This window comes from Erythranthe guttata, chromosome 12 (assembly GCF_056151865.1).
Source record: "Erythranthe guttata isolate IM_541 chromosome 12, IM_541, whole genome shotgun sequence".
Taxonomy (NCBI): domain Eukaryota; kingdom Viridiplantae; phylum Streptophyta; class Magnoliopsida; order Lamiales; family Phrymaceae; genus Erythranthe; species Erythranthe guttata.
Genome location: NC_142544.1, coordinates 12,756,646 through 12,819,533, shown reverse-complemented (window position 1 = coordinate 12,819,533; position 62,888 = coordinate 12,756,646). Strand labels below are relative to the sequence as shown.

Below are 62,888 nucleotides of genomic sequence, written 5' to 3'. Positions count from 1 at the left end.
AAGAAAACCAACCACAAGAGCACTCAAGAAAATGGGTTAGTGGGTTAGTTAAGAAGTTAGAATAATATCCATAATTAAACCCACTAAGCACTACTTAACCCACTAAGTCATAATACTTAGCCCACTAAGCACTATACTTAACCCACTAAGCACTACTTATTCCATAACTAAAATTTAGTTAGAAAATAAGAGAGTTAAAAATAAAACGTGGAAATAATCCACGTGTTTCAAAGCATAACAAAGATTCCTAATCAAAAAGATAGAAAAAACTCTATGGTTGAATTGTTGAAGCTGAATAATCTTGTCGGCGAATTGTTTGTCAATCCACTGGCGTCTCGATTCTCAGTTTGCTTGCTCTGAGTGATTTCTCTCATTATTAACATGAGACTTTTCTGACTCTTTTAGGTGTCTTTTAGTTGCATTCTCAACATTTTCGCATTTAGACTGTACAAATCCATAAAATTCGTACATCAAGCGGCTATGGTTCATTTTGGGAGAGAAAAGAGTCAAATTCCATACAATCCGTACATCAAGCGGCTGTGGTTCATTTTGGGAGAGAAAGAGTCAGAGAATTAAATATTGTTCAATTTCTTTTTAATGATACGTAGTATTATTAGAAAATTAATTACAAATAGTATTCCACATTTCTAATTATTTTCTAGGGGTTAAATACAGTTTACACCCCTAATATATACACTATGTACCACTTACCCCTAAATTATCATTTGTAACACTTAACCCCTCCAGCTCAATTTAATTTGTATTTTAAACAGTGTTCTAAAAATCGGCCGAGGCGGCCGATTAATCGGTCTCCGAGCGGAGGCGGTCCCAAACATTTACGATTTTAGTGTAAATGTTTGAAAAATCGGTTTTTTGCATGTGAGGCGGTTTAGGAGGTCTGAGGCGGTCAAGCCTTTAAGGCGGGTCAAACTCGGTGACAATCAAGCCTTTAAGGCGGGTCAAACTCGGTGACAAAAATCGGCAAAAAGTCGGTCAAAATCAGGGGTTTTTTTTTAAAAATTTTTTTTTTATTTTTTATAATTCAAAATAAAAGTTGGGATTTTAATAAAATAAAAATGAGTTTATGATTTATTTTGTTTATGTTAACTGTTATTGTTAAAGAACTAATGATGTATGCCAAAAATGTACAAGAATAAATGTAAATTAAAAAAAAATACTTTTTTATTTATATTTTATAAGGATATTTATGTATTATGGTCTTATTATTATTAAACTTGTATTATGTTATTAGGATATATACATGATGGAGATATAACTATGTTTAAATATCTTTTTATATATGTTTTGAGTATTTATAAATAATATCTAGAAATATATTATATTAAATTTGAAAAACCAATTTATTTCCGATTTATCACCGATTAATCATCGCCGCACCGATTAATCGTGAGTCGATGTATGACCGCCTCTGACCCGAGTACCACTTTTTACAACCTTGATTTTAAATCATAATACCTTAAAATTTTCTTTTTTTATTTAAATTAATAATTAAAAGAATAATTTAATTATACAACTAAAAATATATGTTGAAAAATGCAATATTTTAAAATTTAAAAATATTATCTTGTATTGTTGGGGACATATTTAATAAATAGTAGTAACATCTAATTGTTAGTGGACCAATTAATCGAATATATCCATATTGATAAATTTTAAGAAATCAATACATAAATAATAGTAATATTACGTATTTAAATTTATTTTAGTTCATTACTTTCTTAAAATATATTTTCATGCATTATTTTACAATATATATATATATATATATATATATATATATATATATATATATATATATATATATATATATATATATATATATATATATATATATATATATATATATATATATATACTATTATGAATTCTTGGAGGTTATGGATGACCACCATTACACTCTCCATTAAACCCACATTACCTCCACCATTATTCATCATTAAGGTCTTGTAACTCATGACCTCACTATCTTTTCTACACCTATAAATTAGGTGCAATGTATTGTATTTTGTACACTAGAAGCTATGGAATAATATATCACATATTCTCCCTACTTTGTTCTCTTGTTCTTGTATATCCTTTGTTAGTTTCTTAACACGTTATCAGCACGATTGTTCTACTTTAATTTTCGAGTAAAGATGGTCCAAGGAAGATGACTCCTTAGCCATAGAAGATGACAGGGAGTTGGTTTTAAATATTTTATTCTTGTTTTGAATTGATAAAATATTAACCCATCTTACTTTTGTTGTAGGTGAATTTTCGTGCAATTCACGAGTCTGTACTTCGACGTCTGTTTTGGGCCTGATACTGTCCGAATTTCAGAAAGTTCGAAATACGAAACTTGTAGAATTTTCTGTTGGCTGTTTGGAACATTTTGAATCATCAAAATCGGATCTCGATCAAGAAAGATATGCTTAAAATACTCAGCTATGCCAGAGTTATCCCTTGTGCGAATTTTTTTTAGATGAACATAATGTTCTAAAAACAAAAGGGACGATTATAGGCCTAGAGCTTAGATTACATACGAGATTAAAATCTCGATTGAGTATATTAGACTTTCAGTCTAAATAATAAGACTCTTGCACATTTTAGTTAGAGGGTATTCCCCATTTATAGTACTATTCGTTCATGATCAATGTACTATAACAATTTATTATATATTGAGGCCCAAATCGAGCACGTGCAATCAAGTGACTCGAATGTTTGAATGTTATATTATAACGATTTTTATTATATATTGATTCTTGAGGCCCAAATCGAGCACGTGCAATCAAGTGACTCGAAGATTTGAGTGATATATTAAAAAAAAAAAAAAAAAAAAAAAAAAAAAAAAAAAAAAAAAAAACTACATGCTCTCTAATTTATGCAACTTGAAAAGCTCCACCAATCGAAAAAGAACTCGAAGTTCATAAATTTTAGGCTCGAAGCCTAGTGTAAATATGAAGGCTTGAAAGTTTATTTGAAGACTAGAATTCTCAATTGAATACATTAGACTCAAGGTCTAAGTGATGATAATTAACATTGAATATTTGAGTTAAAGGATATTTCCCACTGAAGGTACTATTATTTTACGATTAAGTACCAATTATAAAGGATTGAGGCCTAAATCGAGTACATAAATTCAAGGTATAAAACTCAAACCTTGATATTTGAATAATATATTGTACTCGAAAGAACGATTCAGTTTGTGGCTCAATGATATATATGAATATTTGAGTTAATTATAGTACTATTATTTCATATCAAGTACTATAATGATTTATATGAAGCCTTCAGGCTCAAATCGAGTACATAATTTTAAGCAATAAAACTCAAATCTTGAGATTATATATACATGTACTCGAAAAGACTATTACTTTGTAAGTCAATGATATGAGACATATCACACAATTCAAAATTATCTTTGATAGTTCAAGAATGAACATAACTATAAATTTTGGATCATTGAAGTTAAAGATCCATTTATGTCTCATGATATCACAAAATATTTGTGTTATTGTTATGTGCCATGAGGACACAAGCCAAATATTTCATAATGAAAATGTGTCTAGAAGACATCGAGCAAAATATTATTGTTTCATTTTCAAGAAACGAGTACTTAATTGGGGATATGTGTCTTCAACACAAAAGTAAAAATAACATTACATCTAGTTACTTATGAAGAAGAAGAGAGATAGATATTTGATCCTCTCTATAATTTGCTCTTGACTTTGTTGTTTTGAAAACGACAAGTAAAGTATATTGATATATGTGTCTTGAAGATACATATAATGAAGAATTGTAAGAGAATATATTCTCTACTTTATGGATCTATATTATGATCATGAAGTGACAACATAAAAATTCAAGTTGCACTCGTTATAGCAAAATAAAGATTTTTAATAGCATATCGTACTATAATACGAGTTGTGAGCTAATACAAAACTCGTTTAATTGTTGTTATTCTTTGAAAGTGAAAACAACAATATTAAAAAATTCAAAGAGATATGTTGACATGAAAAACTATCATGGTGCTAAAGCTTATTTACTATAAATTTTATCTCATCATTACAAGTGGAAGAGAGATGAGAAATACGAAAAATGAATGGTCATATCCATTTTATGATAAAGCATGTTGATAAGCTTTATCAAGCACCAATAGAAGAGCAAAAGAAATTGCGTTGATTTCGATGTCACAGTATTGACCAATTCAATTAAAGATTTTGAATCACAAAAGTTTAGTGATGCAAATTTCATTCAAAATCCATATCTATGGATGTATGTGCATGATTTTTTATACGTGGTCTAGATGAGATAATATGAAATTTCAAACCAAACGATAAAAAATGGGATCTCATTTTCTTGTTAAAATTCGAAACCTCTGCACATTCGAATTTTAAAAATTTACATATTAGTCCTTCAAATTTTTCAAAATTTTCATTTTAGTCCCCTAGATTTAAAATTTTTACGATTCAGTCCAAATATTTTTTAGAATATGCAGTTCGTTCATTTCATCATTCGTAATTATGAATCTATTTCAACATTTTTAGTTTTCGCTGATTTTTTTTAAATTGCAGCCTTGTTCCTGAGGTTTTAAAAAAATTACAGTCCGGTCCCTAAATTTTCAAAATTTACAGTTTGGTCCCTGAATTTTCAAAGTTTTGAAATTTGACCATTTATGTTCAGAATCTGATAGATTCTCAAAAGAAGTTATATTCAGCCACATAACATGATATCACGTGGTTTGTTTATTATTTATGCTATGCACTATTTTGCACTCCTAATGGGAGATACTTCTATGGCATACATTATCAATTGCCATTTTAATGAGACAATATTCCCGCCGTTAAGGGGGAGATAAGAAGCCGGTTCTTGTATAACGGCGTGAATTATATGAAATGATCTTTGTCTCATCTAGATTTGTGCATGGAAATATTTAAGCACAAAAGAAAAAAGAATTCAATTGCAACAATTTTAATGTGTAAAATGCTAGATGCATTTATCAATAAATGGCAACTTGAAAGTATTACATATGTTGCAAGTGAGTGCAAGAGAAAATGTCCAAGAAGGACACATTGCACATTAGATTTTGCCATGAAAACGAATGTCCTTGAAGGACAAATTTGACATTATGATTGTATCGTGAATCCCTAATTGGGTGAAAAATAATTATGGTACACAGCTAACCCATTATACTTTATGCATATAAGAGGGGGAGATATATATGTTGGTTCGAATGATTAACACACTTATAAGTGGTGTAAATACCGTTCAATTAAAGTCTACTAGCGCTAGTAGCATCATAATCTCATCCTATTACCTATCTCATTCTATGACATGATTCGTCTTTTAGACGATGTTGGGGGACGCCTCAACACCAATATCCATTACTATGATATGAGAATACTTGTCAGTTATGGTGGCATAAATGAAATACATATTTGGATGAGATAATCATTGATGATTATATGGTAGCTACCAAGACCATTATAAATCGAACCATTATGTGCCAATAAAGAATTGATTGGAAAATAAATCATGGTTAGCTTGCTCTCTAAGTGAATAGAGAGGCATTTGAGACTATTAATTCTCAATTTTGTTGTTGTACCGATATAATATCTTAAAGAGTTGAAAATTCTTTTCGAACGAATATTCATGTACCAAATTGAATTTGTTTATATTGAGTTTGAAAATAAAGTGGACAAGTAGTCCTCAATACCCCCTCCACATTGTGAAACTCAAAAGCGCGCATTTTGTCCATGTAGGACATTTTTATTGAAATAAACAATGAGCTCACGCACATAAAGTATTATGAAAAACTTTGTTGATGCAATATAGAAAATTCTCTATAAGAGAAAAATACATGGTACATGAAAATATATGGATCTCTACTAGAGATCGTACCCACAAAGGCTACAATCCCCATTTATATGAATATAATTCTCTAAGGAGAATCCGGTACCGGAAAAGTGAAATAGTGAGCTATTGATTGATTATAAAGAAATATGGGGAGTACTAAAGATGTTATCGAATAACTACATGTACAATTATTTCTATAATGTGAAGAGCTTGAAGCTCATAAATCTTAATAGATGTCGACATCTAATTGGTCATTAGTATATGCATTCACAAATGCAATTGACCATGATTATTTGAAATTATTGATCAAATGAATTGTACATTGACTTGCGGTCATCACACATAAAGTTGTGAAAGCCTTTAGTACAAAAGTGGGTAAAATCATTGCGGTAATTTGAATGCCTTTGAAAATATATTTTTATGATGCAATCACTTTATGATGGTATTCAAAATACTTGACATGCATCATATGGATGCAATTACCGCATATATATATGGATCATAAAATTAATGAAGAATTGATAATGCGTTGTGCATATAATCAGAGGTCTCGTGAGTTAGACTCTAGAAATGATCCATTTACATATTATCTTCAAAATATGGTATATTCATCTCAGTGAATACCTTATTAGTGATCAAATAATTTGACTTACCATTATCATGGTAAAGATGTGAATGATCTAAATCTTGTAGAGACTCACAAAGAGCTCACAAAGACGGTCAATTATTTGGTGACATAATTTGAGATGAAAAATCTTGGAAGGGCAAAATTTATCTGGAAAAGAAAATCTATTAAATGGAATCTTTATCCATTAATACACATAAGAGATGGATTCTATTGAGTGGTATTATGTTTGTCCAATTATTGGATATAATTAAAGATCTTTTAAGCCCTCGAGAAGATAATGAAAGAATTACAAATTTGCAAAAAGTGTAAAATGTGTATTACACTATCTTTATGGAAAATTCTGTGGATCTTAAAGCGGATATAGTTGGCTATATCAAAGTCAAACAATAAATTACCATACTCATTTATCGGAGTATTGCCAACTACATCAGAAGATGATATAAGTCATATGTCGAAATCAGGGGGAGCGTGATCAGCAACGACAACACTGTACTCTTTTTCCTTCGTCCAAGTTTTTGTCCCATAGGGTTTTTCTTGGCAAGGTTTTAACGAGGCAGTGTCACGCTCACAAGCTTCAGATGGATATGTACTCTTTTTCCTTCGTTTAGGTTTTGTCCCATCGGGTTTTCCTAACAAGGTTTTAACGAGGCATATTCCATAAATGGTGGACATCCAAGGGGGAGTATTATGAATTCTTGGAGGTTATGGATGACCACCATTACACTCTCCATTAAACCCACATTACCTCCACCATTATTCATCATTAAGGTCTTGTAACTCATGACCTTTCACTATCTTTTCTACACCTATAAATTAGGTGCAATGTATTGTATTTTGTACACTAGAAGCTATGGAATAATATATCACATATTCTCCCTACTTTGTTCTCTTGTTCTTGTATATCCTTTGTTAGTTTCTTAACATATATATATATATATATATATATATATATATATATATATATATATATATATATATATATATATATATATATATATATATATATATATATATATATATATATATATATATATATATATATATATATTATCTTTTTTTTCAATAATTTAATTTTAGTTACTTTTCAATTTTTATGATCCAAAAATTATTAGATTGTTATATTTATTTTATTTTAATTTTTAAATATAAAATATTTGATGTTGATGGGGTAAATGTTACAGATGATACTTTAAGGGATAAGTGTTACACAGGCTATGCTTCAAGGGTGCAAAGTGTATTTAACCCATTTTCTAGACCCACAAAAATTTTAATTTTAATTTTGACTCCAAAATAGTGATTTCCGTTAGATGTTAACATGCAGGTAACAGGGGAGTAAATATGTTTAAAACTGTACTTTTAAGGTGTATTTTGTTCAATTTAGAACAACGAGGACCATAAGTGGAATCGGGCGAAACATATAGGGCAAAAAGTGTAATTCTTCCGCAAATATTACAAAAGTATATATACATACCATTACGCAAGAAGCCTTGTGAGAATTAAATTCAAAACAAAAAAAGAAAAAAAACAAGGCTTGTGAGAATTGAATTCTGGAATGGATACAATTTCCCTCAACCGCCACACGCCATTATATACCATCGCCAAACACTCCACTTTCCTTTCACTACCACCACCATCCCACCGTCGCTTATCCTCTCCAAACAACAACCACTTCCGAATCCAAATGTCCACCGCTGCTGACCCGACCCTCCAACCCGACCCGACCAATTACGACCGCCTGAAAGAGCTCAAACAATTCGACGACTCCAAAATCGGTGTCAAGGGTTTAGTTGACCGTGGCCTCCCCACCATCCCTCGATTCTTCGTCCACCCACCCGACCCGGATACCTCCACCAAACCGGGTTCAAGTACCCGTACCTCCATCCCGGTGATAGACTTCTCCGCTCCCAGGTCAACCCTAGTCAAACAAATCCGCGATTCCGCCTCCGCTCTAGGGTTCTTCCAAATCGTCAACCACGGAATCCCACCGGAAACCGTCAACCGTCTGCTGAGCTCCGCCCGCTCGTTCAACGAGCTGCCGGAGGAGGAGAAGGCGCGTTTCTACAGCCGCGACATGAGCCACGGCGCCGCGTTCTCGACCAATTTCGACCTCTACCAATCGAATGCCGCCAGCTGGCGCGACACCCTGCAGCTCCGCCTGGCGCCCACCCCGCCGGACTGGGACCACGTGCCGGAGAATTGCAAGGACCCGATTGTGGATTGGGATAGGGAAGTGGCGCGGTTCGGGGAGGAGCTGATGGGGTTGCTGTGCGAGGGATTATTGGGTTCGGAGAACGCGGGCCTGTTGAAGGAAATGTCGTGTTTGGATACGAGGATTATGGTGGCGCATTATTATCCGTATTGCCCTCAACCGGAGCTGACCAAGGGGCTGTCGTCGCACACGGATCCTGGTGTGCTGACTGTGCTGGTGCAGAACGAGGTACCCGGGTTGCAGGTGAAGGTTGGGGATGAATGGGTTGACGTGGAACCCGTCGAGGGCGCTATTGTCATCAACATTGGTGATATACTTCAGGTAATCGACACGATTTAATCCTCCAGTGAACTGTCTTTTGATTCGTACTCAGTAAAGCATTATTTAAGCATTATTTAAGCATTATTTCTGTTGTTTTAAAATTTAGTAAATTTACATAATACACCACTCAAAAGGAATTATCTTAGAATAGTTTGCTTCTTGAATTGTTTAGTCAACTTGAAGACTCGGATTATTTCTGGTTTGGGAAGTTATCCTGCATATCGTATATCCGGATGACAATCCTAAAACTATGGAGAATAACGTAGCGGTTTTCAAAAAAAATTGTTCAATGCTCGAATAATCCTTTTTTATAGGGGTTAACTTATCGTATTTAATTGGGGTTTTAACCTTATGTAATCTAACGTCATACCCGAAATCTAATTCAACCTTGAACTCTTCATTTCATTAGAAAAAAAAAAACAAGGGATTTTTTGAGTTATAAGTCTTAATTTTTTTTGCTTGTTTGTTTTTGGTTCCTTCTTCGTGTTTCATGAGTTAAAACATAAAACTCCCAACAATTTGTTTTATGTGTATTTGCATATTAGTTACGTTTAGCTGTCGGTTACAAATTTTTTCTTGTAGATACTGTCGAATGATGAGTACAAAAGCGTGGAGCATAAAGTGGTGGCCAACTCCTCAAAGGATCCGCGAGTATCTGTGGCCGTTTTCTTCAATCCGGGTCGTAGAGAAGACTTGTTTGGACCTCTACAAGGTCTAATTTCCCCCGACAAACCACCGCATTACCGCAAATTTACATTCAAAGACTACATGACTAGATTCTTCTCAAAGGCGTTGGATGGTAAAACCTTGACCAACTACTACAGAGTTTAGAATCATACCGCTATTCCCCCACCCCTCTATAAAATAAACAACGCATCGAAATACGATTTGTCAAAAAATGCATATATGATTAAAATTTGCCATTGTATCTTTATCATATCGATTCTTATTAATCTGCCGAAACATACTGCACAGCTTATTTTATAATGTATGTGATTACTTCTATTGTAATAGCTATGAAGAAATAAAATTGAGTTTATGGTACATTTATTTCTACATACATGGGTTTATATTATTATTCTTGCTTCTGGTGAAGAAGGCCTGATGATGTCACTCTATCCACTAATATGTCCAAGGCTTCTCTCATCCACCACTGCTGGCAATGCTCTCTTGCTTTAGCCACTGTCATCTGCACATTTATATTTGGGGAAAAAAAGGATGATTAATCACTAATAATTTTAATATAAATTAGCAATTAATTAAAGGGTAAACTACGATCACCCCTGATGTAAGGTTAAAGTACGGAAAAAAACTTCTTATGTTTGGGTAATTACAATCACACTTCAACTGTAAATCTTTCTACATGTCCACCCTTATGATGTCAAATCCAACATAATATTCTAGATTCCGTGGAATGTTCTCTAGTTTGTACTCGTTTTGTGTAAAAATGCAGTTTTTGATGCACTACAATCTGATATTTATAAGTCAAGAGACACATTTTATAATCATGATCTTGTTTCAAAATTTGGAGCTCGAATGGGGGGTAAAATGGGTATAAGATGGATAATATTCCATATAATCAGAAGATTCCACTAAATATTACACCGTAAAAGTGGACGTGTAAGAAGATTCGTAGTTGAGGGGTGATTGTAATTACCCAAAATTTAAACTTGGAAAATTTAACCTTATTCTCTGGGTTTGCCAAAATTTACCCTTAATTAAACTTAAAAAAGAAAATACTAATCAGCATCGTGCAGACGCGTACCCATTCTCTTGTACGTTGGGATTTTTCGGGCCAGAAGTCGAGTTGTTGTGCGACAAGCAAAGGGAACATGATGCCTTCATGGTATAGTTCTTGGCTCTTGCTCTTGAACACCCATCTTCCTAATTCACTCTGCACACCACATTATTAATTTCGTAATTGAATAAATTGTTTTTCTACTAATAACAATATTTTTCGTAATGAAATAAATTATTCTTCTAACAAATAACGAAGCAAGTTAATTACCTCGACATTGCCAACAACACCGGCTTCTTCGAGGGACTCTCGAGAAGCACCTCCTTCAGCTGTTTCGTCAAGCTCCCAACCTCCCTGTTTTTATCATTCGTAACTTGTTATATACGCTGAGGTCTTTGAAACTTTTTTATTTATTTTTCGTATTAATAATATAAGTATACAAAAGTTAAGTTACATTTAAGTCTTCCAATCCAACTGTAAAATCTTAGAGAAACCTTAAAGAAAAGGGTATACAAATCACCTTAGGAAACATCATTGCCCGACTATTTTTCGAACTTATCACAAGAACTTCGAACTCTTCATCTTTTGATCTGTTCTTTCCGTGATTCTTGTATCTATAAGGAATGCATCTGCACCAGTAATGGATAATTTCACTTGTAAATTTTGAAGAAGAAGCAAAGAACCCTATAGATAAATTGAACTACGAAGAAAACAATGCATGTGATCGCATAACAAAGATAAACACGGATTATTGTAGTTAGTACCAATCTCTTATATCGAATTGCTAAAAAACAATCCCATGTTATTTTACTGGCAAAAAACACCCCTAGGATTTAGCACACGCTCCCCTAAACCGGGATACTAATTACTACACGAAATTAAATCATAGGAGTTTTTCCAATAAAATTACATATATAGGGTAATTTTTTAATAGTTCAATATAACATATGAGTACCTATAGGCTATATATACTAAATAAATAGGGTAAAATACAAACACCCCCTGATGTATGGTCAATTTACAAAAAACCCCTCTTGTTTGGATAATTACATCTACCCCTCAACTATGAATTTTTCTTACGCCTCCACCCTTATGATGTCAAATTCAACATAATCATCTACATTTCATGGAATGTGCTCTAGTTTGTACTCGTTTTGTGTAAAAATAGAGTTTCTGATGCACCACAATCTGATATATACAAGCCAAAAAACACATATTATGATCATCTTGCTTCAAAATGTAGAGTTCGAATGGGATAAAACGGGTACAAAAGTGATAATATTCCATATAATCTCGAAGATTCCACTAAATTTGAGGAGTTGAGGGGGGCGGTTGTAATTATCCAAACAAGAGGGGGATTTTCGTAATTTGACCATACCTCAGGGGGTGGTTGTAATTTACCCAAATAAATATAATAGTGGGGGGTGTGTGTGTGTGAACTAACCCAACAACAAGTCGATGATGATCTTTGTTGTATCTCTGTAAATGCCTTCCTGTGCGAGAAATCAATAATACCATCTTTTGCAAGCTTTAAAAGATTAATTCAGGATAAATAATAGTAAGTTATTCGGGGAGCTATTGTATGTAATCTGTATATAGCAAATTAATGACACAAATAAATATAATGGGAAGGAGTGTAGCTAGGTTATATATACATTTTAATATAAAGTATAAAGTAAAGCGGCATATGAGGAAAATACCGATAAGAAAAAGCAGCTGCGGCGTTTACTGTGCGTGGAGCACAAAAAGGTGGGCGAATCATGCTGAATTATTTCAAGGGTTAATTGCGACGAATAATCAATTACCAGATATTTATAATATTTCAGAGTTTACCAAATGCATTATTATATTGTTTTCAGAGTTTACCAAATGCATTATTATATTGTTTGCTGTATCATGCATGCATGTTACAAGTATACTTTTATGGAAGAGAGGACAAATGTCAATTATGTACTACTCCCTCCCGCCCATATTATATGTCGTTTTGGATGATTGCATGTCGTTTTGGATGATTGCGTGTATATTTTTTTATTTTTTTTGGTGATGAAGGAACCCCTTTGAACCTGAGTCAATTGACACAAACTCACTTGCTCAAAGCGCTAAGTCATCCCTTGCGAGATGTTACGCGTATATTAAGATAGTCAATCAATATGCATAGATTATAACAAAAATAACATAGTAAATACTAAAATACCCTTGTCATTAATTATTTTTTAATTTACTAATTAAGAGTAATGAGGGGCAAAATAGAAAAAAAAAATTACGATTAGTACCTTATTGGAACTAAAATGACAAATAATTTGGCAAAAAAAACAAAAAGACACGAGACAGAGGAACTAATTTCTTTCTTTTCCGACTGTCACATTACTACACTACTCGAACAATAACAAATTTTTATATGCTTCCGTGGTGGTTTTACCAGTACTCCAAACATAAAATAGTCTCTTGAGTTAAAACACTTATTTTTACATAATTAGGCAAAAAATGTTACACATGTTGCGATTTATGAGATTAATATTTCAAAGTGTCGCAAGTGCATATTTGTGGTTTGTATCATGCCACAATATTGTCGTAGAAGAGAGTGATAATGTTGCACCGATATATATATATATTATTTTCTGATCTGAATGATGGTTTATTGATACAGAAAAATGATATTACTTCACTAATCCTGCCTCAAATTTGGAGGTTATGATATGGCCATTATCATCACAAAATTATATTTTTCTCTTTATCTTTTAAATTCTGAGGCATAATATACTATATATAGATATATAGCTATAGCCTATATACATGTGTGTGTATAATATAATATGAATATATAAAGAAGTAGGGATGCGGAATGACTCACGTCGCAGTCCAACAACGACCAATTGTAGTTCATCAACTGCTGTAACTTCTTTGATGTTTCTTTCACTTTAATAAATTTGATTAACTAATTCTACAATTTTTTTTACATTTTCAACTTAAAATTGTATATTTTCGATTATACAGCGTAGTACAGTCATATTTATTAAATTATATTAAAAACGATTATTATTTACGAAAAAAATTCAATCAACATTCATAAAAGAACATGCACAAATAATCATCATTATATTGTATATTAAAAAAAACCTACAGATCTTACATATGCCTATACATGCATGACGACATATGACAATATTTGACTATATATGACTACATATGATTACATAGATGAATCTCTTCAATTGTCATGTTGTTTGCTCATCTCCTTCAACATCATCGACTGGAGAGAGAAATAAACCGTCTGTCCTCACATCTGGAAAAAAAATTGAAAGAGAAATACAAAGATAACGAAAGAGAGAGGGGACAGAAGACGTGAACGAATGAGAAAAGTAGCTTGAGGTGGGAGCGGTTTTGAAGAATCTATTATTGGATTCTTCGATGACCTGGACATGTATAAAACCAAGGATTAATAGTTGACATCATCATTGAAAGCAAATCACGTGCAATTAAACAAGATAATTAAAAATTTGTAATTTTTAACGAGTTCACCTACACCATGTAAAACGCGTATTAGCTAGTGATACCCATGGTGACAATATTTTCTGCTTAATCATTTCAAAATTAATGTTATTACTCAAAAGATTATTTCTTGTAGTGTTATGAATCTATAGCAAGTATAGCCCAATAAATATTTCTTTTTCATTGAGAATCGAATTTTATGTTTATATTATGTAGTATAATAAATTAATAATATATAATACATGAATAAAATATGTCTTATATGTTAAAACTTATATCTATAACTCGTTTTGTCAATAGTTATCTATTTTATTTTAAATCTTGTCTTATAAAGCTTTGAATTTAGTTACTATGCTTACTGATTTTTAATTAGAACGTATTAACTCTAATTTACTCTTCACATTTATCATTGGTGTAATGCATGTTGGTTCCAATTTAAGATTTTATGATTGGTCACTCATTTTAATTTCTAAATAGTTTGCCGTAAAACTTATAAATTATTTAAAAAAAAAACATGTTTAAATTATAATGAGTTTCGACCCGTAAAGATTAGGTCCTACTATAAACCTTCAACCCACCTATCCTAAAACCGTTGAAAACCGATATAAGTAATTGGTTCTTTGAAATCAAGAACCGTTGTTTAAGGGGTCGAGGGTGAATTTTGCTAGAACTTGCCCCTAGTAGAAATTTTTCAAAATATTAGAAACTGAATATTATGAATAAAAGAATGAAGTTCTGAAATAATTTTGGATAAAAAAATAGAACTACTTGGTCCATAGTTTGATAATTAAAACACTTTTTAATCTTCTTGAGCTCATCCAGACTAATCATTTTTCCTGTGATCTTGGGCTACTATTGCTCAATGAACTTGAATCTGTAATATATTATATATGTGTCACTATTTTGATGAAGCAGACTTTCGAATAATTTAATTTGCCCAAATTATATATAGGGCTAATGATAAAATAATTAATCCAAATTAATTGTTTGTAAAATTCAAAGTAATCCACTCTTGTCGTCACACACAAAAAAACAATTAAAAAAAAGGTGTCGGTTGGAGTTAAAAATAAGTTTTGATTCCAGCAACTTTTGAAATTGAAGCGGTCAAATCACGTGCACCAGAACAGGACAATTAGCGCCCGCACCCTCAGAAATTTTCCGGTTGGCCGGTTTTCTCCGTTTTATTTTTTGGGTTTTCTTTTCCGCGGTTTTTATTGGATAAAATTAGGGGTGGCAATTTCTCAACTTGGACCGGATCCGATCCGGATTCATGTGGATCGGATGCAAAAGGAACCGGATCCAATATCAACCTACATGAATAGATTTAATGTGGATCGAGTTTAGACCGATCCGGATTAGATCCACATGGATTCATTGCATCTTTAATTCAACTTATGAGGTTGAATATCTCAACTTTTAGGGTTTAATATCTCAACTTATGTAGTTTAATATCTCAAGTTTCACAATTACACATATTCACACACACTCTTTTCACACACACATATACACATACACATACACACTTTTTACACACACACACACTTTTTTACACCACACGCACACACACTTACACATGTACATACACACTATTGTTTATATATATATATATATATATATATATATATATATATATATATATATATATATATATATATATATATATTTACATTTATATACATGTTTATATATACACACACATACACTCACATACACACACACACACACACTCTGTTTACACACACACACACTCACATACACAAACACACACACTCGTACACACACACTCGTACACACACACACACACACACTCTGTTTACACGTACACACACACACACACACACTGTTTACACACACACACACACACTCTGTTTACACACACAGATACATGTATATATATGTAAACACACACACACACACACATATATATATATATATATATATATACACACACATACACTCACACACACACACACACACACACACACACACACACACACTCTCTCTCGGTTTACACACACACACACACTCACATACACACACACACTCGTATAAACACACATACACACACACACTCGTATAAACACACACACACACACACTGTTTACACACACAAAGACATTAACATACACACACACACACACACCACTGTTTTACAATTAAATTTTTAATTAAAATAATATTTTGACTTTTTTTTTTGAGAAAATTGTGTTGGTATTTAATTGGGTTTTGATTGGATCCAATATGACCCACTTTATTTTGTAATTAAACTTTTAATGGAGTTAAAGTGGATCCACATGGATCCAGTTTTAAAAAAATATCAACTGGATCCGATCCGATTTGTTTCAACTAAACTTAATCTAAACCGGATCCTTATGAACCGAACCGGATCTAATCGGATCCATGGAACCGGATCCAAATTGCCACCCCTAGATAAAATAGATACATTGAATGTAATGTAAAATACTGGACACACTTTACGAATTACCCTACAAGTAGTAAAGTAGAGTATTGATTTCTCATTCTAAATATCTAATCACTTGCAATTTGATTGTATCCAAGTAATGCAATAATGGTTTGTTTGCTATCAACTAAAATTGTAAATTAAAATATTCAACAATTAAACAATTATAATAACATGATCTAAGATATTATCTTCATCCATCCTTACTCTATCACCTCTCTTTCCGGAAGACGGTTAGAGGTTAGAGTAGTGATCAAGAAGGTAACTTGGGGCTTTGGTCTTTCTATATTTACTTATAAACAATCTATTTCATGATTAATGAAATTCTATGTTTGGCAAACTATATCTACTGTCCCGTTTTATTATGCATAGATATTGACCTTATAGTTATTATCAAATTACTATGAATTGATCGAGGAAAATCATGAGATAATTCATTTAGTAAAATAACTATTACACAAGTTCTTAATCAATGGGTTACACCAATAATTTGGATAATGACATTTTTCCGTTATTTGAGACTAGCACTTTGTGAACGTGAGTTGAGTCTCATCAATTTCAATGTATAGACATTAGCATACTTGAGTGGGTGCTCATAGTCGTTGAGTTCACTGAACTCCCTCGTCCTATAATCTCTAAGTGGTTTCCATTAATCGAGTAGAGATTCTATGATTATAGTTATACACCATTAGTTCTTAGGACCTAATACATCACTGCGACTTTATAAGAGGAGGACCAACTGTGCTGTGACCTGCCCCTGAGTCTCCTCGAAGACCGCTCCAAGGGCCAACGTTCGCACAGTCTACGATCTAGTGAGAGTCTGTGCATTGTAGTTAGAGATTTGACCTTTTGCTTAATTGCATGGATGTCGTATATGTTCTTCTAGTATATCGTCCAAGGAATTTTCAGCCGAAGTGGAAAGTATAGTGATTAGAGAAAGGAGTTTCACTAAGTCAAACACGACTGAACTTTATAGCTTTAGAACGATCGGATGGTTATCGAATATTACTAGAGGTCTCGGTGAACCAATGCGATGTGATCCTAACTAGTTCCAACACGAAGAATTGGAAGAAGAGAAAGCGTGTGAGTATAATAAAGTTGGTCGTGTTCAGAATGATAAGAATCATCATAAGGGAGTTGATTGAAGAGCTCATGATTTGGAATTGTAAGAAAAGAAAGAGAATAATTCGTTGGACAAGTCGAATTCCATGCATCCACGATTCTCGCCTATCTGACAGTTTTACCGTTTGAGTTATAACTCTCTCACCCGAAGTCAATTTAGATTGATTCAAAATTATTCTAATAGCTAACGGAAAGATCTAAAACTTTCATGTTTTTACCAAAGAGAGATTCGAAGTAAAACAATGACGAAATCGAGCTTGAACTACTTGTACGTGCACAACCAAAAGTGTCTACGCGAGTTTAGAAGAGTGATTGAGAAGTCGACTTGATGTTCAAGTTATTGAATTTATGCACATTTTTATTTTAGGATTTATTATGTTTTTATTATTTTAGAGTTCTTTTATGGTTAGGATTTTCTTATTTATTTGTTTCCTTATTATATTTTAGGTAAGAGTCCTTTTCCTTGTGAAAAATGAGTCTTTTTAGATCTTATAAATAGGGTTGCCGATTTGGCTTATTTTAATGAACGGGTTTTTAATGAAATTTTGAGATTATTCTTGTTTGGTTCATCAAGAACTTTTCGAACATATCGGAGGATTCCGTTTCTCCACCCCAACTTATCAATCGATCTTTCACAATCGATTGTGGCGTCTTCACATACCAAGGTTATTGCCTCTTTATAGGCAACGTGTTGCGGTTCCACCCTTTGATTCCTTCTTTTGGACGGTCCAGGATTTGATATCTGAAGTATTGATATCAGGTCTCGTCACATGGTTGATGTGGTTCATATCATTCTCCACCTCTTCAAAAGGATTCGCCTTCGAATCCGAACCTTCTATTTCTTCCTCTTCGACCTCGACCTCAACATTCTCAGTTACCTCTACCTCAACTAGTACATCACACTTCCTAAATCTGCTACAATGTTCTCATTCTCAAATCCTTGACGAGTATCTTCCTTTTCAAGTGGCGATAAAGAATCACCTTTCTCTTCAATTCCTCGTAGTCCGACCACAAATTCATGAATGGCTTGTTCAAACAATCTGAAGCAGCATGCCCAAAATCCAAACACCAAAAGCATTTAGTATCATAAATTGAATGAGATTGAGAAGAATAATAACCTCTTTCTTTAGGCTCATATGGAGGATTGAACGTGCCTCTCTTGGTATTGATTCCTTATCCCGGTTTGATGAAAACCTCCACCGTAATTTTCGACTCGACGATCTTCTTTTTTCTAACTTATTGGCATGGGATTAATGAACTGCGGACTTAGATGATCTAGGATGATCAACCAACTCTCGCTCGTAATACTCATAATGACCTCGTCTGGTCGATCGAACTGAACCCCTCGCCGCATATTAACATCTCCTGGTGTTGCAGCTGTCACACCATATCTTCCATCACTATATACCTCCTTATCACGATGAGGTACAACAGGTTGGTGAACATCACGTCGTACGTATGGCCCTCGAACATGTTGATCTTTGCATAGTTCCTTTAGTTGGGTAACATTTCTTTCCATCCGATCTTGGAGTTCCTGGAAGCGTTTTTCTATTGACGACATCCTACGTTGTTCAATTCTTTCTCCTTTATTACCGACCTTCTCAGACATGATCAAAGTATTCTTTTATTTTTTATTTTTTATTTTTCGTTTTTTTTGTTTAATTGACTCAGAAGAACTAACTTAGACTCTAGGAAACTTCAAACAAAAAATAAATTTTGAATTTTTTTTTTTTGTTTACGAAGACTTTAGACAACAAAACTCAAGAAAAGATGAGATAGACTAGATGACACAACAATAAACTTAAAGATAGGCGAACATGTTTTGGATGTTGGCTCTGATACCAACTGATACGAACCCCGTAGAACTTGTTACGGGACCCAAATACCTTACGCGGAAGCAAAATCGAAACATCCAAAAATAAAGATTCAAAAGGGTTGACCCGAATATATGTTTTGTCAAAGGGACGGTACTGTACACAAACTATAATTTATGGTTCTTGCACGCGGCACTTCATTTATATATAAGGATCATGACACGTAGTTTCTAGCCATCAATCATGGTTCATTGGGCATTAACCGATATCATCGACGATGAAGATTAAAATATGTTTTAATCTTAATCGGGACAATTGGGACGAGTCCGTAATCGAATAAATGATTACTCTAATCACAAAGAGTTGTGGGCCCATGACTAGCTTATACTTGAACCATTGAGGGTTATACGAGATGATTTCTTAATATGGTGAACTAAGAGTAATTAGTTGATCTTAGCTAAATCGGAGTTCAATATGATTGAATCTAAATTTCGCAATAGTTGATTATGAATTAGAAGAATAAGAGGAAAGCATTTTAATAGATTTCAAGTGGACTTTCTAAATTGAGATTTTTTTCCAATTTGGATTTCTAATTTGATAAGTTTACAAAAGTGGAAATTTTAAAAATGCAGTATAGTACTCGAAATGACGAGTAGATTATATCCTCACGAATATATAATTGTTATATTTTTCCGAGTTGCCATATGAGAGTTATTAGGAACCTAAGTATTAGTTCTAGAAGATTCCTAATGTAGCTACTTGAATTTTAGGTCGAGTAGAAGACTTGACCTATAAGTCAAATAACTCTATAAATAAGAGGCTTAGGGTAGAGAGAAAAACATACACAAAAAACAACACAACAACAAGCTCTCTTCTTTCTCTCTTTTTCGGCCGCCCCCCTCTCACCCTTCCCGATGTTGTCGCAGTAGTGCCGCCACTGTGCGTCGTCATGGTTGTTGCTGGAAGTCCTTTTTCCTTAGTTTTCTTCTTCCATTTATTTCACCTATTTAATTTAACCAATGGTTTTCTAGTGCAAGCTATTGGTGGATTAATAGGTGAAATCCAACTCCGACGAAGAAGATTAGCGTGGAATATCTCAACTAAGGACTTCTGTGAAACCACTGAGACTATGTTCTAAGAAGCTTACATTCAACGAGTAAGTAATCCAATCTCGTTTTATTAAGTAGATTATTATGATTACTTGACTATATGATTTGCATGATTTTATTTGAGTTAAAATAAATACATAATTAAGCATGCTAGTAGAGAATGACTTGTTTGATGAATTTATGTTCATAAAATTCGCATGATAGAAAAAATTTAAACTTCCACTGTGTATGCATGCTAGATTCCCAACAATTATATCAGCTATGCATTTATTAATTCATGCTTACTAACCAGAACACAAAGTTATTGCACGCGACGTTCAACTGTTGTGCAACCTAATATGAAAATTCACTCCATATGTGTATTAAAGTAGATCAAACATATAATACTAATCGAGATAGTTATATTTTTTGTATCTATACTTCCAACCTAAAATTATTTTAGCGATCAATTTTTTTCCACAAATTTAGTCCTCAAACTTATAATTTTTTTACACTTTGGTTGGGCTCAAGTTTTTCATTTAACTTTGATGGAGTTGTCACTTGCACCGCACGAGTTGACACACTCTCTCAGTCCATTTGACAGTCTAGACATAAGATGGAGTGACACATTATCTCTCCCCTTATAAAAACCCTAATTTCCCATAATTTTGCAAGTGCTTACCATGTCTTCTGTTTCATGCTATAGTTATTTTTTGGTTTGATTCATTCGTGATTCTCGGAATGTTAATTTCAATTTAGTTCAATGGAAAAAAGAGGTGCCTGTCTTTAAGTGTTATCTGTTTTTCATAGAATTTTTATGTCTTTTCTGCAAATACAAGAGGAGGGTTCATCCTCTGTTACTTCATCTTCACTCCAAATGTTTAAACCTATGATGCCGTTTTCACCTAGTTAAATGATCTCTCCATATCCATGGCTCAAGGATCTAAAGCCTAAAGAGATGTATAATAATCAAATTTCACGAAAATAGGAGGAGGTTTATAGGGAATTATGGAGAATTAGGGATTTTGGAGATACAAATACTAGGAGAAAATGTTGTGCCACACCAGCTCATGTTTAGACTTTCAAATGGATTGGGTATGTGTTCCAGATCTATTTTGACTGTTAGAGGAACGTCACATGCGACGCACGTGACAATTTTGTCCAAGTTAATCGGGAAACTTGATGGCCGAACGAAGACTGTCAAAAAGTGGTAAGTTTGAGGACTAAATTCGTAAAGGCGAAGTTTGAGTACTAAAATCATTTTAGGGGGCAAGTATAGGGACTAAAAGTATAATTATTCCACATTAATCACTAGTTCCAATCATAACAATATGTATTCACGTTACCATGCACCCATGTAACAAGTGTTAGTCCTGTTATTTCCATTGCATAAAACGGGTAATGAATTTATCAAAATGGTCGGATAAATTAGTTGGTGAAAAATACGAAAATATTAGCCGAGGCGAGTAAGCTATTTCCTTAAGATGAAATTGCCCCACTACGGTTCTTACAGTTATTTGACAATCGTCTCCCAAGATACAGCGGCTAAAATCATAATATAAACACTCAAATTTTCGAGTACAACAAACATTACTTTGTGTCTCAAACTTTCAGATCTAATACGGAAGAAACTATTCTACGAAGAATATTCCTGGGCAATAAAGAAAGAAGAGTTCCATAAAAAAAATTATGGAATTTATTTTATATATATTGTTAGGTTGATTCATGAGGGTTTAATTTATACATGTTCTAATGTTGTGACCAAAAAACACAACCTTTAGGAAAATGAACTATTGAAAAGGCACTACACCTTTTCATAAATGTCAAATACCTACTCACCCGAATAGTTGTTTAAACATCTTTCCAAAATTTGTTTTTCATTCATATTAAAATAACTTTATGGGTAAATTACACCCACACCCCTGAGGTATGCTTAAATAACTTTAAGGTCCCTGTGGTATCGATAATTACACTCATCCCCTTGAAACGTAGTTATAAACTCTAATGGGATAATGCATTGGATACGCTATTACAATAGAGTTCTAATGGACTATTGGTTTCAGGAAGTGGTGGAGACAACAAAGAGTTATGGTTAATTTAAGAAATATTGGGGGGAGTCATGTCACCCTATAACTCCCCATAACTCTATGTTATCTCCACCACTAGCTAAAAGTAATAGTCCATTGGAATCCTATCGGAATAATGTATCCAATGCATTATCCCGTTAGAGTTTCTAACTACGTTTCAGGGGGTGAGTGTAATTATCGATACCATAAGGACCTTAAAATTATTTAAGCATACCACAAGGGTGTGGGTGTAATTTACCTTAATTTTATTTCAATAAAATTTTCCACAACCCCTCACATGAATGAAATTAACGAAAAATGATAGATTGTATCGAGAGTTCAATTGGAACTATTGCACTGGGATAGGTAGAGGAAAATTACACTTTATGTCCCTAAACTTTACCACTAAAACGATTTATGTCCTCAAATATTTTAATCCACGAAACATGTCCTAAAACTTGCCACTTTTGATCAATTTACGTTAGGCCGTTAACGTCGTCAGCCAACTTCGACGAAAATAACACGTGTGGCTCTCGTGACGTCTATATGGCCGTTAAATATGACGTGGAATAACTACCTACATCGATCTGGCGAAATAAAAAGACGTGGAGAGTGACACGTAACTCTCTTCCTTTATTTCAATCTCACCAACACTCACGTTTCATTACAACAAAATTTATTGAAACATAAAGCAAAAACCCTACCCCCAAATTACCTATAGGAAGCTTAAGACTGAGGTGAAATTCCGCAACAAAATTGCCCAACCCTAATTTCGCAGAGTTTCGAACATTTGTGGAGCTGGGACATCAGAATCGAGCAACAATTTTTTATTTTGAGTAAGTTTCTTCAAAGTTAATATCTTTCAACTTTGATTTTGGGATTTTGGGAGGTGTGTGGTATTTTTGACTTCACCCAAAGCAGCGCGGCGTCTTGAAGGGAAGAACTCTTGGAATGTAAGAAAGTCTGGATTTTTTATGGGTTTATGACTTCGAGTTTGGCATGGATTTGACCAAGAATGTAGATCGGAATGAAAATTTGAGAGTGTGTTGAGGAGATTGAAAGAGATTTTGGAATTGGATGGCTAGGGTTTATGAGATGAACCGTGAAGTGTGATTTGGGAGAGTGGGGTAGAAATGTGAGGGAAAATTAGTACATTTGTTTGCCAGGTCAACATTTCAATGCCATATGTTATTCCACGCCACATTTAACGGCCAGATAGACGTCACGTAAGCCACACGTGCTATTTCCGTCCAAGTTTGTTGATGATGTAACGGCATAACATAAATTGATCAAAAGTGGCAAGTTCGAGGACTTATTTCGTGGATTAAAATATTTCAGGACATAAATCATTTTAGTGGTAAAGTTTAGGGACATACAACTGTAATTTTTCCGGATAGGTAGCTTATAGCTTTGAACCTTCCTTAATGATATACCATCAGATTTACTTGGCTAATTAGTGAACGTGATGCGATGTTTTGAACTATCCGTCTTTTGTGTAAACAAAGACAATGATATCCACACAATAGTTTTCCCACATTTCATCAGTTCTCATGGTTGTGTCCATTTTGGTCCTGGAGCACATCTTGGATTCATAAGTGTTTGTCATTTTGAAGAGGCTCACACTTCTGCATTTAGATTGGTGATGTCCTATTAAAGGTATCGTGCCAATACTTCATCATTTTTTTCAAGGTTTTGGAATTATTAAAAGCTTTCGCTAAATGTTTACCACTGAAATGAGTTGGAAATATATAATTCCATAGAATATATACTCCTTAGTGCATCACTGAATTTCCATAGCTTAGTTGTCCTTTTTGAACCAGTTCTTGGGATCCAGTCATCATGGTTGGGTTACCAGTTATATATAATTACCACTTTAAAAATTCTTAATTTGTGGGTTTAATCTCACTCTCCTATACATGCAAGGTGTTTGATATGTTTGACTTTTCGTAGCGGATCCGCTATTAACCATTGATTTTCATAATCTATGTTAATTATTTATGTTGAGATGAATTGCCAAACATGGTCTTATGTGTATGACAAATGTGTCGATATTTGTATTATACATGTCGTTTGTGTCTTTCTCATAATCGATTCTCTATTGAAACTTATTATAATTGCAGGCATTGACTCAGTCCGACAAGAACATCCTCCAACAATTTTATCACTGATTCGGTCCAACAAGAACATCCTCTAACAATTTTATAAAGTTTATTCAACTTCTTTTCTAACTTTATCTAAAACTATATATTCAAATTTCACCATGAATCGAGCTATTAATTTTTCTTTGAGGATTTCCAAGTTACATAATCTTAGTGGACTCATATGTCCAATATACTTTTCTAATACAATTGAGATTTCTTTAATGGAATCCATTTGTAGGCAATACTTAGATTACCTAAGAACCCTTATAATATCATTGAATGATTATGTTTTATCAGATTACATATCTACTAGTTTGCAGTTCATTATACTGTCAAACTATGCAAACAAATTTGTAATTAAACCATTATTCATCATTATTTTTGGCAAAGTAAATACTTGGTATTTAAACAACTTGATCAATTATCTAGTATTATCTCAACATGAGACTTTCAATAAGACTATATTTGTCTTGGTGAATTTAATCTATGACATTACATCGTCTAGACCCATATCTTTCATATCAAACCATTTTATCGATATTTTCTCAATGTTCAAGATACTATCATGACAATGATCTCATGATTATAAACATCATCTTCTAATTTAAACACACTTGTCATACTCGTTAATACAATGATTATTTGATAACACAATTTTATCAAATATTACTTTACAATGACATAACGAGTTTCAATATCGTGTTATAAATCATCAATATTTTCTATAGCTGCTAACGTAGCTTTATAGGATCACACTTTTAATCCTTCTTTTCAAAAAACCATCTAAACCTTAATGGTTTACTACTTGGAAAAAGACAAACTAACTTCCAAGTACATTCATCCAATGTCGACAATGTTTCATTAATTGTCATTATTCCATTTATAACTCATAAGTTATAAAATCAAATCAAAGTCAAAAGAATTGATTTTTTTATTGGTCATCTTGGTTGTTCATCACATTAATAGAACAACTTGCACATATCTTAGCTTTATTGTTCATCACTTTAATGTCTTACCTCTTGCCCATATTTATAATTTCTTTTATTTAGAAGTTATTTATTTTCTTTCTTTACAAGAAAATACAATATAATTTTGAATAAAGAGTGTCTATATTGTGCACAATTACTATTTGCATATTCAATAATTACGCACTTATGTATTTTAAGCCTTTAAACTTAGGTTCTTATTTCTTGGCCTAAAACACCCCCATATGTCTTAAAATTCAATAATTTAGTTAACTCGAGATATCTAATTTCCCCCGCAAACTTTAGAGTGTGTATTCTAGAACTTATCAATATGATATCCATAAAATTTTTCCAAGAGTTTGAGTACCCATTTTTAATTCATTTGTCAAAGTTGGTTTTTTATTCACATAGCATTTAAATGTTTTGAAATCTTTATTTTTATTTCATTAATCGGGATACACAATGCAACAAAATACGTTTCTCCTTTAATTTAAATCACCATTATGATTTAATTGCAGAAGCATTGTATTTCTTTATCTCAAGAAAACCCAAAAGATAATTCTTTTTAGATACATAAATCTTGTCAATAAACAAGAGAATATAATATCTCCAAATCGTGGTTGATATCCACTAATCAAAATTACAATTAGAATGTTCAAATTGTAATCTTAACCGCTCATAACGTAGGACTGTATGTCCTCAATATGCTGTTCAAAATTCAGCACTATCCAACAATTGAATTCTTTGAAACAAGCTGTCGAGTAGGTTGCTGAAGGTTTTCCGTTCAAAAGCAGCACTTGCTGTTTAATCACATATTAGATATTTAGGTTTTCAAAACCCGATCTCCATTGTTCACAATTTATATCAATGTTTTATTAACATGATATCCAAAAATAATATTGATCCAATGGTTCGATGTTCTTTAACATTCTTTTGGCATACACTGCTCATGCGCTCTTTCAAAATTGAGCTTCTCTTTCTTTCCATTTCATTTCAATCATGCTTTTAATTTCACAATAGCATGAATTTAACATGCATAAACATAAGGTTTGAGCCGTGAACATGACTTTTATACTATTTAACCGTAGAAAGAAGTAATAGGTCAAACATACCTCATCATTACAATATAACATATACATGAGCATAATAATAAAAATGAAGTTTGAACTTACTATATCATAGCATAAATTATTTCATTATCCAAAATAATGAATTAATATCACATAAACCATGAAAGAATAGACGAGCTATTTCATGTAATTAACATAATATACATACCACGAGATTTTAAGGAATGAAAGTTAAATTTGTCCTTATACATTAATAAGATAATCCAATCCTTCCATAGATTCAAAATTATGTTTTATCCGTATAGACTGAAATTAGTCCATATTCTATAGATAAAATCATACAATGATATAACATGATCGCATAGATACTAAAAAGTAAGTAACATACATTATCATTTATTAACTTATTATGTTTTATGTTTTTTTATATAATTGACTATGATTTCATTTTATCACTACTCACTTATGTAATCAGTCAATATTTATTTTTATTTTTATTTTTATTTTTATTTTGGTATTTCTAAATAATCATATTAACATGATAACGTTCACTTACTATTCATGGTATGTCACTAAAAAACTTTATTATGAGTTTTGTATGAAATACGTTTTATTTAAGAATTTAAGAAAATAAACTTCGACTTTCGAAATAAATTATAATATATGAAATTATTATCATACTTTTAATATAGCATAATATTAATAATAATTAGTTTGAGTTTACATTATTTTATTTTCATATTTGTGCAATTTACGTGATAAAAATTATATGAGAACTAATTTAAAGTTTGGAACTGCTTTAGGTATCTAATGTTTAACTTAAAATAAAATGATTTATTTTAAAATAAACTAGTATTCACCCGTGCGATGCACGGGGCGACATATTTTTGACTGAAAATACATGTCTCAAAAATAAATTTAAGCAGATAACAATTATTACGGTCACTGAATCTAAGTACATAACGTAATCGACCAACGATAATAAAAATATGTTATAAGTGTCATGTTCTTCATAGTTATAATATAAGAATACTATTAAAATATCAGTATATCGTCAAAAATAAATCTTAAAGATAATAAGAACTGCACCGAGCACCATAGGGAAATGACTGAAAATAACATCGCACCGGGGAAAATATATAGTTAAGAAACACCTGCAAAAGAATAAGTTCTTTAAAAATAAAATAAAAAGCATGTTACATGAATAAATGATAAATATGAATATATTTTCTACCTTCAAATTCGATGAAATACTTTCTTGTACACGACATTTCTAATAACATTGGTGAGTTCACCCGAATCCGACTTGATGAATATCTTAATGCCACCTCTGCTCTTAACTCTGGACACTGCAACATATAGTTGACCATGGCTGAAGACAGGCCTAGAAAGATACAAACCAACATGCGAAAGAGTTTGGCCTTGGCTTTTATTTATCGTCATTGCAAAAGAAACAATCAACGGAAATTGTCTTCTCTGAAATTTAATTGGCAGTCCGGAGTTAGATGGTATTAAAGTCATCCGAGGAATGAACACCATGTCACCGATATTTTTTCCGGAAAGAATTTTGCAACTCAGAACGTGAATGCCAGTTCTAATAATTTGAAGTCTGGTACCGTTGCACAATCCTCTAGCTTGATCGATGTTTCTTATTAGCATAACGGGTGCACCAACCTTGATCCTCAACGCATGAGAAGGAACTCCGGAGCATCTTATTGTGTTGAGGAATTCAGTCGAATAAATTTCTGCATTATCCTCCGTTGTGTGCTCGTCCCTACACATACTATCTGAGCTCAGGTACACCTTCTCCTCTCCTGGAAGGAGAGACATTAAGTGATCGTTCACAGACTCGACGCATTCATTAGTTGATGCAAAAATTGCCCTCCCTTGAAAATAATCTCGATCGTACATGTTACTCAACAAATCCGGGTAAACGAATTCGAGTAGGTCTCTGAATGGATCTTCTGAATCACCAATCAACATGTCATCTGGAATCTCTATCGAAGCTTCACTATCAGTGTCTTCCCCATTACCAACATTCAGTATCCAGTCTCCAAATTCTTTTATCTCATCCACATTAGATGGAGAAGAACATGACTGCAATCTCATGTTCTTAGTCAACTTCATGACACGACAGAAATTCCACAGCGGAGAGGAGTTTATCGTAGCATGTACTATGTCCTGCCTTGATGCTTTGAGTACAACTGGTAAAATCTGCCTAAAATCACCTCCAAGAACAACCACCTTACCACCAAAGGGTTTGTCAGCCTGTAATATTGACTTCATTGTCTTGTCAAGGGCTTCAAAACAGTATCTATGCATCATAGGAGCCTCGTCCCATATAATAAGCTTTGCCCTTATGAGCAACTCTGCCTGTGGACTTTGTTGCGATATGCTGCAGGTGGAACTCTCATGTACATTTATGGGTAGTCCGAATCGAGAATGAGCTGTTCTTCCACCGGGGAGCAATAACGATGCTATACCACTCGATGCAACGTTAATTACAATCTCTCCCTTCGAACGAACTGCAGTCGAAAGAGTTTTCCATAGAAACGTCTTTCCTGTTCCACCATGGCCATATAGAAAGAACATTCCACCACTGTCATTGGTTACTGCATCCATGACTACATCATAAACCTTTCTTTGCTCATCTGTAATGGAAGCAAGACACTGTTGAAGTTCTCTACCCATTTCAAACCGGTCGTAATCCAGTTCATCTAACACCAATATGTTTTCTGTGTCCTCATATGAGTATTCGATTGGAACTGGCATAGGCGCGTAATTTTGCAGGCTTTTACCATTGCTTTGCAATATTTTTTCCTATTTCGGCGAGAGTATAGTTCTTCAAGCTTTCATCCGATATATGTAAATCTTCAACAATAAAAAAATGGATAAATTATGTGCATCTAGTTGAAATCGTACAGAGACAATATTAAAAGAATGATTAATACGTAAAATCTAATTGAATACAATGCCATACAAATTGCCATACCTGGATTTTTATGAAGACGCTGTTGTTTGTAAGCAATACCATCAGCCAAATCCAACCAACTACTTTGCCAAACATGTTCGAGCCGACTTAAGCTATTGGAAAGCAGCATAACGGCAAATAACCTCCTTATTAATCCCCCGATGCCCAAGTATTCACTTCTTTTATTGCATCTATGTATTCTTTGTCGTCATCTAGCAAACCCAACACATAAAATGCATCTCTGAACGTAGGGTAGACGATGTCAAAAACTTTTCTGATGTCCTCGTCCCCTTTGAATGTTAAGTAGCAACCTAAGGTAATAGTCTTCCCCCTTTCCAGGGGGAACATTCGCAATCCTACTGATAGAAAATCATTTTTTCCTTGGCACCCAAGTTCGAGAATCCTCTTTATACACAAATTGTTGTGGAAAATCTCCATACCTCAAGTCCCTTGCATGTGAATAGTTCTTGTTGGCCTCAAACCACGCCAGGAACATAGTTTGCTTGGCAGATGGCCTATCCAACACACTTTGTAACAACTGGTTTTCATTGAAGACAATTGGCTGATGATCGGGGAGATGAAAGCTTAGCCTAATTACGGACGGGTCTCTGTAATGAATATCAATGTTAAACAACCTCCACATTGCCTCACACGCCGAAAGATATCTGCAGTCGTAGTACATCTTTATCTCATCACGAATCTCAGCACCGCCATCTGTATTGCGTGTCTCATAAAATGCCGCTGTGACTCGGTCATGCCCCTTGTTTACGTATTTGAACAGGTATTTAATTGACTTGTTTTGGTTGCATAGCTCGATATTAATGTGAGCTCGGTATTTACTCAACAATATACGATTGTACGGGACCACAAACCCATTATCAAGAGTAGTCTTCTTCTTCGTAACTGTTCTGCCACTTCCCTTCTTCTATACGCTGTAAACCCATCTGCATCTGATTCAGTGCGCTGCACAAACGGCTTTGGAAATCGCTTCATGCAAACTCTATCTTTCATACATGGAGATTTCAAATTCGCCTGACCGCACGGTCCATGTATCATATACTTCTCCACCAACTGGTACATCTTTCTGTCGTTTTCTTCGTCAGGAATTTCAGCACATATGATCCTGTCAATTTCTTTTGGATTCTTGGGCTTGTCGTCATTATGCAACCACAATAAAATATGTTCATGCGGTAGACCTTGTTTCTGAAATTCTATTGTGCATACATCTGCATAAAAAATGTAAACATACGATATTAAAAAATATGAATTAATTTAGTTAATGAAGCAAAAAGTAGTTAAACTCGCACATGACTAAATTATCTAATTTATATAAACGTATTAATGTTTAATTATAAATGGATATCTAATTAAATACTCACATGCTCTAATACGTCCGAATATACGGCCCTTCTTGATTTCCGTCATCATACTATCGAGCTTCATTTTGAACACACGACACAGAATGTCTGGCCGATTCTCCGGCCTGAGATTTGTATCTTTTAACACCATTTGTATTTCTGGCCATTGGGGATTGCATGTGATGGTGATGAAGAGGGTTGGAAATCCAATCCAGTTACATATTTGAAGATCATCAACGAAGTTGTTAAACATATACCTTGGACCTGCGGTGAACGACCCTGGAATTATAATGCGTTGTCCAACCGATTTACCCTCAGTGTCTCCTTTAAAAATCTTTTCTTTGATACCCTTGTACATGTCAACCCTAAGTTGATCCTGATTGAACCTTATGAAATTCAACCTCTGTGACTCAACCATAGAAAATCCATCAACACAGAACTGCTGAAATAACTTCTTGGAATGCAAAAGTAACGAATGTTCTCCATGCCGTTTCTGAATTAGGTATGCAAAGAATTCTCGCATGCTTACCTTCCTTCGTTTTCTATTATCAGCAAATGAAGATTCTCTCAAACTGATATCGTCTCGATAACCATCTTCACCGTAAGGAAATAAAAGAGGATACTGTAGAGGCAAGTAAAGAGGATGGAGCTCACTGATTCGTTGAAGCTTATTTGAACGCGTCTCAACTACAATATCCCTAACACCCTCTTGTGTGTCAAAGTCACCAACGATCAAGCCTGCTATTTCACTTGCGTTACGAAGATTGTACGTCCTGCCATCAGTACTGCGACTCTTTACCAATCTGAGTTTTACTCCTTGATGGCCATCATTGGAAAAACGATCTCGAACAGCACGGTAATGCTGTGCAAGTACATTGTTACCGTCAATCATATCTTTCAACGATGCAACGATGGCTGGGTCAAGATTGTTAGATTGATTTCCGGACATGTCAAATAAAAAATAATGTAATTATAATTTGTAAGCTCTATATTCCTTAGAACAGGAATATAATTCAGAAAAATTTACCTGACGGCATCAATTCGATTCTGAATCTCATTTTCTGTGTCGAAAATGTAAAGTTGGGCAAACTTAGGCCTAGTTCCTTCTTCCGGCAATAAACTGCCCAGTAGATGGTAATTCTGTCCGTGTAACAGAAATGTGTATAGACCAGATCCGTTATTAATAGATGTCTGCACTTTTCCACCAAGCGACGTGAAAGAAAACATCATATTATACGATCGTACGTTCTCTTGGAAATGTTTGCTCCTCCGATCAGTGCCAAACACTAAATTGTTAAGTGTAGGAGGTGCATCTCTTATTTTTGGGAGCTGGACATTCCCGGACATACAACATAAGCCAAATTTGGACCTGGATGTTTGTCTATGCTTGTCAATTCTTTCACCGTACCACATCATTGAACCACAAAAAAGAACATTCATACGTCTGGTCTCCAAGATCTTCATAATCTATCCAAAATTAATTAAATAATATTATTCATTTAAAATAATGTAATGAATTTATATAATTAGTAATGTTAAGATTAAAAGTTGTTAGATTAAAATGATATTTACCAGTATCGGCAACTGCATCGTCACTATTCTCATCGTTGAAAACATATTCAGAATCTACATTTATGAACAAAAAATTATCATTACAATAGAAAAATATACTGACAAATAACGCATAGCAATGAGATACGATATGAGATGATGACAAAGATAATTACCTCCGCTGTCGGAAGAATTGTCGCTTAACGTCTGTAAATCCTCATCTACCAACATAGCGGGTACTGATGTCATATCCAACATACGTGTTAGAGAGTCAATTGTTTTATGACTCCTAGTCATCTTCTTTCCATTCCGCACGGTACAACTAACATAATAGGAAACATTCAGCTTCTATAGAAATGAAAGAAAAAACTGGATTATTGTCTACATGTATTGCACACGTAATCGTTTAATAAGACATAAAATTAGTCCTAGAAAATAAGATCGCACCTTTTATTTGATTCATAATAAGATTTTGTAACTTGTAAATGATCTTCACACGATGTAGATACACCATTGCGACAGTACTCAACGTCATCTGTTGTAATAACAACATAACTTCTTTATTATAAAATTCATTTATTTATAATTATTTAGCAATAATTGTACAAAGATAACAGTATTAACGTCTAACATAGCATCGACACCACAATTACTCCCCATTTAATTAATGCCACTTGTTTTTTATTGCTAAAAAAAATACTTGATATAATACCTTTCTTTTTCTTAGTCAATTTTTCTGTATATGTCGGAAATGATTTTTTTTCGTACACTATTGACAGCATCTGTGGAAGGATATTGGGAGAGAAAAAATTTAGTTAGTTATGACCTATACGAAATAATGACGGTAAAAAAATACTATAAGATCGAGCAGTTTGTGATATTCGTATTTAAAGTTAAATTAAATACTAACCAATTGAACGATTAGTTGTAGTATAACTCGATTGGGTTTGATCCATGTTCACTCGATTTGAAGGATCATCTACCAATTTTGTTTGTTTAGGAATAATACCTTTATCCTTTTCTTTTGCAACATGTTCCAAAGATGAGTGCGGACCTCCATATACTGTGGTATACACATTAAAACCGTAGATATTAATTATATGTGGAAATATATATATATATATATATATATATATATATATATATATATATATATATATATATATATATATATATATATATATATATATACACATATATGAATATATGTATTAAATGCATTATATAAACTTAAGTATAATTAGATATTTATACTTGTAGTTCAAAAATATTTTACTTCTTATAATATGAAGAAGATGTAAATATTCATTAAGACCATTCAATAAAATTTCATACATGCGTACCATATAATATATATTAATAAAGACGCAATTAACCCTTATATAGTTGAATAGCTAACCATTGGATATGTCGGTTAGAACGCCGTTATCACGCATTCGATCAAGATTAATTCCCTTGAAGGCGTCACCAAGCAATTTCTTTTGTCCAGTAATGCTTCCTTTACCTCGTTTGCTTCCAACTTGTTAAATCATTATTTCTTTGCATTTTCCTTTATCAATATAACCTACACGTTTATATTGATGAATAGTAAAGGATAACGTATTTAATAATAAATATTAACCATATACCCAATCAATAACTACAAAAATAGGTATGTATATATGACGTACTAATGTCAGACATGTTTCTGGCGAATTGGTTCTCTCTTTCATCTGAGATCCGTCGACAGTCAATTGACAGGACTTTGGAAAACCTGCGATTTTTTTATTGTTGTAATGTTTTCATATTAATTTGTTGTACTTTAATATATATATACACATATATATATATATATATATATATATATATATATATATATATATATATATATATATATATATATATATATATATATATGGTATGACAAAATGATATACTTACTTCCAACAAATTTTGGAGACAAAATATTATTGTCCATGATGACTTCTTTAGTTGAAAATACTGACTGAATTTGAGTTTGTTTATCTGAGTCCAATGAATTTGAACAAATAAAAGTTAATTTAAAGAAAATATATGACCATGTAATAAAAACACATACAGTTTGTTATGATCTATATATCCATAATTTTAAAAAAATATTTCATTTATGGAATTATGAAGTAAATAACGATTATTGATAACTTACGTTGGTAAGTATTTGCAGGAGACCTAGCGTTGTGAAGGTAATCCTGTGGCCATGGCCTTGCATCCCTTTTACTAATTGTTTCTATTGATATTTACATTTACAACACGAATATGTAGCTTACCAATAGGTACATCGTATAATATAGATTTTTCAGGTGAAGAAGGCGTCTTTCGTTTATTATCCATATGTAAATACTATGCACATAAACCTGCAAAACTTAAGCTGCACAGTTAGATGTGTGTATGCATGTTTCTATTAAATATAATTAAAAATAATCAATATTTGTAGCATTCAAAAAAATGTATATTGTGTCTTAGAATGGGAAAAAAGAAGAATATATTGTAATCATATACATAGAAAATTGACTGACTTTCATATAAAAAAAATGTTCATATAAATTGTTAAATCATTTATAAGATGTATGTATATAAATACATAGATCTTATATGAATAAGATCTACTCAACTCGAAAATTTTTATATGTAAATAAATATAATAAAATTGTATACGTAACATAAAACATACATTGAAACAAATACGAATAAAAATTATATAAATGTTCCACAATATACATAAATTGGACTACAGTGTAAAGGCATGAATATATGCAGAAAATAAAAAGTAGATATATGATTTAGAGAGCCTAAGGAAAGATGAAGAGATGATTACACAACGTGAACTATATGTGATTTAATAGCAATACATGGTAAATAACTAATAACTACATGTACTCGTTCGGTAAAACTATACTCGAACACTATAAAATAAATGAAAAAAAAAGTTAACTACAAAATATCGATCTTATATGCCACGTACCGTATTGCGTGGATCGGATTGTAAGAATACTATTATACTCAATATTCATAAAAAGAGAACGATATCTAAATGATGATTAGTTGGGATAATATAATTTTTTTGCACTTTATACAACCAATGAAATGAAATAAACGGTGTATATATATAAGATGGTAAGAAGTAATTATTCAAAAATTATAGTAATTAGTTCCTAATTTAATGGTTGATTTGGATATTTTGTAAGCATGTTACAAAACTATTTAATGTACAAAATTTTTCTTGCAATAAATAGTCAGATTCCAGTTAATGAAACATAATTACCTAACTTTCATTAATTAATAGCAATTTTATATTAAAATAGATTTATTATCCGTTTTAAAAGTCTCCATATATTGATCATAATACTTAATGGTTACTAAATTATAGTAATAATCCCTGAATTATAGTAAATGTGAATAATATAAAAAAACAATCACAATCCTACATTAATGCCTAAGGTGGTGTTTGCAAATGCTTTTTAAAAGTGATTATGCGTTTTTTTTCTCTCATAATCTGTTTTTAGATGTTTTACTTTTGCTTCTCTTAAAATAATCTGTTTTGAGCTATTTTTTTAAAAGCACCCATAACCCTGCTTTTTCAATTTTAGTTCATTTTCTAAAATATTTGCAAACACCCCCAACTTTTAGAAATAAGCAGTTAAAACTAACTTAAATCACAATCACTAACTTCTGCTTTTAAATAATCATTTGCAAACACCACCTAAGTTAGAGTAAATGTGAATAATGTGCTTTTTAAATATTCCATTTGTTTTCCAACTAATCCCTAAATTATAGTACATGTGGATATTATATTAAGGAAAAAATATACTCTCGGTTATATATATATATATATATATATATATATATATATATATATATATATATATATATATATATATATATATATATATATATATATATATATATATATATATATATATATATATATATATGCAGTATAGCCATGTCATTAAATGTGTTCATAATTTTATGTAAATATGTGAGAATATTGGGAATATTGGAAAGAAAATATTCTGTGATCTTTACATATTTGTTATATAACTATAACTATACACACGTGTATTATTAAATAAATAACGAATATTTCTATGTGCAAGTATATAAATATTGTTGTTTCTGATATAACATACACAAAAAATTAAGAGCTTCGAAGAATGGAGAACACGTTCTGTGTACCGTCGTTTTTTATTTTTATCCTTATGCGAGATTACCGCGAAAGAATCGTAAGTAGTATTAATTGAAAATAATGATTAATTTGACCACGTGTTATGTAATTCGCGAAAGAATCGTAAGTAGTATTAATTGAAACTGATGAATAATTTGATCACGTGTTATGTTTTTCCGTTCATTGACATTGCATACTATACGTTCTAGAATCGTCAATGTGTTAATAGTAAAAACAATAGATATAATAATGTTGTTATATTTACATATATGTCGTTGCAGATCGTACCGGAAAATTTTAAAATCTTCAAAATAATATATTTTAGTGATTTTTGAAAATACTCAATATCTTCAAGTTCAAATGGAATGTTTTGTTTTGTTCCACCCGATAGGTGATTCAATGAACCTATCGACAAAAGCGAACCAATAACATCTGCAATTAATATTAAACAATTGTAAGAATACATCCAGTAAATAAATGCTAAATATTAAGAAAAACATCAATGGAAAAATTTAATACCTATCGTATACTCATTGTTGTTTGACGCTTGTTGTATGTCTGCGTAAGGTGTGAACTTAAATGAATACATTGGAATGGACGGAACGTCAACTTCTCTCACAGTAGATGTATATTCAAAAGTGACTCTATAGTCATTCAAGTCATGCTTGTAGGTCTTGACACTAAAAAAAGCAGATAGGTTTGACATTACATAACATCTGTTCACTTTGATTTTAGACTCAAATCTGTATAACAGTGTATACTTAATGGAAGCTTGCACCGTATCACCCTGCGTAATTAAAAAACAAATGTGAAAAATATATTTTCCTAACAATCATATTTGACGTATTAAAATAAAATAATCACCTGTTCATCAATGAATATCATCTCCATGTCTTGAAGATCTTTCTTAAAATAATTTGGCTGTTTCCAAATGTGCAAAACACGGATTTTGAGATTGCATGACTTTTTTTCACCTCCCAAGTTTCTAATGAGATCTACTTGCCTTGACATCTATATGTGTTTAATACGCGTAATCAAAAATTTGTTAGTGAATTAAATCAAACAATAAAAGATGAATATACGATAACAACTCTTGAATTATATATATTCCAAAATATGCATAAAGTATAATATATAATCTATATGATAAAGTTACATTAATTCATATGCTCGGGTATCGTGAAAGAAAAAAATTAAAAAAAAAAGGTAAAAGATTATTCTAAAATAATATTATACTCACGATTCACAAAAAGAGAATGATAGTCGGCTGATGAAGTATCGAGAGAACAATATTATCCTGCAATTTAGAATAACAATGAAATGAACCGTGTATATATAATATGATGATATTTAATAATTCCTAAATCATAGTAAATGAAATACAATCATGGAAGTAAAATTATAATTCCTAAATTTTAGTTCCGTAATTATAGTAAATAAAATACAATTATATTTAATAGTACCGAAATTAGAGTAAATTATAGTTAATAAATATTCATATTCCATGTAATTAACTAAAATTAAGCAATTTCCTATAAATAAAATGCATAAATTACGATTAGGCATATATTTATATGCCTAATCTATATTAAATTTAGATCACCTACATAAATATAAAAGATTACATCTTCATAAAAAAAGCATGTTTCTATTGTTACGGATATATATATATATATATATATATATATATATATATATATATATATATATATATATATATATATATATATATATATATATATATATATATATATATATATATATATATATATATATATATATATATATATATATATATATATATATATATATATATATATATATATATATATATATATATATAAATTATGGAAAAGTATCTACATCAATATATCCACCAATTCCGTATGCACAATATATTCGTAAATCATAATAGTAAATGGAATATAATTAATTAATAGTTCTATAATTAGATACTATCCATAAGCAATTTCCTATAAATAAGCTGCATAATTTTCGATTAGGAACATATTCATATGCGTAATTTATATTAATTATAGATAACCTACATAAATATGAAAGATTAAATCGATATTAATTATTATAAAGGAAATAAAATCTATATTGTTTGAATATATCCATAAAAATTAAATATATTATACACGGATTCTATTGTTAAAATAAGTATACATATTTTATTGATTTTATATATCTATATCTATATCTATATCTATATAGGAGAGTGTATATATATATATATATATATATATATATATATATATATATATATATATATATATATATATATATATATATATATATATTACAAAAATATATATGTATATATTTTTATACGCAATTTTAAATGTTCAAAAACCATAACCATTATATATATATATATATATATATATATATATATATATATATATATATATATATATATATATATATATATAACGGATTAGGGAAAAAACAATATAAATTTCAAACATGTTAATTACACACTATTATATATAATGGTTATGCTTTTTGAACATTTAAAATTGCTTATAAAAATAACGGAATCTGTTGTTTAAATATGTATATTGATTCTATTGATTTAACGGATTCTTTTATTTAAAAATACGTGATACATATTGTGACTATTTTTGTAATATATTATAATTGTTTTATCGTTTCTACATATTTATTTAATTATCTTATGGGTATTCGTTTTCGTGTGGATGCGCACAATTATGTTAATGGTATACAATGCTCTTTCAACATGATAAATAAAACACTAAAAAAAATGGAAATTATTTATAAATCGATGCAACTCATATTATTAATAATAAAACTTTAAGGGGGGCGAAGACATACCATATCGTTGGAAAGGCTGGGCCGTGCCACACCTCAAGTACATCATCCCATTGGTTAAAAAAAAAAAAGAATACGTGTTGCCGCAAACCATGCTATGTGCGTAACAAAACTATGTCCAACCCTTAGTCAACAACATATAAATTTTTCCATGTTTTTGGCGCGAAGATACCGCAACTTGAAAATGATTTCCCTCCTCGTATCGAATATTGATAGTAGACAATCCGGTCAACCGAGAAGCCTCAACAAAAGCATTCTTTAAAGGCTACATATAAAATTGAATGAAGAAATCAGATACAAAATAAAGCAATAATTCATTGTTACACTAAAAAAGAGAGTATGATGAATATACCATTGCATGTAGGTGATACCAATGCAATTCTTTTTCAAGAATTCTCTCCATATCTCCGAAACAGAAAAAAAAAAGTATGTGGAAAAGTTGAAGAATGTACATCATGTTGAATGTTAATTTATAGTAGAGTTAGGGAATATAAAAAAGGTAACAAAAAAAGTAATTAATATAAATTGATGTAATTACCTATTTTATCTATACTACTTTAAAAATAAACATGTAGGAGAAATAAAATTTAAAAATCATTATTGTGAAATTAATTCATTAATACTATGGGTGACTATGGTAAGTTGGGTTATTTTGAAATTTGTAATAATATATGATATATGTGGTGGAACATAATTGCATTTCAGACCCACGATTTTTTTAATGAAAATATTATAATAAAAAAAAAAAAAACTCATTAACCAATAAAAAGACACTATTTTGCCACGTAGGATAGATGAAATTTGAAAATTGGGTTTTTTGGCAATTTATATAATATTGTGCATAAATTTAATTAACCCAAATTAAGTGGAAAGTCCATTTATATATTTACGTTTTTTAATATGAAGCAATGGATTAAAAAGGAAAATCAATAACCAATAAAAAGACACCATTTTGACATGTAGGAGAGATAAAATTTAAAAATCATTATTGTGAAATTAATTCATTAATACTATGGGTGACTATGGTAAGTTGGGTTATTTTGAAATTTATAATAATATGTGATATATGTGGTGGAACATAATTGCATTTCACTCCCACGATTTTTTTAATGAAAATATTATAATAAAAAAAAACTCATTAACCAATAAAAAGACACTATTTTGCCATGTAGGATAGATGAAATTTGAAAATTGGGTTTTTTTGGCAATTAATATAATATTGTGCATAAAATTTAATTAACCCAAATTAAGTGGAATGTCCATTTATATATTTACGTTTTTTAATATGAAGCAATGGATTAAAAAGGAAAATCAATAACCAATAAAAAGACATCATTTTGACATGTAGGAGAGATAAAAAATTAAAAACCAATAATGTGAAATAAATTCATTAGTAATATGGGTGAATATGGTAAGTGGGGTTATTTTGAAATTTATAAAATATTATGGACTCAATCTCCTCAATTAGAAAACTTTGATTGTGTATCTTAGTTTTATATATAATATAGATTGTTACATATATATGCTCATAACAAATCATTAAAAAGCTCTTCAAATGCAGTTTTATACAAATTAAATTACATCGAAAATTTCAATATGTAGAAAAAATATAAGAAGAAAATAAACACTCACCTTAGTATAAATATAGCACATGAAAAGATATTTGATATTTAAACTATATTATTAAGCTATTTTAATTTCTTATTTTCATTTTTGTTATTACAAAATTGACCCTAACTAATTATGGTATAAGTATAACTTTGTTATAAGTGGCATAATAGGAAGCACAAAAATGTTAAGAAACCAAAATCATTCATACTTTTAAAGTTGGTGGAGATAGAGAATAGTAATTATGTTTTTGAATTGCATCTGGGTATGAAAATAAAATGTATTGTTTTGGAAAATTTGTAGATCAAATTCAAAAAAGAAAATATTATAATACACATTCGAATCTTCAAGAAAATAAATGGCATATGATTTGACTTCTAATCCTAAATCAAATCAATTATATTTTATGCCCTTATCAATGAAAAATTTAATAAAATATATTTATTTTTCATGAAATAGTGTGACAGTAAAATATCTAAATGCATAAACATGTTTGTGAAGAACATAATTCGGTAAAAAAACATATTTTTATTTTAAATTTTAGTTATAAATAAATATTTTTTAATTTAAAAAATATATCTAGAGTAAATTAATAATTCTATTTTTTCGAATTAAAATTAGCATTATAATTATGATTAGATTCAAAATAAGGATTATGATAACATAATGATTAGAATTAGGATTATGATTAGAATTAGCATTATAATTGGTATTATAATTAAATAATCATATAAGGGTTAACATTAGCATTAATATTAGTATTAGTATTAGTAGCATTAGCATATCAAAATATTAGTATTAGTAATAACATTAATATTAGTATTAGTATTAGTATTAGTATTAGTATTAGTATTAGTATTAGTATTAGTATTAGTATTAGTATTAGTATTAGTATTAGTATTAATATTAGTATTAGGATTAGCATTAGCATTAGTATTAGTATTAGTATTAGTATTAGTATTAGTATTAGTATTAGTATTAGTATTAGTATTAGTATTAATAATACTATTATCATATAAATATTAGTATTAGTATTTGTATTAGCATTAGTATTAGTATAAGTATTAGTATTAGTATTAGTATTAATATCAATATTAGTATTAGTATTAGTATTTATAGTAGTATTAGTAATATTATTGGTATAAGTGCATGTATCAGTATCAGTACCAGTACCAGTTTCAATATCAGTATTAGTATTAGTATTAGTAAGTATTAGTATTAGTAAGTATTAGTATTAGTATTAGTATTAGTATTAGTATTTGTATTACTATTAGTATTTGTATTAGTATTAATATTAGTTTAGTGATATATGGTGTTCTTCTTTTCTTGTTCAACACATCGTTCAGTCATGGTAGTGGTGTATAAGTCTTATCAATTTAGATTTTTTTAGAAGTAGTATTGTTGTTTCGGTATTGTACATGACTGATTGGACGTCGTTAATGACAAACTTGCAGGTTATTTGAATAGCAATTGCGCGACTTCTCTGCTGCCGCGTTTGTTGTTACGTCAGTAATTTTGCATAATATTCGTATGGTGTGGTACATTGTATTCCATGGAATAGTTGTACCATATGTTTTAAATGATTTCATTAATTTTCATATCGAGTTTTGCTCTTCGTGTTTCTTCTTTTTAATATTTAATTGTATTCTATATGTTACAACTTGGGATTATTTGATAAAGGTTACCTTTCTTTGATTTCCTTTCATTTTGTTTTACTTAAATTAGATTTGTTACAAAAAGATAGTCACTTACATAGTATTGTTTTTCTCATCTTGAAACTGTCCTCCGTGCAACGTGTGGGTGAAGTACTAGTCATAGTTTAATTCATTACCCACCTGAGCCGAGTTTCAAACAATTTTTAATGCGAAAATGACAAATAGGCCCATAATAAAGGCAGTTAATTGAAAAAGAGACATCCTATTTTTTTGTCTTTCAAATATATCCACATTTATTTAAATTTATTTGCTAATAAGGAAAACTCTTTCATATATACCAAAATTACTCCCATCTTCTTGAAACTCTAATTCAACTCCAATTTCATAATTTTACATCCCAATTTAGGCCAATATCACCAATTAACCAATTTTGGCGCTTATTCCAATTTTCACCCCAATTTTGACCGCCACCGCCAGTCTCTAGCGTCGACTTTTTTTTTTTTTGTAATTTTGTTTTCTTCCTAAATTAATGTGTTAACAACAATATTAATGTTTGAGTAAATATAAGATTTCTTCTTAGTTCAAGAACAAACCTTACTTCTATCATACATCTAAAATCTCTATACTCCATTAAACATTCTCAACCTTACAGTTCTCAATCCTTGCACTCTACAAGCTTGATTGTTTCCAAGGAATACATTACCATGCAATACTCAATCGTTTCAAACCAATCCTTACAATCAGTCATCTGGAATGAACATCCTGAGTCAAGAACCCAATCTTTCCTTGTGCATGTGTATTTATGTGATTGTTGAAGCTTCCGAGTAGTCAAATTCTCTAGTGGCATAGTGTGCGTCTCCTAGATCCCTGAACTTTTCTTTGTCCCTTCATTTCTTATCAGGACAATATTTTATGTAGTGTCCTTCTTTTTGGCAGTGGAAACACTTAAATGGACCCTTGCTTTGTTGTGGTTTCTTGTCTTTCTTGAATTTGTTGCTGAAGTCATTCTTCTTCCCTTGAACACATTCATATCAACTCTTCATTTGACAAACAGCCCTTCTCCATTTACTGGTACTTGTCCATCTATGTTCTTTTGTAGTTCTTTAGCTTTACCTGTAGAAAGAAGCTTCTCCAAGGTGATGATTGGTCTATATGGCATCCTTGAAGTTTTAATAACTTTAAGGAATTGATCTCTATATTCTCAAGATCATCAATTATCTTGTTGAACTCATCCAATTGCTTTGTGATAGACTTGTCTTCTGTCATCCTGAATGAATACAACCTTTGCTTTAAATATACTCTATTTGCCACAGACTTTGTCATGTAAAATTGCTCAAGCTTCAACCATACTTCATGTGCAGTGCCTTCTCTTGCAACTCTCTCAAAGCCTTATCTCCAAGGCTTAAGATTACGGAACAGTGTGTTTTATTCATGATGTCACTCTTCTCCTTTTTGCTCAGAGAATCTGGCAAGCCCTTCATTCCATCTAAAGCATCAATCGGGCATTGTTGAACAAGAATAGCACACATCTTCAACCTCCATAACCCAAAGTCATTGTTTCCAGAAAAAATTTCTATATAGAATTTGGCTGACCCCATTGATTCTCAGTTCCTTCCCACAAACGGCGCCAATTGTTGTGAACAATCTCAAATCAGCAGACAAATTCCCCTTTTAGATCACACACACAGATCATACACAAAGAATACAAGTAATAAGAGAACCGTAATTATGCCCTAATTCTACATGAATTTATTGCATGAGAATAAATCTGGAAATTAAAAGAAGCTTAAGGATTTGATGAACAAGATCTTTATTCACTTTGTAAAAACAAGGGTTTACAAAACCATTGAATGAATCGAACAACTGAGATTTCCTTAGAACAAATATGTACAGAACCCCTCTCTCTCTCTCACTCTTAGTTGTTTTCCTCTCCTCTATCTTACACGCGCTCTCTCTCTCTCTCTCTCTCTCTCTCTCTCTCTCTCTCTCTCTCTCTCTCTCTCTCTCTCTCTCTCATCTACCCTAATTACAACCAACAACTCCTCATTTTATATTCTCCAAAGTTTCTTCCTCCCCAAGTCTTCAGCTCGTGCAACTGATAAGTGTTCGTTTTGCACGATTTTTACTTATCGAATCTTCAAGTTTTGGTCTTCGTTCGTCCAAGTTTTCGGCTTTATTTGTACATATTATGTTTTTCTTTTTGTATTTCTATTTTAGGTAAAGATAAGCTATTTCTGCCGATTCGAAACGATTTTGGAAGTGAAGTCGAGAACCAAACCAAACACGTACAAAAGTGCACGCTAGGGAACTATGGCAGTGTTCGGTAATTGACGCATAACTCTCTCACATGACCTCCAATTGAGTTCTTCATTTTGATGCTATATTTGTAATGAACTGAGCATTTTCTTTTAGGGAAATGAAACCTTGTATATATTTATTTTGATTTCCAAATCCGTGATTTATTTGTCGTTCTTTGATTCTGTTTATGTTTTCCCGTATTAAATGCTTTTGATTGTTTGGCCAACAGTTGAATTGATTGTAAATGGGAATGAACTCGAGAGAGGATTTCTCGTTTGATTTTAGGAAAACATAGCTCGGGTTGTGGAAACGGAAATGTGATGCACCTCGGGTAGCCCTTAAGGACTTGACCTAAATGCTATCTTAATATCAGGTTCTAAACGGAGACGTCAGACCTGTGGGTAGACTCTAACTACACTGGAGACGGGGGTTAGAGCATTTAGTATCTGGGTTACCGAATATATAATTGACATTAGATTCGGATTTGTAGATCTTTATCGATAGTACACTGGTGAATTTTACACTAGAAGCCATCACACATGGGAATTCCTCGCTTGTCCTGGCGGACCGTTGTTTTTATTTATTGTTTCTTTTTAATTTCATTTCTCCCATCCATTCTTGATCGTCTAGATAAAGTTTAGGATAGTATAATTATGGTACTTGGTAAATTTAGGAACTTAATTCCCTGTGGATCGATATCTGGAATTCATTATTCTACAAAACACGATTCTGTACACTTGCGGTTTTTCATACGTAGGTTTTACACTTATCAATTTTTTGGCGTCGTTGCCAGTGAGTTAGTTAATCTTGAATTTACTAATATCGTTACCAACTATCCTTGCTTTACTTTAGACATATTTTTCTTTTTCTTTTTTTTTTGTTTTTGTTTTTTTGTTTTGATTTACTTTCGCAGATTTGTATACATTGATGGCATCGTTTTATGATCTCTCTCTTTACGAGCTTCAGTCCAAAGCTTTCGACAAGAGTTGGAGGATATTTAAAGACATCGAAGGTTTAACCCAGAAAATGGAATTGGACGGACAAATGAGCATTTGTGCTATTTACAAGACGAACTCCACTTTCTGGCAAATATTTTTGAAAATTTTCAGAGATGTCACAGTCCCGAACCATATCCAACCATCCAATATGAACACAACGAGGTATTTACAAATTTTCGTACGAACAATGAGGCTGAGACCTTGAGGGAATTATTCATCCCGGTTCTGTAGATACTGTTGCGTGTGCTGAGAGTGGGATGAAAATGATGGTAGAGGAACTTGACGAAGAAAATCCTATCCACATTGTAACTCCATTTTTGAGTGTGAGCGAGGAGATGAGTATCAAATTCGAGGTAGAGCTTACTCCAAAGCTTGAATATCTTGTATACGAGTTTGAGAGATCGGTAGGCAAGCAACCCATCCTAGTCTCCAATTGACTGATTTCCAAAGCAAACGAGAAGTTCCATGGGATGGGCACTATGTGATTGCAATCTAGTCATTGATATGATTGCAAAGTATGTATCAAGATTGATGGATGGATGTGCAATCTACAAGGCTTTGGATTGGACATAATCCGTCCAAATTGTGTCGAGCCGTCGATAGTAAAACATGCGCTGAATGGGAGGCAATCCATTATTTATTTCTCGTCATTTATTTTCTTTGTTTTTGTCATTTTTTTTGGTTTAAAGCTAAATTTCATCCGTTTTTCTTGATTTTTGCCGGTATCTCGTCTCCAAGGAAAGAAGAGTAAAAATTTGGAAAGTCTAGACAACTCCGGCAAGTCGCCCTCGGTAATAATCCACGGCACCCCGTGCAACCAAAGAACACACTTGCAACCATAGAACACTGATCAATATGCGGCACGACTGTTCAGGGCGTATTTCTTTCTCATATCTTTTATTTTTCGCATTGAGGGCAATGCATGATTTAAGTTTGGGGGTGAGTTTAGCTTATTTTGTTTTTGGTCTTTGCATGCATATCATATAATTTAGTTTCATTTGTGTATTTCAATTTTCGTATTGGTGTTATGTTTGTCACATGCATTTCATATAGGATCGAATGTAAGTTGCATTTCCGGATTCTATTGAAGCAGAGCAGTTAATGAATTAGTAGACTTGCTAGTTGATTATAAAATTAAAGTGGCGGATAACCGGCAATTAATAGATGAACCTTCCAACTGCATTTCTGCAACTTGTTTTAAGAGCCTTTCGAATCTTTTCCCCGACTACGCATGAGCACACTATTCTGAGGGGTATAATAGTCAGAGGTTTGGGTGGTAAGTTAGAAATGAACTATGTTTTTCACGATTCGAGTTGTTGGCTAAAAAAATCAATAATAGTCTTTACATTTTTATTTTCTGTTATTGTGTCGTAAAAAAAATGGTTTTTGAAGAACCGACGACACATACTCTTATTCAAAATTATTTCAATACAGTGTTGTGTGTTTATTTATATAAGTTGATCCCTTTATATAGGAGTCAATGCTCTCTAATATATGGAAATAAACTAAGATCATGAAATCATTATTCAACTAATCTAATCAGCCACAATCAACCAATGTAATTAACATTTATTGAATCTAAAATAGGAAAGCTTTTAAATCATTGTCTTGTTCTTCCAAGGCCGAAATGCATTAATAAAGAGCCCTCCAAACTCCTAAAAACGTGTGCATGTTTTATTGTGCAAATGTTGGACCTTCCAAAGTCTTAAAATATGTGATTGCATCAATTAGAACATTCCAAGATTGATATCTTTGTGGCTAAAGCCTCTCAAATCTAATCTGGACCACTTTAAAATTTGAATCGAAAACCTTTGAAATTGTTGATTGCCAATCACATCACATAAAGTGTCAGTTTCATGCACTTAATAAAACAAGTAGAAGAAGAAATTCGAAATTACAATTCGCATAAAATCATAGAATTGGGTTCACATATCCCACGTAGGGTTCGAATAAAATCCCAGAAACTAAAATCTTTGCATCTCGTAATTCTTATGATAAACAAAATAGAATTCATTAAAAAAAAAAGAAAAACTATGCTTGAGTCTTCATCTTCGTTCTTCGCGTTTTATGGTGTAAATTTTCGTGCTTGGATCCCATTGAATTGTGTTTATATAGTGGTTAAGACTTGATCAAAAGGAAAGAGTTTCCTTGTGCAATTAAAATTTCTAAATTGTGCATAATCGGGGTCTCGGACGATCATTGATATTTCAGGTCATTTTGGGACGGTTGTCTCAATTTTTGTAGTTTACTGTCCACTTTTGCATCACATAATGATCGTCCCAGATTTTAGTAAAAAAATAGGACGCCCGTCCGAACTTCGTTCAGTTTTGAATCCGATTTAGACCATGTTGGAGTCCGAATTTTGGAATATTGCATGAGAAACAAATTGTAGCCCTTTAAGTTAGCTTTCCAATGCCGGTAGAATCAAGTGATTTGGAGTTCGGTGAGGAAGATATGGTCGAAATTGTGGACACTGCCAAAGTTGATGCGTGATTCCTTCTTCCAATTCAATTTTATTTCTTTTAATGCAATTTTTTTCCTTTCTTTTTGCTCATTTTTCTTTCAGGGTCACCCAATTCTCGTATTTGACCTATAAAACACAAAACCTATCAATTAAAGCACAAATAAAATTAAATGTAAATAAAAGATCCACGTAAAGTAAACGTATTGAGTTTAAAATCTACACTCAACACACCCCCAAACTTGAACTTTTGTTGTTCCTCAAGCAATATCTAGCAACTTGCAAAGCAACAAATCAATAAATGCATCCCATCACATAGATTAATATGATCAACTTCACGTTTTCAGAACTTGCAATTGTCATGACACTTCTAGAAAATTCACAAGGTTAAAATCATAAACACTTAATTGCTTACCACTGCCAAAATTTTAGACAATTGCCAGAAAGAGTTTTACAAACCTCAGTAAAATCACCATAATTATCCTCATCAATCACAATAGGAGTTTGTAAATAAGAGTTGATAATTTTGGGAGAAAAGAAGAAAATGGAATTTCGCACAAAAACTTTGCCAAAGTTTGGAGAATTTTTCTTTAAAAAAAAGAGGTTTGTAAATTGGCATAAAATTCCTTCACAACAGAGGGATCATAAGGACAGGCAACATCAACTAGACTAAGGATTTTTCGTTGATCAAGAAAAGCAGTGATCCTATGTCTATCAAACTCATCCTTGGAAATTTTCTTTTCCTCAATGAATTGGCAATTCATGATTTGATGACTCAAAATTGAATCAGATTCAAAATAAAAATTAGGACTGAAAGCATTGTTTACCTCAAAGGGAGTTGACAAATCCTTCCCATCCAAGTCTAGCTCTTCATCCTCTGAGGGTTCCTCTTCTTCTGAGTCTTCAAGTTCATCTGGGATGTATGCTGGCTCAGGTGATGCAACATGTGGAGCAGCATCTTCTTCCATCTGAGATGAGTCCTCAGAAGAGTCACTGTCTGACTCTAAGGATGGCAAATTCTTGCGAAAAGAGGCAAGAGGAACCTCCCAGCTGTCATCACTTTTCTCTGGTTCTTCAGCCTGAGGAGGAGATGCATCCGCTTGAACTGCTGCTTCTGCCAGAGTTTCCAGAGGGTCTGCATGAGGTGATGATGGTGTTTCTTCAGTAGTGGTGAAATCCTGAGCATCAACAGTGGGAATGTCAACATGCTCAGCAGAAGACATCCCAAAAAAAATCAGGCATTTCCTCATCTTGGTAGGGAGCAGCATCCTCAGCAACATTCTGAAGGGCATTGTCTGAGACAGTAGGTGCGGCAGCATTTTCAGGAACATGTGCAGCAACATCTTCGGAAACAGGATGTTGAGAAGAGGCTGCTGCCATGTTAGGCTGAAGTGTCTCCCCCTGAGTTGATGCTGGTGGAGTTGAGTCGTTGGAGGATGACTCAGTAAAGCTTGAGGAGAGAGCTTGGGCTTCTGGTTCTGCAAAGGTTGGATCTCCTTCTTCATCATCGGTTTCTTCATCAACCAAATGAAGTTGGGGGATTTGGTCTCTGCTGTGCCGAATTTCCTCATGTCTCTGCCGCATCTTCTTCCACCTTTGTCGCCTCTGCTGTGAGAATTTTCTCCCCTTCGGCGTTGTGACCCAGTAGCATTCAGATCTGGGAAGGAATTCATGCGCTTAGACCGGCGAGTAGGAAACCTTCCTGGGGTGGAAGAGGGACCCGGGTTCTGAAAAACGTCTAGGTCAATCGGATTCAGCTTGTCGCCGGGCCCAATGAAGCTGATCGGCATGGCTTCAAGGTTGACAGGATGAACGATGATGGCTAGATTAGGGTCTGCTGGTTCAAGTGTTGCAGCATCGTTGTGCACATCATCAACGGCCGGAAGAGGATTTCTAGGAGGAGATGCCATGATACAGTAGAAAAAAAATTGCTTCTTGTGCTTTTGATTTTTGAGTGTGAATTTTCGAAAAAGAAGCAAGAAATTTATAAGCCCTAATTTTTGCTGGAAAAAAAAATTGAAGTGGAGAAGATGAAGAAGTGGTGTGCGCTTTTCTTGGAGAAAGTGTGATTAAGGAGAATAAAAGTTTATTTGGCAGTTTAAAGCAAAACGTGACACATGGCACAATAAGGAGTGGACTTAGTGGATGATAAAAGACTAACCCATGAACCCCATGACCCATATAAATAGTGATAATTCAATAATAAATAATAATATAAATAGTAGCAGTAACACTAACGAAATTTTCACAAAAATAAAAACACATTTATTAATGATTAATAGTGTGAGAAAAAATTGGCTAACAGGCATAGATTTTATTATATATATATAATAATAATAAACTATTATTATTATTATTATTATTATTTTTTTTTTTATTTTTTATTTTTTTTAAACTCTTATTTTCAAGTCAAACAATTCACATGGAACATGATCAAGTGTTCAGTTTGAAGGTTCCTCAGTTACTAAGATATGACTATCAAAATAGAGGAGTTTGACTTATGTGATTATAATTGTTCTCTGAATGTTTACATGAAGCATGATCACGTTTCAAGGTGAAAGACTTCCAGTTACTTATTTAGAGAATAATCTATCACAGTGAAGTCATTATTTAAAGAAGCTAAGCTTCAATAAATTATGTTGCAGCTTAAGATATCGGATGAGGTGCTGCAACATATTTCAGGACATGTTTATTGAGTACACATGTCGAGAGATTTCCTAAGTTGAGAAAACCTCTCATAATCTAATGCCTTTGTAAAGATGTCAGCCATCTGATCTTCAATAGGAATGTACTTTAAGCACACTATATTTTTCTCAACTATATCACGAATAAAATGATGTTTAATATCTATGTGTTTAGTTCGTGAGTGTTGAACAGGATTTTTTGAAATATGAATAGCACTTGAATTATCACAATATATGGTCAGGGTGTCACTGGTTAACCCATAATCCCCCAACATTTGTTTCATCCAAATTAGTTGACCACAACATCCTCCAGCAGCTACATATTCTGATTCAGCTGTTGAAAGAGATACACAATTTTGCTTTCTACTAAACCATGAAACCAGATTATTCCCCAAAAAGAAACATGCACCTGAGGTGCTTTTTCTGTCACTAATATCCCCAGCCCAATCATAATCACTAAAACCTATCAAATTTGTATTAGTGTCTTTGAAAAACTGAATCCCTAAGTCTACTGTACCTACAACATACCTAATAATCCTCTTCACAGCTTTAAGATGAGTGACTTTGGGATTAGCTTGATACCTGGCACACACACAAACACTAAACATAATGTCAGGCCTGCTTGTTGTTAGATACAGAAGGCTTCCAATCATGCTTCTGTATAGGGTGCTGTCAACATCTTCAGCAACATCATCCTTGGACAGTTTTTGACTTGAACCCATTGGAGTTTTCATGTGCTTGGCTGACTCCAACTCAAACCTTTTGACCAGATTGAGAGCATACTTCTTTTGATTTACAAAAATTCCTTCACCTGTCTGTTTGATTTGGAGTCCTATGAAGTAATTCAACTCTCCTACCATGCTCATTTCAAAAGTGTGAGACATATAATCTACAAAAGACTGTAAAAGGTTAGCACAGGTAGAACCAAAAACAATATCATCAACATATATCTGTACAATAATGATATGGTTATTTGTTCTTCTAACAAATAGAGTTCTGTCTGCCTCTCCTCTGTTGAACTGTATTTCAAGTAAGAAGTCAGTGAGTCTTTGATACCAAGCTCTAGGAGCTTGTTTAAGACCATACAGAGCCTTCTTAAGCTTGAAAACATGATTAGGCTTGGCAGAATCTTCAAAGCCCTTGGGCTGCTCCACATATGCTTCTTCATTTAGAACACCATTCAGAAATGCACTTTTGATGTCCATCTGATACAATTTGATTAAAAGAAAACAGGCCATAGCAAGAAGTAACCTAATAGATTCAATTCTAGCTACTGGAGCAAAGGTTTCATCAAAGTCTATACCCTCAATTTGGGTATAACCTTGTGCTACTAACCTAGCCTTATTTCTAACCACTGTACCTTTTTCATCAGTTTTGTTTTTGAAAATCCACTTAGTTCCTATCACATTTACATGGCTTGGTCTGGGAACTAAGTACCAAACATCATTTCTGATGAACTGATTCAGTTCTTCATGCATTGCATTGATCCAGAATTCATCCTTCAGAGCTTCTGCTATATTCCTTGGTTCAACTGAAGACACAAAACAAGTAGTTCCAGTTATTGCACATTCAGAAGATAAATTTGCAAATTTTACCATATCTCTGTAATTCACTCTCTCTTTTCTTCTGGTTCTTATCACATCAAAGATATTTCCCACCACTTGAGTAGAGGGGTGATTTTTCTGGATTCTACTTGATGGTTCCTTTCTGCAGACATCATAGGTTGGCTGCAATTCAGCTTCTGTGTTCTCTGTAGGATGTATTGAGTCAGATGTGGTAACACTTGGCTCAACACCTTCTTCTCTTGAAACTGGACTGTTTATATCTGGGCCATCTGTGGCAGTAGTGTCTTCTCTGGTTGTTTCTCTTTCAGCAATCAGGTCATCAACTTCATCTTCAGCTGTTTTACTGCGGAGATCAGCAAAGTCATCAAATACCACATTTACAGATTCAATAATGGTTCGACTTCTTAAGTTATATACTCTATAAGCATGACTGTTATTAGAGTATCCCATAAACAAACTCAAATCACTTTTTGAATCAAATTTAGCTAGATGATCTCTATCATTTAGGACATAGTAAACACATCCAAACTCATGCATGTATTCTAGATTAGGTTTCTTACCATAAAGAATTTTAACACACACAAATACATATTTTTTACCACCTAGACTTTCTACCTCTATAGGACCCATAAGGTCCATATGTACAAGTTCAAAACAAATGGTGGTACCAACGTGTTGTAACACTTTGTGTGGCACTCTAGTTTGCTTTCCCTTCTGGCACATTCCGCATATAGGAATATCCTTGATCTTGAGATCTAGAACTCCTCTTATGGCATTGTACTTGTTGAGCAGCTTCAGATTTTTGAAGTTTGTGTGCCCTAGTTTCTGGTGCCACAGCTCTACTTCACTTACTCTTGAACTCTTGCATGAGATGGTGTAACCTGTTTGATAACAATTACCCATTGATCTGGAACCTGTCAGTACACAATGATTTTGGTTATCAAACACCGAACAACAGTATTTATCAAATTGAACACGTAGATAATCATCACATAATTGACTAATACTGATGAGATTTGACCCCAATCCTTCAACATGTAAGACATTTGAAAGTTTTGGAAGTCCATCAATACTGAGTCTTCCACGTCCAACCACTTTGCCTTTAGCTCCTCCTCCATAGGTTACACGTCCTCCATTAAGTGTATGGTAGTTTGATAGAAATTCTTTTGTTCCAGTCATGTGCCTAGAGCATCCACTATCAAAGTACCATGAACATGAAATGTTAGCATTTAAAGAGGTGTATACTGCCTTGCACAAAAGTTTACCTTTGGGAGTCCATATTCTACACTCATTTTTGGTAAATTCTACCTTTTTCTTTGAGGTGTTCCCTGGAGTGATGTGACTCATTCTGTACAGCATTTTGTCACTACTGAGTTTTTCACAAAATCGACGAATATGTCCTGGTGAGAAGCAGTAATGACAAATGTATCCCCTTATTCTGGACTCTGGAGTGGTGACTGTGGAATTCCTGGATTCTTTTCCATTTGAACCCTTCTCTTTGACAAAAACAATTTCTTTCTTCTTTACTGGCTTGTGTTTCTTCACTTGTTTCTTGAACCCTAGACCTTCATTTTTGTTGTACTTTTCCAGTGACACAATCTCTTCGAGTTTAGTTGTGCCAGTATTCATCCTCTTGATTGCTAGAGTTGCTTCTTTGAGTTCATCTTTCACCTTCGCCAGTTCAAGATCCTTCTTGGTGATACCAACCTCCAAATGTGTGATTGTTTCTTTAAGAGAAGAATTTTCCTTGTTGGCTGCATCTAGAGCATGAGTCTTCTTCTCCAAGTCGCTGAGCAATTTCTTATGCATTTCTTCTTCATCTCCCACTGCTTCTTTACTGTATTCTGCAGCATTCAAAGAAATAGAGTTTAAACATGTATAATGACGATTATCTAACTCAGAAATTTCAGTTACTGAAAGTGTTTCAGAAAGTGTTGCAGCATCTAGAGGAACTCATTGTGATTCTGTTTCAGAAGCACTTCCAGTGAGATATCTGACAGAAAGAGCTTGTTTAGTGGATTGTTGTTCCTCTGTCTGTTCAGGTTGCTCTTCCTCCTCATCACTGACAGCACAAATCAAACTCATTCCTCTTCTTCTCAAGGTATTTGCACATTCATTAGCATAATGTCCAAATCCTGAACAGGCCCTGCATTTAATATGATCTAAGTTAGGTGGTTCAGAATTTGAACGAATAAATGAAGAATTTTTTAAAGTGTTTTGAGAAGATGTTTGAGGAAATGTTCTCTGTTGAATAGATCTGTTCCGGGGCTGAGTTTGTCGATTTTGTGGAGTGCCATCTGGAAATAACTGTCTGGGCTTGATTCCACTTCGTCTGTATGCCCTATTGAATTTCTGAATCTGAAATGCCACATTGTCGAGACATTCCTCTGCATCATCATCGTATTCCGTAGCAACTTCTTCCTTTTCTAGTTCTGCCTAGAGTGCATTTGATAGATCGTCTGCTGTCCACCGTAATTCTGGTGTTGGAAATTTATCCCCATCCGCATCTGTTAAAGTTGGTGGCTTCCATCCAGTAAGAATAGATCTCCAGGCTCTGTCATCAATGGCTTTGATGTACGCCCTCATCTGGACTTTCCAGTAGGTGTAGTTTGTGCCATCAAGTACAGGAGGTCACATAGAAGCAGTCATCTGAGTATCCATCACGAATTCGTTTCTCAAAAAGAAATAGGAACAAACAATTAGTATACGTCAAGTGTTGGCTCTTGATGCCAATTGAAAGAATTTATGGTCCCGAATTCGTTTAAAACAGAGATGTTATCTGAAGTGTTATGACACTTGATAAAACATGCAGCGGAAATATAGAGATAAATAGGCAATACTCAGATTTAAAAATGTTCACAAGTAAAGACTTGTGAACTTGCCCTTTACAGGACGGAAAAATATATATTAAAAACAGTATTCCAAGAATACAAACAGAAGAGGTGCGTAAACTTCTTTCTTATGAATGAATCATTCTCATGATCATTCTTACAATCAAATCTAGATGCAAAAAGAGAAATATTAAAAATTCTAGATTTCAAAGAATGTACTCTTAAGGAGTACGTACAGAACTTATGAATAAATCACTATCTTGATCATTCTTACAATCAAGTCTAGAAACCAAAACATATACTAAACAATCTAGACTACAAATAATGTACTTATGAGAAGTACGTAAAGAATGTACTCATGAGGAGTACGTAAAGAATGTACTCATGAAGAGTACGTAAAGATTGTACTCATGAGGAGTACAACCAACCGATTCTAAAAACACACTAAAACACTCATGTATTCTTTTCAGCTCTTGGTGTTTTTTTTCGGAATCGATCAATTTCATTGAGTATTGAAATCGGTATTTATAGACATTTCAAGCTTCCACTCCTCAGCCCATTATCTGCAAGAAAACCAACCACAAGAGCACTCAAGAAAATGGGTTAGTGGGTTAGTTAAGAAGTTAGAATAATATCCATAATTAAACCCACTAAGCACTACTTAACCCACTAAGTCATAATACTTAGCCCACTAAGCACTATACTTAACCCACTAAGCACTACTTATTCCATAACTAAAATTTAGTTAGAAAATAAGAGAGTTAAAAATAAAACGTGGAAATAATCCACGTGTTTCAAAGCATAACAAAGATTCCTAATCAAAAAGATAGAAAAAACTCTATGGTTGAATTGTTGAAGCTGAATAATCTTGTCGGCGAATTGTTTGTCAATCCACTGGCGTCTCGATTCTCAGTTTGCTTGCTCTGAGTGATTTCTCTCATTATTAACATGAGACTTTTCTGACTCTTTTAGGTGTCTTTTAGTTGCATTCTCAACATTTTCGCATTTAGACTGTACAAATCCATAAAATTCGTACATCAAGCGGCTATGGTTCATTTTGGGAGAGAAAAGAGTCAAATTCCATACAATCCGTACATCAAGCGGCTGTGGTTCATTTTGGGAGAGAAAGAGTCAGAGAATTAAATATTGTTCAATTTCTTTTTAATGATACGTAGTATTATTAGAAAATTAATTACAAATAGTATTCCACATTTCTAATTATTTTCTAGGGGTTAAATACAGTTTACACCCCTAATATATACACTATGTACCACTTACCCCTAAATTATCATTTGTAACACTTAACCCCTCCAGCTCAATTTAATTTGTATTTTAAACAGTGTTCTAAAAATCGGCCGAGGCGGCCGATTAATCGGTCTCCGAGCGGAGGCGGTCCCAAACATTTACGATTTTAGTGTAAATGTTTGAAAAATCGGTTTTTTGCATGTGAGGCGGTTTAGGAGGTCTGAGGCGGTCAAGCCTTTAAGGCGGGTCAAACTCGGTGACAAAAATCGGCAAAAAGTCGGTCAAAATCAGGGGTTTTTTTTTAAAAAATTATTTTTTTATTTTTTATAATTCAAAATAAAAGTTGGGATTTTAATAAAATAAAAATGAGTTTATGATTTATTTTGTTTATGTTAACTGTTATTGTTAAAGAACTAATGATGTATGCCAAAAATGTACAAGAATAAATGTAAATTAAAAAAAAATACTTTTTTATTTATATTTTATAAGGATATTTATGTATTATGGTCTTATTATTATTAAACTTGTATTATGTTATTAGGATATATACATGATGGAGATATAACTATGTTTAAATATCTTTTTATATATGTTTTGAGTATTTATAAATAATATCTAGAAATATATTATATTAAATTTGAAAAACCAATTTATTTCCGATTTATCACCGATTAATCATCGCCGCACCGATTAATCGTGAGTCGATGTATGACCGCCTCTGACCCGAGTACCACTTTTTACAACCTTGATTTTAAATCATAATACCTTAAAATTTTCTTTTTTTATTTAAATTAATAATTAAAAGAATAATTTAATTATACAACTAAAAATATATGTTGAAAAATGCAATATTTTAAAATTTAAAAATATTATCTTGTATTGTTGGGGACATATTTAATAAATAGTAGTAACATCTAATTGTTAGTGGACCAATTAATCGAATATATCCATATTGATAAATTTTAAGAAATCAATACATAAATAATAGTAATATTACGTATTTAAATTTATTTTAGTTCATTACTTTCTTAAAATATATTTTCATGCATTATTTTACAATATATATATATATATATATATATATATATATATATATATATATATATATATATATATATATATATATATATATATATATATATATATATATATATATATATATATATATATATATATATATATACTATTATGAATTCTTGGAGGTTATGGATGACCACCATTACACTCTCCATTAAACCCACATTACCTCCACCATTATTCATCATTAAGGTCTTGTAACTCATGACCTCACTATCTTTTCTACACCTATAAATTAGGTGCAATGTATTGTATTTTGTACACTAGAAGCTATGGAATAATATATCACATATTCTCCCTACTTTGTTCTCTTGTTCTTGTATATCCTTTGTTAGTTTCTTAACACGTTATCAGCACGATTGTTCTACTTTAATTTTCGAGTAAAGATGGTCCAAGGAAGATGACTCCTTAGCCATAGAAGATGACAGGGAGTTGGTTTTAAATATTTTATTCTTGTTTTGAATTGATAAAATATTAACCCATCTTACTTTTGTTGTAGGTGAATTTTCGTGCAATTCACGAGTCTGTACTTCGACGTCTGTTTTGGGCCTGATACTGTCCGAATTTCAGAAAGTTCGAAATACAAAACTTGTAGAATTTTCTGTTGGCTGTTTGGAACATTTTGAATCATCAAAATCGGATCTCGATCAAGAAAGATATGCTTAAAATACTCAGCTATGCCAGAGTTATCCCTTGTGCGAATTTTTTTTAGATGAACATAATGTTCTAAAAACAAAAGGGACGATTATAGGCCTAGAGCTTAGATTACATACGAGATTAAAATCTCGATTGAGTATATTAGACTTTCAGTCTAAATAATAAGACTCTTGCACATTTTAGTTAGAGGGTATTCCCCATTTATAGTACTATTCGTTCATGATCAATGTACTATAACAATTTATTATATATTGAGGCCCAAATCGAGCACGTGCAATCAAGTGACTCGAATGTTTGAATGTTATATTATAACGATTTTTATTATATATTGATTCTTGAGGCCCAAATCGAGCACGTGCAATCAAGTGACTCGAAGATTTGAGTGATATATTAAAAAAAAAAAAAAAAAAAAAAAAAAAAAAAAAACTACATGCTCTCTAATTTATGCAACTTGAAAAGCTCCACCAATCGAAAAAGAACTCGAAGTTCATAAATTTTAGGCTCGAAGCCTAGTGTAAATATGAAGGCTTGAAAGTTTATTTGAAGACTAGAATTCTCAATTGAATACATTAGACTCAAGGTCTAAGTGATGATAATTAACATTGAATATTTGAGTTAAAGGATATTTCCCACTGAAGGTACTATTATTTTACGATTAAGTACCAATTATAAAGGATTGAGGCCTAAATCGAGTACATAAATTCAAGGTATAAAACTCAAACCTTGATATTTGAATAATATATTGTACTCGAAAGAACGATTCAGTTTGTGGCTCAATGATATATATGAATATTTGAGTTAATTATAGTACTATTATTTCATATCAAGTACTATAATGATTTATATGAAGCCTTCAGGCTCAAATCGAGTACATAATTTTAAGCAATAAAACTCAAATCTTGAGATTATATATACATGTACTCGAAAAGACTATTACTTTGTAAGTCAATGATATGAGACATATCACACAATTCAAAATTATCTTTGATAGTTCAAGAATGAACATAACTATAAATTTTGGATCATTGAAGTTAAAGATCCATTTATGTCTCATGATATCACAAAATATTTGTGTTATTGTTATGTGCCATGAGGACACAAGCCAAATATTTCATAATGAAAATGTGTCTAGAAGACATCGAGCAAAATATTATTGTTTCATTTTCAAGAAACGAGTACTTAATTGGGGATATGTGTCTTCAACACAAAAGTAAAAATAACATTACATCTAGTTACTTATGAAGAAGAAGAGAGATAGATATTTGATCCTCTCTATAATTTGCTCTTGACTTTGTTGTTTTGAAAACGACAAGTAAAGTATATTGATATATGTGTCTTGAAGATACATATAATGAAGAATTGTAAGAGAATATATTCTCTACTTTATGGATCTATATTATGATCATGAAGTGACAACATAAAAATTCAAGTTGCACTCGTTATAGCAAAATAAAGATTTTTAATAGCATATCGTACTATAATACGAGTTGTGAGCTAATACAAAACTCGTTTAATTGTTGTTATTCTTTGAAAGTGAAAACAACAATATTAAAAAATTCAAAGAGATATGTTGACATGAAAAACTATCATGGTGCTAAAGCTTATTTACTATAAATTTTATCTCATCATTACAAGTGGAAGAGAGATGAGAAATACGAAAAATGAATGGTCATATCCATTTTATGATAAAGCATGTTGATAAGCTTTATCAAGCACCAATAGAAGAGCAAAAGAAATTGCGTTGATTTCGATGTCACAGTATTGACCAATTCAATTAAAGATTTTGAATCACAAAAGTTTAGTGATGCAAATTTCATTCAAAATCCATATCTATGGATGTATGTGCATGATTTTTTATACGTGGTCTAGATGAGATAATATGAAATTTCAAACCAAACGATAAAAAATGGGATCTCATTTTCTTGTTAAAATTCGAAACCTCTGCACATTCGAATTTTAAAAATTTACATATTAGTCCTTCAAATTTTTCAAAATTTTCATTTTAGTCCCCTAGATTTAAAATTTTTACGATTCAGTCCAAATATTTTTTAGAATATGCAGTTCGTTCATTTCATCATTCGTAATTATGAATCTATTTCAACATTTTTAGTTTTCGCTGATTTTTTTTAAATTGCAGCCTTGTTCCTGAGGTTTTAAAAAAATTACAGTCCGGTCCCTAAATTTTCAAAATTTACAGTTTGGTCCCTGAATTTTCAAAGTTTTGAAATTTGACCATTTATGTTCAGAATCTGATAGATTCTCAAAAGAAGTTATATTCAGCCACATAACATGATATCACGTGGTTTGTTTATTATTTATGCTATGCACTATTTTGCACTCCTAATGGGAGATACTTCTATGGCATACATTATCAATTGCCATTTTAATGAGACAATATTCCCGCCGTTAAGGGGGAGATAAGAAGCCGGTTCTTGTATAACGGCGTGAATTATATGAAATGATCTTTGTCTCATCTAGATTTGTGCATGGAAATATTTAAGCACAAAAGAAAAAAGAATTCAATTGCAACAATTTTAATGTGTAAAATGCTAGATGCATTTATCAATAAATGGCAACTTGAAAGTATTACATATGTTGCAAGTGAGTGCAAGAGAAAATGTCCAAGAAGGACACATTGCACATTAGATTTTGCCATGAAAACGAATGTCCTTGAAGGACAAATTTGACATTATGATTGTATCGTGAATCCCTAATTGGGTGAAAAATAATTATGGTACACAACTAACCCATTATACTTTATGCATATAAGAGGGGGAGATATATATGTTGGTTCGAATGATTAACACACTTATAAGTGGTGTAAATACCGTTCAATTAAAGTCTACTAGCGCTAGTAGCATCATAATCTCATCCTATTACCTATCTCATTCTATGACATGATTCGTCTTTTAGACGATGTTGGGGGACGCCTCAACACCAATATCCATTACTATGATATGAGAATACTTGTCAGTTATGGTGGCATAAATGAAATACATATTTGGATGAGATAATCATTGATGATTATATGGTAGCTACCAAGACCATTATAAATCGAACCATTATGTGCCAATAAAGAATTGATTGGAAAATAAATCATGGTTAGCTTGCTCTCTAAGTGAATAGAGAGGCATTTGAGACTATTAATTCTCAATTTTGTTGTTGTACCGATATAATATCTTAAAGAGTTGAAAATTCTTTTCGAACGAATATTCATGTACCAAATTGAATTTGTTTATATTGAGTTTGAAAATAAAGGGGACAAGTAGTCCTCAATACCCCCTCCACATTGTGAAACTCAAAAGCGCGCATTTTGTCCATGTAGGACATTTTTATTGAAATAAACAATGAGCTCACGCACATAAAGTATTATGAAAAACTTTGTTGATGCAATATAGAAAATTCTCTATAAGAGAAAAATACATGGTACATGAAAATATATGGATCTCTACTAGAGATCGTACCCACAAAGGCTACAATCCCCATTTATATGAATATAATTCTCTAAGGAGAATCCGGTACCGGAAAAGTGAAATAGTGAGCTATTGATTGATTATAAAGAAATATGGGGAGTACTAAAGATGTTATCGAATAACTACATGTACAATTATTTCTATAATGTGAAGAGCTTGAAGCTCATAAATCTTAATAGATGTCGACATCTAATTGGTCATTAGTATATGCATTCACAAATGCAATTGACCATGATTATTTGAAATTATTGATCAAATGAATTGTACATTGACTTGCGGTCATCACACATAAAGTTGTGAAAGCCTTTAGTACAAAAGTGGGTAAAATCATTGCGGTAATTTGAATGCCTTTGAAAATATATTTTTATGATGCAATCACTTTATGATGGTATTCAAAATACTTGACATGCATCATATGGATGCAATTACCGCATATATATATGGATCATAAAATTAATGAAGAATTGATA

General features: G+C 32.3%; 5 protein-coding genes across 5 annotated transcripts; 1 reads left to right on the top strand and 4 right to left on the bottom strand.

Moving 5' to 3' along the window:
• Positions 1–7,966: 7,966 nt before the first annotated feature.
• On the top strand, positions 7,967–10,058 carry LOC148766487 (1-aminocyclopropane-1-carboxylate oxidase homolog 1-like). The gene is made up of 2 exons (XM_088826335.1): positions 7,967–9,014; positions 9,597–10,058. The coding sequence occupies exons 1-2, from the start codon at positions 8,037–8,039 to the stop codon at positions 9,843–9,845; spliced, it is 1,227 nt and encodes a 408-aa protein (XP_088682461.1). The 5' UTR covers positions 7,967–8,036; the 3' UTR covers positions 9,846–10,058.
• On the bottom strand, positions 9,908–12,374 carry LOC148766486 (nudix hydrolase 17, mitochondrial-like). The gene is made up of 5 exons (XM_088826336.1): positions 12,197–12,374; positions 11,273–11,381; positions 11,023–11,106; positions 10,780–10,908; positions 9,908–10,203 (listed from the first exon to the last, which is right to left on the bottom strand). Exons 1-5 carry the CDS (start codon positions 12,268–12,270, stop codon positions 10,090–10,092), a joined length of 510 nt encoding a protein of 169 aa, XP_088682462.1. The 5' UTR covers positions 12,271–12,374; the 3' UTR covers positions 9,908–10,089.
• A 15,830-nt stretch (positions 12,375–28,204) lies between these two features.
• LOC148766485 (uncharacterized) lies at positions 28,205–28,822 on the bottom strand. Its single transcript, XM_088827318.1, has one exon. The coding sequence runs from the start codon at positions 28,796–28,798 to the stop codon at positions 28,205–28,207; it is 594 nt and encodes a 197-aa protein (XP_088683444.1). The 5' UTR covers positions 28,799–28,822.
• Positions 28,823–28,829: 7 nt separating this feature from the next.
• LOC105967925 (uncharacterized) lies at positions 28,830–29,740 on the bottom strand. The gene is made up of 2 exons (XM_088827316.1): positions 28,950–29,740; positions 28,830–28,854 (listed from the first exon to the last, which is right to left on the bottom strand). Exons 1-2 carry the CDS (start codon positions 29,738–29,740, stop codon positions 28,830–28,832), a joined length of 816 nt encoding a protein of 271 aa, XP_088683442.1.
• A 349-nt stretch (positions 29,741–30,089) lies between these two features.
• On the bottom strand, positions 30,090–32,246 carry LOC148766484 (uncharacterized). The gene is made up of 4 exons (XM_088827315.1): positions 31,319–32,246; positions 30,792–31,165; positions 30,380–30,699; positions 30,090–30,270 (listed from the first exon to the last, which is right to left on the bottom strand). Exons 1-4 carry the CDS (start codon positions 32,244–32,246, stop codon positions 30,090–30,092), a joined length of 1,803 nt encoding a protein of 600 aa, XP_088683441.1.
• Positions 32,247–62,888: the final 30,642 nt, after the last annotated feature.

What these genes read in the sequence shown, in the direction of transcription:
- LOC148766484 (XM_088827315.1), bottom strand. Translation starts at nt 32,246, where the DNA reads ATGTCCGGAAATCAATCTAACAATCTTGACCCAGCCATCGTTGCATCG. An exon ending in ATTCGGACGTATTAGAGCAT is followed by an intron (nt 31,166 to 31,318) that starts GTGAGTATTTAA and finishes TTTTTTATGCAG; the next exon opens with ATGTATGCACAATAGAATTT. An exon ending in GTTTGTGGTCCCGTACAATC is followed by an intron (nt 30,700 to 30,791) that starts GTATATTGTTGA and finishes TACGTAAACAAG; the next exon opens with GGGCATGACCGAGTCACAGC.
- LOC105967925 (XM_088827316.1), bottom strand. Translation starts at nt 29,740, where the DNA reads ATGCCAGTTCCAATCGAATACTCATATGAGGACACAGAAAACATATTG. An exon ending in ATAGAGATTCCAGATGACAT is followed by an intron (nt 28,855 to 28,949) that starts GTTGATTGGTGA and finishes ATTATTTTCAAG; the next exon opens with GGAGGGCAATTTTTGCATCA.
- LOC148766485 (XM_088827318.1), bottom strand. Translation starts at nt 28,798, where the DNA reads ATGTCTCTCCTTCCAGGAGAGGAGAAGGTGTACCTGAGCTCAGATAGT.
- LOC148766486 (XM_088826336.1), bottom strand. Translation starts at nt 12,270, where the DNA reads ATGGTATTATTGATTTCTCGCACAGGAAGGCATTTACAGAGATACAAC. An exon ending in GGGCAATGATGTTTCCTAAG is followed by an intron (nt 11,107 to 11,272) that starts GTGATTTGTATA and finishes TGATAAAAACAG; the next exon opens with GGAGGTTGGGAGCTTGACGA. An exon ending in GTGTTGTTGGCAATGTCGAG is followed by an intron (nt 10,909 to 11,022) that starts GTAATTAACTTG and finishes TGTGGTGTGCAG; the next exon opens with AGTGAATTAGGAAGATGGGT.
- LOC148766487 (XM_088826335.1), top strand. Translation starts at nt 8,037, where the DNA reads ATGGATACAATTTCCCTCAACCGCCACACGCCATTATATACCATCGCC. An exon ending in ACATTGGTGATATACTTCAG is followed by an intron (nt 9,015 to 9,596) that starts GTAATCGACACG and finishes TTTTTCTTGTAG; the next exon opens with ATACTGTCGAATGATGAGTA.